The 60948-nt window shown below is 45.4% G+C and overlaps 6 protein-coding genes across 7 annotated transcripts; 3 read left to right on the top strand and 3 right to left on the bottom strand.

Moving 5' to 3' along the window:
• Positions 1-2178: 2178 nt before the first annotated feature.
• Positions 2179-3782, top strand: tmem230b (transmembrane protein 230b). Its single transcript, XM_076730993.1, has 3 exons — positions 2179-2525; positions 3196-3318; positions 3409-3782. Exons 1-3 carry the CDS (start codon positions 2430-2432, stop codon positions 3547-3549), a joined length of 360 nt encoding a protein of 119 aa, XP_076587108.1. The 5' UTR covers positions 2179-2429; the 3' UTR covers positions 3550-3782.
• Positions 3783-6875: 3093 nt separating this feature from the next.
• On the top strand, positions 6876-35154 carry igsf9b (immunoglobulin superfamily, member 9b). Of its 2 annotated transcripts, XM_076730482.1 has the most exons (22): positions 6876-7463; positions 12933-13028; positions 15960-16166; positions 23562-23708; positions 24944-25095; positions 25291-25408; positions 25801-25942; positions 26385-26530; positions 26797-26939; positions 27029-27169; positions 27272-27388; positions 27484-27634; positions 27746-27857; positions 27964-28139; positions 28235-28473; positions 28606-28690; positions 28803-28973; positions 29110-29146; positions 29300-32701; positions 32845-33014; positions 33188-33399; positions 33592-35154. In XM_076730482.1, the coding sequence occupies exons 2-21, from the start codon at positions 12968-12970 to the stop codon at positions 33385-33387; spliced, it is 6117 nt and encodes a 2038-aa protein (XP_076586597.1). In that variant the 5' UTR covers positions 6876-7463; positions 12933-12967; the 3' UTR covers positions 33388-33399; positions 33592-35154. The 2 variants fall into 2 exon arrangements, with proteins under 2 accessions (XP_076586597.1, XP_076586598.1); XM_076730483.1 differs by lacking the exon at positions 33188-33399.
• Positions 35155-35921: 767 nt separating this feature from the next.
• On the bottom strand, positions 35922-40470 carry gatd3l (glutamine amidotransferase class 1 domain containing 3, like). The gene is made up of 7 exons (XM_076730484.1): positions 40258-40470; positions 40123-40175; positions 39917-40030; positions 39640-39771; positions 39435-39527; positions 36698-36863; positions 35922-36597 (listed from the first exon to the last, which is right to left on the bottom strand). Exons 1-7 carry the CDS (start codon positions 40372-40374, stop codon positions 36463-36465), a joined length of 810 nt encoding a protein of 269 aa, XP_076586599.1. The 5' UTR covers positions 40375-40470; the 3' UTR covers positions 35922-36462.
• Positions 40471-41141: 671 nt separating this feature from the next.
• tmem127 (transmembrane protein 127) lies at positions 41142-43726 on the bottom strand. Its single transcript, XM_076730016.1, has 3 exons — positions 42954-43726; positions 42698-42862; positions 41142-42612 (listed from the first exon to the last, which is right to left on the bottom strand). Exons 1-3 carry the CDS (start codon positions 43195-43197, stop codon positions 42302-42304), a joined length of 720 nt encoding a protein of 239 aa, XP_076586131.1. The 5' UTR covers positions 43198-43726; the 3' UTR covers positions 41142-42301.
• A 224-nt stretch (positions 43727-43950) lies between these two features.
• On the top strand, positions 43951-48023 carry ciao1 (cytosolic iron-sulfur assembly component 1). The gene is made up of 7 exons (XM_076730015.1): positions 43951-44399; positions 45022-45170; positions 45255-45366; positions 45456-45544; positions 45634-45835; positions 46336-46402; positions 47079-48023. Exons 1-7 carry the CDS (start codon positions 44261-44263, stop codon positions 47311-47313), a joined length of 993 nt encoding a protein of 330 aa, XP_076586130.1. The 5' UTR covers positions 43951-44260; the 3' UTR covers positions 47314-48023.
• snrnp200 (small nuclear ribonucleoprotein 200 (U5)) lies at positions 47535-60404 on the bottom strand. Its single transcript, XM_076730014.1, has 44 exons — positions 60139-60404; positions 59746-59909; positions 59051-59222; positions 58757-58949; positions 58600-58655; positions 58379-58477; positions 58102-58254; positions 57902-58001; positions 57676-57812; positions 57511-57588; positions 57148-57321; positions 56879-57016; positions 56635-56790; positions 56359-56529; positions 56051-56244; positions 55800-55923; positions 55472-55621; positions 55145-55387; positions 54862-55050; positions 54574-54771; positions 54333-54485; positions 54154-54234; positions 53862-53945; positions 53473-53579; positions 53262-53380; positions 53023-53177; positions 52748-52937; positions 52488-52661; positions 52219-52379; positions 51877-52104; positions 51560-51751; positions 51278-51456; positions 51028-51179; positions 50823-50931; positions 50618-50726; positions 50322-50511; positions 50043-50207; positions 49813-49934; positions 49577-49720; positions 49318-49494; positions 49059-49219; positions 48500-48581; positions 48329-48421; positions 47535-48226 (listed from the first exon to the last, which is right to left on the bottom strand). The coding sequence occupies exons 1-44, from the start codon at positions 60181-60183 to the stop codon at positions 48077-48079; spliced, it is 6411 nt and encodes a 2136-aa protein (XP_076586129.1). The 5' UTR covers positions 60184-60404; the 3' UTR covers positions 47535-48076.
• Positions 60405-60948: the final 544 nt, after the last annotated feature.

The raw sequence follows: 60948 nt of genomic DNA on the forward strand, positions 1-60948 counted from the left end.
TGCCCCCCCCCCCAACCGGTGGCAGTCTTCTCTATCATCTGATTAATTAATCACAACTCCAGATGTCATTTGAGCAGCATTATTTGTATTGTCGAATTTGTTCTTATTTGTTTGTTTGTTGTTGTTGTTGTTGTTGTTGTTGTGAAAGTGCATGGCATCAATATTTTACAGGAAGCTAACTCACATGCATCAGACAGAGAAGACAAACTAGATGAGAACTAATGAATGATGCAATGAAATAATGTCTGAAAAACAGCAGCGGGGTGGACAGACAGATTACTCCGTCAGTGGTTCTGCTCTGAGCCCATTCATTTTGAATTTATGAATGTAAAATAATTGCAGATTTATCCACCGTTGCAGATTGTTCCAAGGCTGAAGCGCAGATAAATTAAAAGCCGTGTTTCTAAATTCAGACAGAGGAAGGGTAAGCGGCTTGTGCAGTGACCTTGATTATAGGTATTGAACTATGGTGAGGAGACAGGACAGATAAGGGGGAAGTCTTCGTCATTGAAAGGAATATGCGCCAGTGATGCAGTGATGCTGTTGGCTAATGAGTGCAGCCAACACATGGTCACACAGAGCAGTGAGATGTGAGTAAAGAAACCGGCGTCATTAATAAAGCAAAGGGCAAAGTTTACCTCTGGTATTGTCAGTAACTGGTACAGTGAAGACAGCAGCATGCACAGTGTCTGCACAAATACTTATTTCAGGTGGCCTATATGATGGTTTTCTACCAGAGAAGAGGACATATGTGGGAGCTGAATGCGCTGTGCATTTGTGCACAGCAATTTCCAAACCTGACTTATTTTAAAGTGACCTGAAGAAGAATGAATATGTTCAATCCCCCCAAAACAAAGGTGAAATCCAGTTGTATCCATGGCAGATTTTCAGAGATTATGCCTTGCAGAGGTTTGGATATATTTGGAAACAAGCATCAGAAAATCGAACAAAAGAGAACACACACTGCAGCACAATGCACGGCGGAAAACAACAGGAATATGAAACACAACAGAACGAACCCCCTGACAGCTACAGTATGGCCTTAAACTACAGCAATGTGACTTGCAGTCAAGGTCACTGAGCACTCTAATGATCACTCGAGAATCATTCTCTGCCAACATGTGCTTCACCGGAAACAAGAGCATGTTATTGATGCTGGGAGCCCATCTAATACGAATATTCAAGTCTTTTATTATTACTGCTCTTGAAAGGAGCAGTGTGTTTCTGGATTATTTACAACCTGTGGACATTTATCCGTGAGTGTACCCTCGACGGCTCTGCCAGAAAGCTACAGTCACAATCATCCTGTTGTGCAGCTTCAGGGTTAGGCAGCTATCTGACTTCTGCCTACAGGAGAGTCTATATTTGTCTACACGACAGTCCAATTTTCCACAGAGCAGCAGGAAAATGTGAAAAACACAATTTGAAAAGAAAGAGAGAAAAAAGGCAGTATACCTGCTTTAATTATTCATTTCAGGAGAATTGTCAGCAAATGTTATTTTTTGTGTGCTCTGTCTATTTCACGGTCAGTCATTCGCAGGCCAGCTTATTGCTGTGCATGACCAGAGAGATGACAATATCTGGCAGAGATAACGCTGTGAACACAAACAACTGAAGACGGATTTGACGGATAATGGAAATCAAAGAGGCTCATTAACGCGTAATTTTTGAAGAAAAGGAGCTGGTTTCGTTTGTAAATAATTGAGTGTGATTTTGATCTGGTGAACTCACATGTTGTGTTTGTTAAATTTCCATGTGTGTGATCTACCAGATTTCATCTCTGCCTCAGCAGACTGTCTTTGTGTCTCAGCTACTGTTACACCAAATTGAATTTAGAAAAAACAAAACTGCAGCCTCAACAGAAACTTAATCTTCTGAGAACTCGTGATTATAAAGCTGGCCTGAGAGAACACCTCAGGAAATGAACATCCACACAAAGATATGAACGCTCACTGTGACCTGGGCTTTCATGTGAGACTCGACGGCGCCCTCTCGTGGTAAACACGCAGCGGTGCAAAGAGCTGTGAGGATAAAATTTTTAAAGAATAAAACAGATACGACAACTTTGATTCTACACAATTACTTTAATTTAGTGTGTATTGCAGCGCACTTTAAACGCTTGAGTTGACGCGTTGGTTTGAGCGTCCTACGGTAGCCGATGATGACGCTTCAGTGTGCGCATGCGCATTATGGACCGATGCGTAAATGCGGAAGTTCCATGTTAGCAGATTCTAAACAGACAACACCTCCCTGTAATCTCTCCTAAGAGCTTGTTTTAGCTTGTTTACATCAGGTCTGGTGTAATATTTTATTTTTGGACAGTTTGTGAGAGATCCGGATGATGGTTGCCGAGTCGGTAACGCTTCTGTAGCCGAGCTGCATTGAAACACGGAAAACAAACTGTTGGTGAAGCTCCTGAGCAGCTGAAGATGCCAGCGCGGAACATTGTGACCAACGGGACCCCTAACAGCAAAGTCAGGTACTCCAGGTTAGCCACCGATGATGATGGCTACATCGATTTACAGGTAAGCACAGCCCAGCACACCCACACATTAAAACGAGCTGTGTCTGGTGAGGAGGGGGTCCTGTATTAACTGATTTTACTACTTGGTGGTCAAAGGTCAAAGGTCACTGTGACCACACAATGCACATTTCTGACCATAACTCAAGAATTCATACGCTAATTATGAGAAAATGTCACACAAATATCTCATAAGATAAAATGATGAGTGATGACATTTTAAATCCAAAAGGTCAAAGGTCAACTTGACTGTGACATCATAATGTTCTGCAGAAACACTTTTCTGGCCATTATTCAGAACTACTGGATCATCTTTGGTGTCCACCTTGAAACTGTGCTGATTGTAAAGATCTTCTGTGCTGTCGGGGTGAAGATGGATGTGAAGCATTCGTGTTTTACAGTGTGTAGCTTCTTTACAGCAACATCAACATATACATCTTGGAATCCAGACTGCAACATGACAGTTTCGTGGCTCATGCAGTCAACACACTTTGATAAACTGTGCCTCTCAGCCAGTCTCAGACTTTCACTGTTCCAGGAAGTTCAGCTCCGTTATGAGCGAGGCTCATTTTGCTGTCCAGGTCATTACATGAGTGAGAAAACAGGCATCGCCTCTGACAGCCTGCTGTGTGAGAGAAAAGAATTTTTAATGAAATATTTCTCCTCCTCTGCAGTTCAAAAGGAGCCCACCCAAAGTCCCATACAAAGCCATAGCCCTGGCCACAGTCCTCTTCTTAATCGGCTCTCTGTTAATCATCATTGGCGCCCTTCTCCTGGCTGGATACTTTGGAGTCACTGTGAGTACTTGTACAGAGTTCTTACAGTGTTTCACAGTACGAACAATATATTTAGCTCCAGTAAATACTGAGATGCTTTCTCCCTTTCAGCACTCAGACCGAACCGTGCCTGTCCTCATCATAGGGATCCTTGTCTTCCTGCCTGGATTTTACCACCTACGAATAGCTTACTATGCATCAAAGGGCTACCATGGCTACTCCTACGATGACATCCCAGACTTTGATGACTGACAGACACCACAGCTCCAGCCACTCTCTCTCTGCACTCACAGTATTCTGCTTGTGCTCATTTAAATGCACTGAAGAAAATGAGGTTAAATAGATTAATTTCCAGGATTTTGATGTTATTGTCGTAGGGTTGATGCCAGCCTGCTGTTATGAAGCCAAACCAGTATCAGACGTTGTTTGATTTGTATATTTGTTCTATCAGCTTGATAGATTAATTAAACTGTAATTTGATGAAACTCTTTTGTTTGTAAAATGTTATTTCTGCTAGTAAGATCATCTATACACAGAGACGTTGGCACTACAACCATCATACATGGGTCGACAATAGAGCACATTTTAGCCAATAATACAGTATGAAGGGGAATCAACCAATGTGGGTACCTGTACCCAAAAGGGACTGATGATTTTGACACCTTTTTAAGTTGAGCCAATTCCCATAATCAAATAGTTCTAATACCAAATAGACCTAACATTGAATTCAGTGGGTTCTTAATTTAACCTGCGTCATAAATCACATGGTATGTGCGGTCTGGCAGATAACCGATATTTAATAAAAGGCTTTTTATTGGCTCACGCACAATAAGATCAATACTCCGTATAACAGTTTGTCTTCCCTTCCAGTTAATTCTTCTTAATGCTGTTCAGAGTTGTTCTTCCTTGGAGGATCTCATGTGATTAATTCCAATCCTTTGATCTCCATATGGTACACCTGGCCTGCGAGAGTAAACATTGTCAAACAAGGAAGTGCGCATGCAATTCTGTTAACCTGTTTCGAAACCTTTCCTCTAGTCCGTCAGCTAATCGATTTCAGTGTTTGAAAGTGTGTTAATGAAAGACGAGGCTACCACCTGCTCCATTTCCATTGCAGGATACTGTCATATGTAAAACACACTGCCAGCACAGGTTGCACTTGTATAATCCTTTCAGGTGCTTTAATACATGTTTGCAAGGACATTTGCTTGTCTTCTCTGTGTATCTCTTGCTGCCCATTGTGTTCACTCAGTCAGCCACCAACCACAAGCTGCCTGGTATTAGTCAGACCAGATTAAACAATTCACATCTACTCAGAAACTTTATGTCTGAAGGCTGCAAACCTTTTCAGGACACACTCACACTTTCTGTGGCTTTTTGTGGCTAAATGCACTTTGCACAATACACAAGCCTGCCATTAACCCTTTTCACTGCTGGACAGTGTCGCCCCCTTGTGGTGATACAGAGTGTTTGGCACTGGATTGGCTGTTTTAAACTGCAGGTAAACAAGACAAAACTAAAACTGTCCCCCCAAAACACATCTCATCCTCATCAGCTCATAAAACGCTAAGACTGTTGAGCAACTTCCAGCTCATTTTGAAAGGACATCTAAAGAAGTAGCTTTAAGGTGAGTAAAGATTCTGACAATCTTTGACAGGAAAATTACAAAATTCCTCATCTTTTTTGATTCCTCATTCTAATTATATGGAGGGTCATCTGAATTAGTTTGAACTGTTATCTCTGACACTGAAACAGTAAAAAGAAATTAGAGTCAACAGAAACTATTTTGGCAAGAACACAACTCAAGAATCAAAGGCTTTGAATGAGTCCAATTAATTAGCATGTTAGCTTAACTCAGTTTTGAGCATAATAACATCTAAAGTTAACAAAACAACATAGCTGACTTAACAGCTGGTTTATGTCAATGGTAAGAAATGTATAATTTATTACCATTTAATAACTTTTGTCAGGTTTATTTGGAGAAGAAAAGCTAGCTCTTGCTAGCTTGATCTTCAGTCATTAGCTAACGGAAAGCTAGCTAAATTTGAATGGCTGTGCGCTGTAGTTCGTAAGGTTAGCTAGTTTGTACAAATAATGCTAAATTTTAACGTAACTGCTCGTCTAACATACACATTTCTCTGGCATTCAGGTTGCTCCAATATTTGCCAGATATTTTAGAGAAAATAGACTTGTGTGTGTATATTGGGGTAAATTCAACTCATTAACCCAGTATTTGACATTTTTTAATATATCAAACCGGAAATATATCACATCGGAATCTTTGTCCTCACTGCACAATAACAACATGTGGTTTTGTCACATATCTGCCGGATTCTGTACCAAACGGCTTTTGGCCAAACGTGTCCTTTAGGTGTGCGTTTGCCTTTTGTTATGAGCCCAAGTCTTTCTCATGGAAAAGCGCTTTTGTCCGAGGCGCTGAAGTACCAGCAGCACCAAGTCACACAGAGGCAGGCGGCAAATTAACGGAAGTCGATTATTTTACCTTCAACATAAAAGCGTTTTTTAACCGCACCACGCATTCTCAGCCTTTGACCAACACACCGTGTAATCTGATCACCACTTGAGCACAAAAGCTTCAACAATTATTCTATTAAATTAATTGTAAACTAGTTTCACAACTGATTGATCAGTGTGAGCATTTTTATATGAAAAAAACCTAAAATTCTCTGATTCCAGCTGCTTAAATGTGAATATTTTACTCCTCTATGAGAGTAAACTGAACATCTTGGGCTTTTTTAAAACCAGATCAACATTTTTCACAATTTTCTGACATCTTATGGACCAAACATCTAATCCATTAATTGGGAAAATAATTGACAGATTAGTCAACAATGAAGATAATTGTTGACTAACAGTTGCAGCCCTACACAGCACACTGTTTCAGACTTTTTTCGTTAAACTTTTGTCTTCAGTCATTATCTTGGCAGCACTATATATTACACCCCATGTGAAGACAGCCTTTTAAAATGGGATGTGAAGAGTAAGTATGGGAAATACAGCAGTTTTCATTAATTATATAATACCAAGACCTTGAAACAGAAGCAGCTAAATGGAATTCATTCATCATTAATTTACACCTATGACGTTTCTAACTGGCTGCTCTCTTTTGATTAATCTGTTCATCATTTTTTCAATCACTAATGATTCATGGAGTCCATAAAAATAATGGAACTCAGAAAATGGCCAGCACAATTTCCCATAGCCCAAAGTGATTTTAAATGATCTTTAGATTAATTATTTGGTCCAACCCAAGAGTCAAAAATGTTACATTATTATATGTACAATGATATAAAACATTAAAAAAAAAAAAAAAAAACACTGCAATTTTTCATTTTTGAAAAGCATGAGACAGCAGATATTTCTATTATTTTTTAAACATTCCTGAAGCTGTTTTTGCAGTAATTTTCACCTTTAACAATAGATCCGTTTCCTCATTTTAACAGCTCGCTCAGCGGTAGGTACTTTATTCTGAAAGGTGTAATAGGAAGTGTTGTGCTCATATTCCGCGTGTCTTGACGGTGGTTCAAACAGCGGCTGGAGTAGGAGGAGGGAAAGATAATAATGGGAGGGGAGGCAGGATATCAACAGCGGGGCTTCAACCAAACGTGCAGTGTGTCTCTGTTTCCGATGAAACTTGCGCCTGTTTGATGAGAAATGCGCACTGCGTCGACCGAGCGCCATTTCTGAATTTCTCGTGAATTAATGATAAAGTCTCAGTCAAGATTTGAGCTACTTTGAGCAAGTTTGGACAAAGACGATTGCGCACATAAAAGCCAACGCGTGGAAAGTTTAAATGGACTTTAAATGGGCTGATGTCTCCTGAAGGTTTTCTGGGTTAATGGATTTCATTGAAGCCGCAAAGTGTTTTTTAGGAAGTCCAACAGGCATGGATGTGGAGGATTAATTTTCTTTTCTTTTGATCAACGCACGGACTGAGAACAAAAATGTGACCACCTGCCTTTCATCCAAGTCTCTTTTAATTTTAAAAGTCCTTTCCCCCCCCTTTTTTTAATCTCATTTCCTCCTGAAGAGAAAGGAATGAACGGTTAACTTGAATCTGGTCTGCAAGGCGAGTCCAGAAGGAGAGCATCAATGGATTGAAAGATCATACTTTCAGCTTCAAGTGAAAAAGTGCCTAAAGAAAGGTAAGCAGCGCTGAAGCATCCTCTGCAGGCCTGATGTCTCCCTGCAGAAGGTACTGTAGTAATACTGTGATAGACTGCAGTATGGCGCCTTTGTTTATGTTTACTGTATCACATGCACCACTTGTAATCTCCCAGTGGCTGTTTTTCCCCCCTAATACCACAGAGAAAAGGTTGAGCGCGCTGTAATGACCCATAAGTGAACCCTCTCCCCATGATTGAAATCGTGAGCACATTAGTCAGTCAAAATAGTGTTTTTTGAAAATTGATTCACGTATTCAGGGCTCCCTCCTCCTCTGCTGGTGTCACACTCTCTGAGTCAGACAAAAGATGCACCTGTTCTGGACTGAGCATCGCAATTCACCGTAGGGCTGCAGGAATAAAGAGCTTGAGACTTGGGGTCCGTGTTGTGTTTGCTGGTGCTGCCCGTGGTGCACTGAGCTGGACACAGGCTAATTTGAGCTGATTTGGACAGAGTGCAGTGCTTCTTACATGATGTGCACTCCCTGCTCCGGTGACTCCCATCCTTTGTTTTTGTTGTGCTTTTTAATACTGGCTGGTGAGAAATGAGGTGCTCAGCGGCACACATCACTCTGCAGCCTGTAATCCCTCGTGTAGGACCATTAGACTGTGTATACACACTGGTTACTTTCATAAATTTAAGCCTCCTTCGTTAATCAGCTTGTAGGTTGTTGAAGGATTTAGTCATCTGTTAATGTCAATATATTATTTCTTCAAAAAGTACAACAGAGAAGAATCTTCCAGTCTGGTCCAGTCAGTTTTTGTGATGGCTGTGGCATCGTTTACAGCTCTGTACAAGAGGCAGTTTTGCATTTTTCTCTAGGATCCTTGAAGGACATGTTTAGCACGTCATCCAGACCCTCCAGCTTAACAAAGTCTGTGCATGTGAGACACCAGCGCAGGTGTCATTGTGCACAGTGATATCCCACATATATCAGCATTTAGCAGGCCTTGACATTGCACGAGTCTGCTGCTCTGTTCTAAACACTGTGTGGCCAGCTGTGCCCTGTAGGCAGCTTGTCCTGCTGGAGGAAATTGATTGTATTGAGAAACAAATTATTCATGAGATGAAAGTGGTTACTCCAAATTGCTGTGTTGTTAGTGGTGAGGATAGAGTCTGTTAACCTCGGCAGGGAAAGCATCGGTGACTGTGTTGAAGCTCATGGGGAACCAAAGAATAGACAAAAAATGCAAAACAGCACATTCAAGTGAAGTAATGGAGTGAAGCAAAACTAAAGGGAGATTTGACAAAGTGGCTAATAAAGTTTAAGGACCATTCAGCGTACCATAAATGGTCACCATTGTATGTTTACATCTCATTAGTAACTGTCTGCAAAGGCCTTTAAGATCTGCACAGTAACAGCTGGACCTTGAATGAAGAAACCAGACGAATGTGAACATTTTTGCCTTGAATATGTCGGATTTATTCAGGATATACTTGGATAACATTTCTCGTTGATCTTCAGGTTTTAAAATAAATCCAGTGCCGTGCTTCAGCAGTGGACTTCAGCTCTGGAGTTCGTTACCTTTGGCCTTTGACACCTCGACTCCTCGCTGTCCGGTCTTGAAAGTAGCTTTGTGGGACTGACCTGTTCCCGAGAGTCGGGGGCAGGGGAGGACGAAGACTCTGGACTTACAGGCTTTCACTGGACTCAGTGAAGTCATTCTCCATTCCCCAGAGCCCGATGAGCTTTATGTGAAGTCATCCTGTATGGAAACATGAAATCAGTGCACTGATGCGTGGAGCATGTGGTGATTCACTTTAGTAATTTACAGCATTGTTCAACTGCTGTAAAATGGCATTGCATAGTGAAAGCAGCACTCTCCATTATGCAATGATGTTAAACCACAGTAGCACCATGTTAGGTGACCAAACATCGCTGTGTTAATCCATATCCAGCAGGCTTTCCCCTCATGTGACTCGGGCTTCGCTCTCATGCCCAGTGTGTGCCCAGCTCATTTCCTTTAGTTGGAGTAAATGTCAATACAGATACGAAATTGGGTTGCGGTGCCAGAGACAACATCCATGAATTGATTGTTGTGTTGGGAAGGCTGGTTCAACCAGTTGTGGTTGGACTGATGGTTTTCAACCCAGCACTGGGTTAATGCGGTTCACATGTAGTATTTGTGCAGATCAGCCGTCTTTGTCGTGACTTTGCCGTAAATATTTCTGAGCTTGTTCTGTTCACATGTGAAAGTTTCTGCTCGAGTAACACTTTTAGTTCCTGTTACAGGCTGGTTTGCACTGAAGCTACAGCCTCTGTCAGGATTAACAGGGATTACTGAGAGAGTAATGCTGCTTCTTATCAGGCCTGTATCTGTCGCTAACATCACTGATGGCCCTGTTTAGGAGCTGAAGGGAAACACACACTGTCACACTGAGAGGACGTCAGGCTGAATGAGACACCGAACACTTAATTGACTGCTGCAGTGTTCGTGTTGACTCCTGCACAGTGTAACTCTTTACAGAATGCACCTTAACCTTTGCATTATTCAGTTTATGCCTCCTGATCATTTAATTCTAGTGCGACTCAGAGGAGATGCATATGGAGATCTCAGGCTTACCAGCTGCTGCAGCCGACAGCTTGGACTCAGCTTCTTACTTACATTCACCACCAGAACACATCCATCCATCTTAATGCTGATTTTGGAGACACCTTTGTGCTAATTATCTGATGAAATTTGGATTCTCTGGAGGGTGTGAATGATGGCCAGAGTCCCAGATTTTCAAAGAAATTGGTGTCAGTTGTCTGGATTTGTAAAATTATTGCTTTTTACTGAGTCCAGGTCCAATATGAACAACACAACCTGCACGCTCTGCAGCAAACACACCGCCATGTCAGACGCTGGTCGACTCCCAGCAAGCAAAATAATCTGAAGTGTTTAGTGACTTGATTCACCAGTGATTGATCACTAAACAGCCAGCGTGTCCTTGATTTGTCTCACCAATTTGAGCCCTAATTTAATTACACTACTAACACTCGGAGCAGAAGGGCAGGATTAGTCTGGGTGTTAAATGTGCAGTCCAGAAGGCTAAGTCATGACTACATCTAAAGCAATTTGTGTCATTGAAATCCAGTGAAACATCAGAGCGGTCAGCTGCGTCCTCACACCTGAGGCAGGAATTTACTGTGTTTTTTCTCTACTTTTGTCTCCTTAGCTGTGGTTACCTTTTCTAAGATAATGTCACCTTTTACCTGAAAATCACACCTCAGTAACCTCATTATTAGAGCATCAAAGAAGATAAAGTTCTGTATGTTTCGCTCATGTCCGTCCCTGCTGTGTCACTGTGATATGATCTCTCAGTGAGGTTGTGTTCGACTTGCAAACAGTAGTTAATTATGTCCACTTTCCCTCAGATACCCTTGTGAGGAGATTAGTGTGTAGGATTAAACCCCTCTCACCTTTCACACACACAGGTGTGATGAGATCACTGTTGAATGGGAGCTGTAACCCACACTTATTTTTTCTTTCCAAGTAAATTATGGTTGGTAAATTATGACTCGTAGAAGTTACTGCTGCTTGAAGTAGTCACAGAGTCCATCATCTGACTTAAGCAGCTGGGCTCTTTTCGCTGCATACGTGCCAATTAAATGGCCCCCTCCTCCGCTCTGCTGCCTGAGGAAATAACCTGGTTGTCCTCCGTCTACTCCTGCACCTGCAGACAAAGCCCCCCTCCAGGCTTCCTCTGTAATATGTCGGCTCAGTGTGTCTGCCTGTCTGCTCCCACAGGCCAGTCATCTATGGTGTGGAAGCACAGCAGAGCTGGCAGGAGCGAAGATTTGAGATGTCTTGAGGTTGTCAGAAGTCACTTGAGGTCTAGATCTAAGCTGGAGTTTTAGATATACGATGTGCTCATTGCTTTCGCTGTCATGTCATTAAAATGACTGTGGAGACGACAGCCAAGATGATGCAGCGATGTGCAATGGCTTCCATCATTTTTTTTTTCTGTTTTTGACTGCTGGAGGTGACACCCAGATGATTGGACTGAAAAGACTTATTTCTATATTTTTGAATCCATCATAAGAGCCCTGTTTATTCCGACACCCTACTGAGCGAATAATGTTCGCTCAGTAGGAGTAATCCTTTCCTCATTACAAACATTACACTGAAATTATTCTGTCATGCAAAAACTACCAATCTCAGCCATTATTTGTGCTCTACCACCCCCACTCTTCATCAGCTTTTCCTGTAAAGCCGACCCCACTCTAATGTGTTCCTGTCCCACTCCTCTTCAGTGCCTGTGTGACATTGGTTTTTGGCTCTCTGCTTGTTTTGGAAAGGTGCTAAACAGAAGTTATTACCACGCTTCAAGGGCAGCCCCGGCAGAAACTGCAAGGAGATAAATGCATTTTACTGCTGCTCTATTCTGGGCTGTTTGTTTGCTCAAGCGCAAACACGACCTCTAAGAGACGATACATGTCCGTCATGTGACTGCGTTATCCTGCGTGTCTGCAGTGCATCTGTGGCTGTATCAACAGCTAATATCCAACACCTACCTGCTTCCTAAGAATAGCCTCCTCCTTGTATTACTTAAATGAACTTAATAAGATGGTATTAGGGGTACTGAATGGAGCGACTTAAAGGGAGGGGGCGAGGTCTACAATTGTGTTTGAAGGGCAACAACTTAGACTTGCGCCTCCAATCCAATTTGAGGTGGAGGGTCTCACGAGGTGCTGCGTCAGCTCTCATCATTCAGACTGTGAAGTAGGCGGAGTGGAGTCTTGTTTATGAGGCTCATTAGTAGATAAATCAGTGGATTGTGTTTGCATGTGCGTTTGGTGACAGTATATTTACTGTACTCAGCGGGGGCTTGAATCCAGTGTAATTGAAGAGCCTTGTCAAATGGCAGTCTGTTTATGACAGCTAATTTCCTTTTTTGGTGACAGGCTAACATCTGGAGTTGGGGATACACACTTTTTAATATCGCTGCTGTCACCTGTCAATTGCTGTTGGCCTATTTAGCGTGAGCCAAGACCTTCTGGATGAGCTGGACCAATCACAAGCATCAGGTTAATCTGTACATACACTTAGAGCCTTGTACAGGTCCTCTCTGTGGACACACACAAGCAGACATATAAACATGCACGCACACACACAAGCACACACACTTTGGCCCATGCAAACCTCCACTGGATGCTGCATAATCTAAGCAGTCTCATGTCCTGCTGTGTAATGCAGCACTTGTTGGAATAGCTTATTTGCCTTAATCCAACAGCACAGACATGCAATTTTCCAGAGGATTAAGTGTTTTCAAAGAATACAGTTATTTATTAACCAAGAAGCATCTGGAATGGAGTGTAGTAGTTGGATTATGAGGTGATTTTAACTTGAGGGATTACATTAGTCTGAGGGGGGATGTCAGGGATGTCCCTGTGCAGCGCTGACTCTGTGAATGGTCCAGTAGCGTTCTGTTGAAGAGTGAACAGGATGTGTGGTCCTCTCTTTCAGGTTGGGAGATGTGTGAAGGAGTGTGACGGACGGCCATGGGACTGGAGAGACGGTGGCTTCAGGCTGTCACCGCTGCTGTAGCCATCTGTCTGCTAAGTAAGTATGCTAATGCAAATATGGATCCATCGCATACATTTACAACGCATCTCCATAATTAAGCTCTCTTTGCAGAACTTTACTTGAGCATTTCCATTTTATGCAGCTTCATATTTCTACTGCATCTTAGAGGAAAATATTGTACTTTTTACTCCACTACATTTGTCCGACGGCTGTAGTTACTAGTTACTTTTCAGATTACACTTTTCATACCCACTGAAAACCACGTATCTCCAAATGTGGTGATTTTGAATGTGAATGCTTGTGATGAATGGAAGGATTGTGTTCCTTTATGAGTTGAGAAAATTCTCCCTCTTAAGCTAAATAAACTCTTTAAAAAGCCTCTTGGATTAGCTGGAAAATGCATCACAACAAAGATGAAAACAGGCTGTTTTTATGAGCTCATGAAAACTTTTTAGAAAGCCGTGGTTCTCACAGAACAGTGATGATTTTACAGAAAATGATGCATAGCTGTAGATTAATCTCACCAACAGTATATGAGGTAGGAAATTAGCACAACCTTAAACATCTACAGCAGTAAGATGCAGCAAACACATCAATGCAGCTGCAAAACACTGATAGGGAACATTTTACTGCACTATGAGTACTTTTACTTTTGGTACTTCAAGTAAGGTTTTGAATGCAGGACTGGTAGCGATGTATGTTCACAGTGAATTAGTACTTTTGCTTAAGTAAAGGATCTGAACACTTGGTCCACCACTGGTTAGAAAATTCACTCAACATGTGTAAATAGGACTAGTGCATGTACAGCAGAGATTAACCAATGAAAATCTGCTTTGTTGGATCACATTTACATGATCACGACCATGATATTGCTGTACAATATGTCACTATGTGTCTTTGAAGGATCACTATCACTACGTTATTGCAGTATTTGTAGAGCTACTGCCACTTGTTGTTTTGCACATCAGGTTTGGATGATGAGTTTGGCAGGTTGTTCTGCAGACTGTGTCAGTGGTGGGTGATGAGTGAAAAATGGCTCTAGAATTGCATTAAGTCAAATAATGGTTGGATTTGTGCACATTCACACTCAGTTGAAACCCACTGGTCCACAGAGCAGGTTGTTTTACGACCAGCATGAAGTGACACTGAAGAGTGAAATCACGCAGTCGTATCACGTCATCCAGTCAAACAAATCTGCTTTTTCATGAGACTTTCTCAATGGGCTTTTTTTTAGTTTTTGCTCTGATACAACCAGCTGTTTTCCTCCATTTGTCTCTGCCATTTGTTTGAATTGCTTCCCCAAAAGTTCACTGTTTACCCACATCAGCAGGACCGCAGGGGTGTACTACGAAAAGAGATGAATGGGTTAGCAGGTATGCTGAGCCTGAAGAGTTTTCAGCGTCATGAAGGTGCCTCTGTAACATGTTACTGAGTAGTGTGCATCATGTTGTGTTTTTCTACATGCGTTCAGCTGCTGCTGCAGAAAATAATTATTTTTTGTGTTTTGCATCAGGTCATATTAACACCTTAAATTTCATACAGCATCACTAAAATGATGATGAAGGCACAGAAGTTACAGACACCTTTGGGTTAAGTTTTGGTCCTGATGTGCTGCCAAGTCTGTTTTACACGGCTGGTATCACAGCTAATAGAACACTGATTAGAAAATTGATTGGCTTAAGAGCTTGTGGATGTGCCATTGTCACGTCAGAGATAAACGGGAGCCGCTGAGAGAGTACTGAGTAGCAGAAGAAGAGTCATATGTTGCACCAAACTCCCTTTTTTATGAGAACGAGAACCATCGTGGTGATACCCTTAACTCTGACTGGGGTTTTAGGTTTTGTCAAGTCAGCTCACGCAAAGAAAGCCTGGCTAAGTTGAACCTGCTTCATGGTCCATCCCCCTGCAGTATATCCCTTGAACAGTGAAGCACTGAAAAGCAGTAGGCATATGTTACCCTTTAGCTGCCGATGTACAGTCTGAGTGACACTGTGGTGCATCTGGCACAGCTCCCATCGCCTTACATTAGAGAAAGTGAAGAGGAGGGGCTACAGCATAGACATGAGTGGACCAAAGAGAATGAGGCCAAAATCCAACTTAAATAATATCTGTGGGTGTGGATTTAGATCAATCTGGGATTTATACTACCCCCCAGCCTCGGCACACTTCTCTGTGTGCGTGCATGTGTTCATAAGGGGGGGTGGTGGGATTGATTGTGCTGGTCCGCAGACCATGTGTGGACCCCAGGGGGTAGTGGGAGGTCGGCTGCAGAGAGCACAGAGGGTCCTGCTGCCCTGCATCAGGGTATCGCCACCAACCCCCCCTCTCCTTTCTGAGATTAAAGTAATCACCAGGCCAGATGAGAAGCAGAGCAAACACTGGCACCCAGTTGCGCACACACCCACGTGAGCACATGGCAGCGAGAGAGGAGGTAGAGAGAGGAGACACTGCTCCAGGTGTCGCTAATGGGATTGCTGTGTGTTTGCAGGCTTCGCAGCTATACGATCTTGTCACCAAATGGCACATGATTGTTTTACATGGCCTCTGATGGCCCAGCTTTTAACAGGGAGCACTCTGGGGATGCCGCAGTCGCTGGCTGATCCACGTCAACACAAGCATTCATGCATCAGCTGTTAGTCCTTTCAGTCTGTCTCCCACCAACTTTTCGGACCTCTGCGTGCCTGCGTGGCCCTTCTCTGTCCCCCAAGATATTGCTGCTTATGTTTTATGAACTGTTCTGAGCATAGCAAACAATTTTCAGAGGAATTAATGACCCGAAAAAATTCCAGAGAGGTTAATCCAGCTTCTCTGGCAGCCATAACTCTCTTTAAAAGGCCCATATTTCTCAGGCGCTTATAGAGCAAGATTTATGTGTTTATCCATATTTTGACTGGTTATTGCCTTCTGTGCTATCAGTCCACAGTGAATTCCACTCTTTATCCTGGTGATATGCTCTTGTCTTTACAGGTGTGTCTCAAGGTGAGGCATCGTTGGTTCGTGCCAGAGAGGGGGGGTCCGCAGAGCTGAGCTGCAGTCTCACTCCCACATCCAAAGACGCCACCACCCCAAATCTCTTCCCTCTGCATGTGGTGGAGTGGGTGCGCCTCGGTTTCAGCGTTCCCATCCTCATCAAATTTGGAGTGTATGCTCCTCGTGTTCATCCAAACTACAAGGGTAAGAGTTGTTCAGATTGTTTCATGTTTCCTTTCAGAAACATGAAAGACTTATTTGGAACAACATGTGGTCCACAACTGGAGGTCGAAGTAGACCTCCTACTCAGACCTTGCTTTCATTGAATCTTCTTTTCCATTGTTTTAGTGATCTGACCGCACCCAGACCCTAAATGTGAGCCTGCAACACTTTTCTCAGTAGACTCTGCAGCTGCTATCACAGCAGTGTGTTTCTGGAGGGTTTCGAGAGACAGACCACCGATTGACTGATTCCTCAAATTATGGTTCAGTAGACTTTAGTGACATTTCTTTTATCTCTACTGGAACAGAATATCTTTGTTTGCAGCTTCTGTACCCGATGCTATAAAAAAAACAATAAATAAGGTAAAATGGCATTGAAGTAGCATTAAAGAAAAAAGTGTTCGGCAGTAGAAAATCGTGCTACATCTCGGACGTGCAAAGCAGCAACAAAAGCAGTGCAGTACAGAGGAGTCCTGATAAAAACACAGTGTAGATGTTTGTATCAATCCCTGAAAATTGAGGTTATTAATTACGGCAACTGTCATTGTGTTGTAGAGGCAGATACTGAACAGCCACTAACACAGAATGAAGGACAGTGGACCCCTGTGTAACTGTATAGCTTATTGGTGGCATTATGGGAGCAGTCAGACTGTTTATGGGAGATACTTGGTGGACTGACTCAGAGCAGTAATGGCTCTGGGAAAGAGAGCTTGAATTACTGGCATCTGCCCCATGTGAGCAAAGGTAGATATAAGGAGGGTACACTGGTGTTTATGAAGACTTGTGGAGGGGAAGTTTGGATGAAACAATACCCCAAATAGGTAATCCATCCAAACCACAATCCCTGTAATTACTGCTGGTGTTCAGTCTGTGTGTTTGAGGCTGCAGTTGAAGTGCTGGGAGAAGGGGAAGGGCGAGAATGGATGTGTTTTAATGGAGGCAGTTAAAGGGGGGTGGGGTAGCTGAGCAAGAAAAAGGGGGGCACCAGTAACGCTGTGCATAGGGGGATTAGGAGTGTAGGTGGGGGCCTGGTGGTCTGATGACAGTGTTTTATTAGTATGCTGAGGGGTGACCCAGTAAGGGGAGATTGTTGTGCTGGAAGGAGGATGGATGAAGCATTGGGAATAATGGGAGTTTTCTTGCTGGAGCTCTATAATCCTGTCATTGTCTACTGGAGGACAAAAGACAAAGAGGGGTATCACAACCTCCCCTTGCATTGCCAAAGCCAACAGGACCACTAGGACACCCAAAATCCCATACTGTCCCAACTAGGTCACTGAAATGTGCAGGGAAGCCCTCCGCGTTGGACTTACTAGAACTTCCTTTAACAGGAGGTTCTGCAGAGAATGAAAGCTTCACATTCAGAAACACGTTTGCAGCATCGTGGAACCACAGTTAAGGTCTACAGGGGCTGAACCACAAACAGGCTGCCTCCGCTGCGCAATTGGGCTACATGTGTTTGGCATGTTAACCCTCCTGTAGGCCGTTAACCGCGTCATTGTTTCGGAGCAGTCATCTGGTGCACAAGCAGCCATAATGAAGTAAACAGCATTGCAGAGATGTTGTTCACAGTAGAAGACTGTTCAGGATGCCCCAATATTTTGCCATATCTGCGCATCTCTTGTCTGGTGTGGGCTTTAGTCCTGTCTGCCTCAGATCCTCATATCTCCCCTCCCACTGGAGGCAGATGGCAGCATGTGAAGCGTGTCAGCGCTGTGGGTCTAATGTATTCTACCCTCAAATTAAAACGTTGGGGGATTTCAGTTTTAACCACAAGACAGTCAAGCAGGCGACCATTTCCTGATCTTTGTCTCAGCTTGTCTGAGATCAAGAGGAAGAGAGCAGGGATGAGACCTGTGCTGTTGTGCAGAACTAGGGTGGATTTACAGCATAATGGCTCAGTATATATGATTAAATTTAAGTGTTTCCCTGTCGCTCCTTTGGTGGACTCATTGCAATGCAAATGCTGCACATTTAAGTAGGCTAAAATAAAACATAAAACACTGTCTGTCCTTGGTCTGCTGCTTTGTCTCAAGCTCACTGATGCTATTGGCCATTTTTAGAAGCTGAGATGAAAGAATCAAAGCAGGCCGTATCTTGGATGACTATTTCAGTCGTCCATTAAACCGACATTTTTTGATACGATATCAGGTGTATTTGAGATTGCACTCTGTATTTGAGGAGTGTCATGGCTACATAGCAGCCTCCTTCTGTCGACCCCCTCAGACACCGGTCTGTCTCGGCCTCAGAGAGCTTCTCTTGTCTGCTTAAAGTGAATCAGGAAGGTATTAGTACCCTTCGTCCCTCTTCCGCTGTTTCACACCCAGCATGCCCTGCAGGGCTGAACATTAGTCAACTCACAACAAAGAGGAAACAGCCGGATAAACTCTGACTGACACGCCATTATAGTCTGCTTGAGTCGTATTTGTTGAGACAATATGTTCAAGTCTTGCAGTGTCAGGATGGTTTACTGTTGCAGGGTTAGATCAAATGTCTCCTGTGTGCTGAAGTAAATCAGGAGAGACTGTGAGCGGGGGTCTCCGACCTGAGGTTAGAACGACAATGGGCGAGCCCCCCCGTCTCAGCAGGCCTCCATCACGCTCTCAGTGCGACCTCTGAACACTGGAGAAGTTCAGGCCTGCATTTGTCACACACAGGCACAGATCACACACACACACACACTTAAATCTACACAATCTGTGAACTCTATAACCCTCCCCCTCATAGACTTGAGTGGACTTTAATATTTAACAACTAAGCATTTGCAAACGTGCCTGTTTGACAGCTGGAAAATAACCCAGCTGAAAGGTGAAACTGATCACCTTTATCCAACCAGTTTTTCCGCCATAACTAGACCAGGGTGGTGGGTGGTGAACAATGACACAATGAAAGAAGAATAGATGGCTGCGACTTGGGAATTTCATGCTGGATGGCTTAAAGCAGCAGGACCTTACAAAGGCTGTGTTACCTCATGCCTTAGGTGTGTCACAGGCCAGATTCATATGAGAAGCGTCAGTCAGCGCTGTGTCCTGTTTAACTGCGGAAATGTTGTCCGAGTGTCTCGTCTGTCACTGCGTAGACCCACTGTTGCATGGCCATTCCATGATAAGTGAAGTTGAGTTTCATTTTTCATCAGCAGTATTTTGAACATACCAAGCTTGCTGTTTGCTAATGCTGAGGATTGACTGAAGCAAATTTTAGGCAACTAGCAATTATTAACATCAGCGTTATCTCATCCTGAGCAGGAAACAAAGCTCAAGCTCTGCACTGGAAACAGTTCAAACACCTCCTGTAATCTCACTGGACTGAATCCCACATTTTAGAAACGTTTGCTCTGTGATTTTGTCCGAAGGCTAATGCCCGCGGTAAGTTGAGGGGCCGCTGTAGTGAAACTTTGGCACGTGAGCTGTGTGCGCTTGCTGGTGCAGGGGTTAACAGAGCCGGACAGAGTGAGAGGGACAGAGTTAACTGTAATCTATCTCACGACAAAGAGCTATTCATAAGAGGGTTAAACTGATTAGAGAGACAGAAGGATTGAAGAGAGAAATTTGGGGGAGTGGGAGGGGTGAGCTGTCAGAAGCAGGGGGCCGGTCCCAGACTTATGATTGTATTCAAATCAAAACACATCCCACAATGCACCTCTGCCGGACTCTCTTATGCACATACGGATGGACAAAGAAAAGCAATGCTGATGCTTCTGCAAACAGAATAATCTGTCTTCCTCCATAGTCAGCCTGCCATTGTATCACATGTACTTCAGAGTACCCCATGTAGTACTATGTCAGTAAGTACCAGTGAGAACTACCAATGCAAAAATCACATGTTGATTCCTTTCCTGTGGAAAAATAACAGCCTTATCCCAGAGCTTTTGTAGCCACAAAACTAAGTAAAAATACAGTATAACAGTAATATATGTAAAGAAAGTATAAATGAAATTAACCAGAATCATGTGGGTCAAATGTATACGGGTTAAGTGGTTCTCAGCTTGATTGCATCGCAGTGGTTTCACTTGCAGAAAAAGCCTCATCAATCTGGTCTTAAAGAAAAAAAAATGGGGGGGATCAGGCACCGTGAGACGAGGCCAGCTCCTGGCCAGCGGCACGGCTCTGAAAGCTGAGTTATTCCTAACCTGCCACCCACTGGGCGAGAACCTGACTCGCTCATATGAAGAGGGTGCGTCTTAGAGGTTCACACAGCACCACTGGATTAGCCTTTCCATTTTCTACCCTTGGCTGCACTGCAGCCTGACCTGTTGGAAACAAGGGCTCGTTTTAAGGTGGACTGGAGCTGTCATGTGATAGCTGCCGGAGGAAAAACAGCGAGGAGGGAGGGTGGACATGAGAGAGGAGCAGCAGCTATTGTTTCAGCCGTCCTCCCTGTCAACCACACAGTCTAATGATGTTAGTCTCTTGAGGAGGACTCGTGGACATTGTGGTAATGTAGAGCCAGGGGGAGTGATGAATGTGTCTGCTGGGGAGTGGCGGAGCACAGAGGGCAGAAAGGTCAACCTCTCATTGGTTGTCAGTGGATTATCGATGCACATAATTCAAGTAACCTCGCCGTAACCTCTTCCTCCTCTATGGTTGAAAAACAGGATGGGTTTTTACCGATATGGTTAATCATTTTTCAGCTCCCCTGCTCGATTACTGCAGCGTTTTGCATTGTGTCAGTGCGTCCGGCCATCGGAGAGAAGAGCAGCCTTTTCAGGGCCGAGCACCTGCCGGGCGCCGTCCAGATTTCAGCTCAAGTTCAAGATGCAACATTCAGATTTAAATAAAGCAACATTTGTCACACAGCGTCGGCCTTTTGTGCGTCTGCCTGAAAGGAAAACACTCCTTTCTTCATCCGCCTCTCATTTATTTCTCTCACTCTTCCTTTTCTGCCTCTTGTGGCGCTCGATGTGACACAAGACTTTTTTTTTTTTTTTTTTTCCAATCCGAACGGGTAATTCTTCAAATCTCTGACAGTAGAAACCCTCCCCTCTCCCCGATCGACCCACCCCTGCCCATGTTTGGCCCCCCCAGGTTTCTACAGCAACTGGATTCAAATCTAAACCCACAGCCCGGGCTTTTCTCGTCCATCACTATGGAAACCCGAGGAATGAGGAGCGGGGGGCTGCCGTCTCTTTGTAGTGATGGACAAGAGGGAGGCTACGGGAAAGGGTTAAGTGTTCGACATCAAAACCAGAATTCCCCTGTGGAGACCCAGGGGGCAGGGCCCTCACCGAATTTTGAAAATCAACATGTATACACACCCACGTGCTCCTGAACCCACCACATCGGCGCACATGGCAGTCAGAGTCGCCGTTAGCCACCGTGATCTTTGAGTATCCTTTAATATTTAGGCACACGAGGATTAGGCGCATGCTAAAGAGGGTTTGTGTGATTTTTCACGAGAAAGTGTTTTTCCTCTTAGCCTGCGGCGGACGGGTAATTCCACGTCCAGTTGGAAAGGGTTGCACAGGAAACGGGCAGCTCAGGGAGGATCCCTCATGGAGAGATAAAAGAAAATGCCTAAAGTTATCCCCGTACCTGTTATCATCTGTCTGCACATTGCCTCTCTCCTGGCCCTGCCCAGCTGTTTGAACGATGCTGGCTGAAATGAGAGGCATTCATTTTATGGTGCCTCTAAGTGAGCGCCGCCCGTCAAACGCTGGTCTGTCTTTTGGGAGGTCAGTCAAACATTAAACCCAACTATTAAGCACGGCAACAGCCCCAGTCAGGAATGCAGGGTTAATTGTTAGCCATTGTTGTCTGTCTTTACTCTGAGTGAGTGTTTTCACCCTGTCTTAAGGCCACGTATAGATTAAAATGAATTTCATAGCTTTCCAGACACTGCTGTCTGGAGGGAAGCTGGTGTGAAGAGCGAGGATATTGTGTTTCTTGTGATACTTTTGCTTCAGGGTTGCAGAACATTGGAGAACTGTCTGCTCGGATCTATACGTCCACAGGGAAGAACCTTAAGATCAAATGAAGAGACTGCATTTCTTCTTACTTTGCACAAAGGATTGAATGTGACAGACATTACTTATATCATCTGAGAAGCTTCGTTATCCACAAACAAGTATGACGTGATGCCGGAAACTCCTCCACATTCCCCTGTTTACTTTCAAACTGCTTTGGCCAAAGGCCTGGTATGAGCAACGTGTGTGTTTCCCCCCTGCACGCATCCTCCTGTCGTTTAAAGCCCTGAGATTGAAGGGGGAAAAAGAGTTCATTGAGAGACGGATAAAAGGAAGGGGGGTGGGTGGGGAAGGGTAACTTCAGTACCCTGAAAACCAGGCTGCAGTCACCAGGCAACCAGCAGATCAAGTTTCAAAGCCTGACAAGGAGTTGTAAGAAGTACGGAGAGGGAGCGGAGTATGGGTGTGTGTTAGAGTGTGTGTGTGCGTGCATGGATCCATCTGTGTCATTGAGGGTGTTCAGCTCACACACAAGTTCAGAACATGCATCTGCGGCGCTCCATATTGTTTATGTCTGCCCGGTGTCCCTCGCTGATAAACAAAACCTGGTGACTCGTTTCATCCAGCATCTGCCGTAGAAATCCCTTTTAAGCCGAAAACTGCATAAAATGAGAGGAAGAAGAAGACTTAAACACTCCTTCTCTTGAATATATAAGTTTATTACAACACAAGTCTGATGGGAGAGAAGAAGTTAAAGTGGCATTGCGTTCGCTCAGCTGTGTACAGAATGACATATCATCAAGTCCCTTTCATTATCAGGGGAGGAGGGAACATCAACAAGGTTGCAGTGTTACCTCCAGACACCCAGAGTCTGCCTGCATAAGCATGCCAAGTGTGAAGGACAGCGAGGCCCTCTCAGGTCAACTAATCATGCCAATGCACAAATTCTTTCACAGCATTCCTTCATATCCATAAATTTTTCCCGCAGCTTCTATTTTAGTGATTTAATGAAGCGGCCGCCAAATATCCCTGGCATGCACATGCTAGCTCTCCACTCCACCATCACCCAAACCCTAAATGACAGGACACCATCTTTTTCTGTGATGCTGCGTATCATTACAATCATCACTGGAGTGATTCATGTGTTTGCACTCAAACTTACGGTCGCGGACTTCTCATCCCCTGAGCGGCATACTTTGCCTGCCACCTCCACTGAATCTTAGTTTTGTGGTTGTTTTTTTGCTACAAACGGTTGAGCTGCAGTTGATGATCACACTGAGCTTGGTTTTGTGTGCTAGCATAAAGTCTATGACTTTGACTGTGGCCTTTGTGGCACTGGATGCCTGTGTCCTCTGCATGGTAAGCCCTCTTCCTGCATGTGCTGACTCGGCCTGTCTGGCTATGTGTGTGTGTTGACCGTTTCTCTCTCTCCGTCTCTCATCCCTTCCTCTTTGCACTCACCCCCCCCTCCCACAGGCCGTGTGTCGCTGACCCGGGGTGCCTCTCTGCTGGTGGAACGGCTGACCCTGGAGGACGAGGGCTGGTTCGAATGCCGCATTCTGCTCCTGGACAGCAAAACAGACGACTTTCAAAACGGCACATGGACCTTCCTCTCCATCACAGGTGCAGCACTGCAGGGTTTTTGGGTCTCTGGAGCTGCTCCTTTCGTTGCTCATCACTGGCACTGTCCTTGTTTAGAACAGCCACAGTGTGGAGCCTGGCTGGGACTCTGAAGGTCCTGCCAAACTGAATTTTCCTGAGTATCACAGCAGCGTATTGGGACGTTCTGTGTGGCGTTCTGTGTACACAGTGATCGTGTCTTTGTCGATACCTCACCTGCTGTGAGCTGATGTCAATGTAGGAGTTGTTTTTCAGAATATCAGGAGCAGGACAGCGTATGCATGGCTTGTGTGGGCTAAAGATTAAGGTTAAATGTGTAAATCTGACTGTTTTTAACCCACCTACATCCCACTCTCTGTCACACACACACCAGTTATGCCTCAGTAGAGTTAGGACTTCCACTGAGAGTGTGAAGTGGGGATTTGACAGTGAATGAATGGCCTTCATGTGCTGCATCAGGTTGCAGATGAACACTGGACACGTGTCTTGCACATAATAGTATTTCATGAGTTCATGCATTGAATATCACGTGAATACTGTACATGTTACCTAAGACTAAGTTCAGTAATCCCAAAGCCAAACTTGACACACAGCCTTATGCACATAAACAGTGATTACATATTTTATCCAATCCCTTTCCAATTCAATGAGTGCATGTATTTTTAGCATGGGTGGTCCCATCAGGGTAAAAAAACACAAACATAGCAGTGTTAAGTCCATATTCTCCCCTCAGCAACACAAAAAAAGGATTACAAAACATAAAAGTCAGTCCAGATAGTTGTAGTGGGATTTGCTGTTTGGTGGTTACCCCAGTTATTGTGCTCCATTTACATCTGTGATGCACAAAACACCACGTTCGGAAACATGAACAGTGTCTCTTTCCAAATCTATTGACACAGTTACTCACTAAAACTCATAAATCTTCTTCAGTTGAGCACATTGCAGCCACACATACCCACCAACTGCCCCCTCCACACAGAGGAGGTAAAAGTGCTCACAAAGTGTGGGGGTCGTCTCACTAAACCAGATTTTCAGAGCATCCGTCCAGTTGCCACTGAGCTCTTCTGTGTTGGGGTGAGCTACAGGTGTTACCTCTGAACCACAGCAAATCAACCAAAGCCATCTGAGTTTGGTTGACTGTTGACTTTAGTGCTAAGTTAGTGCTTTGATTGCCTTCTTTGTCCCATTTGAATATGTAAATAAAGCTAAATATTTCATCTGCTCCGTCTTTGTTCTAGCTCCACCTGTGTTTATCAAGACACCACCAACTTTCGTGGAGGTTCTGCTCGGAGACGCGCTGACTCTCAGCTGTGGAGCCCATGGCAACCCTCGACCAACTGTTGTCTGGCACAAAGATGAGAGCCAAATTGAGAAACATGAAAAAATAAAAGTGAGTTGGATTAACAGATGGCATTTGCAGTATTTTAATTAAATACTTTATAATTAGCATTTTCTGGAGGAGTTGTTGCTTTGATGTTCCTTTGAAGCAAACTGCTTTGTTGTCCTCTCCACGACAGCCTCACGATCGTCCTCCGACTTCTCTTTCTGTTTGATCCTCTTACTCTGTACCTCCGCCCCCTTTTAGGTACTCAATGGTACCCTGTCTTTGGCCTCCGTGACAAGAAATATTTCTGGAGTGTACAAATGTCACGTGTCCAACTCGGAGGGGAACCTGACCCACTCCACACAGCTGCAGGTCAAAGGTCAGTGGTCATCTGTCAATCACCAGGGAGAGACGGAATCCCTGCTGATCTCACGTTTGAGCGTTTGCTGTGATGTGATGTGCAGGTGAACCAGACACAGGATTGTGTTCTTTAAAATAGCATCTACTACATATGTTTTTCTGGGACAAAAGGTCCATCCAGATAGATTAAGTTCGCCTCAAAGGCTTTACGATCTCATTGTGCGACTACAAACCCAGTGAACAGTGTAACAGTCATGGTTACAGAGTCTATACTGCCACCTATAGCCCGTCTGCTGCTGCTGCATTGAATCAAGACCGATCAGTACTGATCTGCTACCCTGGTCTTGACTGACTACATAAACACAATACTAACATCAGGGTCTGTTATGTTTTCTTCCACCTCGTCAATAGGACCTCCAATCATCATCATATCCCCAGAGGACACCACTCTCAACATGTCCCAGGATGCAGTTCTGCAGTGTCAGGCTGACGCTTACCCGTCTAACCTCACCTATGAGTGGCTGAAACAAGGGCAGAATGTTTACCATGTTGAGTGAGTACAGGTGTCCCTGCACTGTGTCCATGAAGTGAAAAGAAAACACACTTAATATACTTTCTCTGTCAGATGTAAAACATGATTAATGTGACTTCTTGATTCTCAGACATAATCAGCCACAGTATCCTCATTTGCTTAACTGGAATACCGGAAGGACATTTAAAGGAAGCCTTTAAATAAACACAATGGATCATTTAGTCGTTTTCCAGAGCATGTTGGTAATACAATCAATTCTAATTAGATTATCTATAAGACTATTATATCATTTGGTCACAAGCACGCTATAAACCCTACACAAAGGGGATTAGTGTTCAGATCATTGTGATATTTTCTGTGCTCTGATAAATAAACATTGTAAATAATCAATTTTTATTCTCATTACAAATGTCAATTTGATAACTTCTTAAACTGCACCATGTTTTGTGTATTTTGGTTTTAGGTCCCTAAAGTCCAGAGTGAAGATTTTGGTGGATGGAACACTTCTTATCCCTAATCTCATCCCAGAAGATGCTGGCAACTACACCTGCATCCCAACTAATGGGATACTGACCCCGCCCTCAGCCTCTGCACACCTGAAAGTGAAACGTAAGGTTTAATCCATAGACTGTAAAACAATGGATGTGGTCTCTGTGACGTTACCCAGGCTGTAAACATTTATTTCTACTGTAAAAGTATGTGTTTTAATAAGCCAGCCTCAAATGGCCTTTCAGGGAACTGCAGTTTTTGGTGCTTTCATTCAGCTTTTATAACCCTGGTCAAAGTTGCAGGGGTCTTGAGTATTTCCCTGCTTGCCCTGTGGAAAGAACGTCTTTAGCTACTTTCTGTGATCAATTCCTCTTTCTCCACCTCAGACCCGGCACGTGTTGGCCGAATGTCCCGGGAAACATACCTGCCTGCGGGCATGGAGGGAGTCATTGTCTGCCCTGTCCAGGCTGATCCCCCTGTGCTGTATGTCAACTGGACCAAAGATGGGGACGACCTGAATCTTGACAAGGTAAGCCTTGTCCTGAAGAAATCCAGTGTGTCTCTGCACACATACCTCTTTCGTCCTTGAATAATTCTGTCCTCTTTTGATCTCTCCAGTACCCAGGTTGGTTAGTGAACTCCGAGGGCTCAGTTTTTATAACAACAGCCAATGACAATGCTGTGGGCATGTACACCTGTACAGCCTATAACAGCTATGGCACCATGGGCAAGTCTGAAGCCACACAGGTCATTTTGCAGGTAAGGCTGATGCTCTCGACTTTAGTTCCAGAGAAAACCTTTTCCTGTGAGCATACACAGTTAAACATGTGCACAGGTAAAAAGTCTCCCTCCCTCCTTCAGGACCCGCCGTCATTCCGAGTGTCACCTCGGCCTGAGTATCTCCAGGAGGTGGGCAGAGAGCTGATCATCCCCTGTGAAGCCAGTGGAGACCCCACTCCAAACATAACATGGAGCAAGGTACAGGAGATTTTCCACTCTGAGAGGCAGAGGCGCTGCTCAAACATGTCTTATTACCGATACCTTATTTCACCTGTTGCTGTCACTCCACACAGATTGGCCCTACTCCTCGCTCTGTGTACACTGTGCTGGCTAACGGCTCCCTCCTGCTGCAGCCACTCAGTAAAGATCACCATGGGGGCTGGGAGTGCTTGGCCACTAATCGTGTAGCGACCGTCAGCGTAGGCACTGTGGTCATGGTGTTGGGTGAGCAGGCCGACCTTATTTCTGTAAATTAATGCACTGATATGAGACACTTAACCTGAATGTGTTCACCTGTATTGTTTAAACTTACAGCCGTATTTTTCTGTCTCTCAGGCACCAGTCCTCATGTCGTGTCCTCGGTGTATGTCACCACAGAGATGAACCAGGCCAACGTGTCCTGGGTACCAGGCTTTGATGGTGGATACACCCAGAAGTTCACTGTGTGGTCAGTAACACATAGTACACACTGTATGATGCAGTTTTTAGCTGTCAACAGTCCCAACTGCTTGATGGTCTGTCTTTATTTTGGCTGGTTTGAATTCTTTTTCCAGGGTCAAGCAGGCATCGAGGGGGAAACATGAATGGGCGTCTCTGCCTGTGCCAACATCCAAAAACTACCTGCTGGTGACTGGGCTGCTTGCTGGCACTGGCTATCAGTTCAGTGTTCTACCTCAGAATAAACTCGGCTCTGGTCCGTTCAGTGAAATTGTTACTGTGCGAACACAAGGTTTGTGCAAGTCATTTAGGTTTCCCTCCGTCTCTCTGATGCTGTTTTGCTGTCGGAAAATGTCAGTTTGAACTTACAGTGGGTCTTTTTATCAGCTGTGCCAACAGAACCACCTACAGCTGTCACCACTCTTCCAGCTCTGGAACCTCCCATACTTCTGGCAGCCAACCGGACTGAGCAGGGTGTTCTCCTCCAGTGGTTGCCTCCTGAGGCTCCATCCTCCCCGCTGACTGGCTACGTGCTGCAAGCCCGCAGGAATCAGGGCCAATGGGTCATCCTCAGCAGCAACATCACTGCCAATCAGAGTGAACTTATTATACAAGGACTGCTAAGGGTAATGATTAATTTATTTCTCGTTTAGCCAAAAGATCAGTCGGAGTGACCTCTGTGTTTCTTGCTTTCACTATTTGGTTGCATGTAGTAACTAACCACAGGCATACAAATCTAATCAAACACCTTCTCTCAGGACTCCAGTTATGATCTGAGGCTGATGTCTCGCAGCAACAAAGTACTCAGCGAACCGAGCCAGTCTGTCAATGTCTCCACTATTGGTAAGTGCCTTTCTATGGATGAGCATCACTTGCATATTGAGTCAAGCTTCCACGATATTACTTGTGCAGTGGAATCTTCTATCACCATTATTGACTACTGGTCTGATTGCAGGGATGGAAATTTACCCCCTGCGCCCAAGTTTCTTGGAGGTCATCCCTGAGCCCCTGTTGGCTGGTGTGTTAGGAGGAGTGTGCTTCCTGTTTGTGGCCATCATCCTCTCATTGGTGACAGCGTGCTATATGAGTCAGAGGAGACGGCGCCGGCGCAGAAAGAGAAGACACGGTAAAACATTGGTTTGACTTGGTGTGCGGAAAGAGCAGTTGATGATTTCTGAGTTTACGTTAAACACGCTTTGTAATGATGGGACTTTCAGCTGTGCTATCGTTTGACATTTTATTCCTTCCTTCACTTTTCTTAGATCTCCCATCTGCCTTCCAGAAGAGCTCCTCTCCAGAGTGAGTGTCTTCATCTGCGCACATGTGTATTTTCATTAAACATTTCTATTCCTTCATTTGCATTTTGATTGTAATGGACAGTTTAATGCGTCTCTGCCACCTTTGATGGAGTATGACCTTTAATAATTTTTTTCTTGTCCATGTCTATCTTAGCACTCGCTCACCTCCTCGCAGCCCAGACAGCGTTTTGAAGCTGAAGCTTTGCCCGCCGCTTCCGTTCTTCCCCAACTCCTCCTCCTCACAGTCCGACCGGTCGTCCTTCGATAAAGGCAGCCGCGGGGAATACCATGACCAGCGGAGACAACTCCTGTCCAACTCGTCTCCTCCACCACATTACACGCTCTTTGAGAGTCACCTAGGGTCTCAGGCCCCCTCACCAACGGCTCTGGAGTCCATCTCCCGAGGCCCAGATGGACGCTTCATTGTCCAACCACTGCAAGGGGGTTCCAGTCCCTCCAATAAGAAAAACTTGAAGGAGGACATCCTGCAAATTAATGGTGGAGCAAGTTGCTCAGGGAGCAACAGGACATCGTTCAGGGACTCTCCGAAGTCAAGCATTTTGAGCTCAGAGAAGGACGAGAGGAAGAATTCTCCTCTCACTGTGGACGTCCCAGAGCTGAGCAGACCTCCTTCCTCCCCTGGACGAGTACGGGCCATGGCCAGAAACTTTTCTCGTCACGGCTGCTTTTACTCTGACGATGAACAAGGCTCAGAGGCCCTACTGGAAAGAGCCAGCTTCTATTCAGACAACAGTGAGAAAAAACCCAGTGATTCTCTCAGGAGGCACCGTATGCCAGGCCAGGCTGACGATCTGTTCCTCACTTTAGGCAAGAAATCTAAGCATCTGGATAGAGACAGAGACAGACCACTCCATGCAGGCTACCAGCCGATGGAGAGTCAGTTGACTAATAACAGCACCCTGGTCTCACAACTTGACAGCGAGCTTGAGCGGGACAGCATTAACAAGTGTGTCCAATTGGCAAAGGAGAGGGAAAAAATGGAGAAGGAGCTGGAGAGCTATACAGCTGAACATAGAGGTCGTGGACGAGGAAGAGACGAGCAACAGTCTAAAAAGACAGAAAGTCCTCAGCGGGACTCACCCAAGTCAGAGGAAGAACCTGTATGGAAGCCACAAGATGTTACCATCCGACAGAAACACAGGCCCTCTGGTCAGACAAGTCGGGTGTCTGACTATCGGAGGGCATGCTACTTCGGGAACACCAGCAGTCCCATGGACCGGCTCCCTACGTCTCACATTCAATGGGACATTAGCCCTGTTACATCAGTCACCAGCCTCATTCCTGTACAGACCCCCCGGAACACCACATCGCCCAGGTCTCAGCATCCTCGCAAGCGTAGGGAAACCACAGAGGACTCTTTTGCTGTTGATTCATCATGCTCTCCAGTCACCCAGAACACCTCCCTCCCCATGCTTTCCCCTGATGTCACCTCACAAAGTCCACCTGTCCTGTGCCTACAAACACCAGACAGAGCCAGGTCATTGAGCCCTCAGAGGGACACAGATATAGGCAGAAAGTCCTTGACTGAGAAGGGTTTAAGGGAAAAGACACAGGATGGAGGTGTTGCAACAAGGTCTAGACATTCATACGCTTATGCAGGAACTCAGACCTGGGATCCAGCTACCAGACGTCCTTCAGTTGACAGTGAGAGGCCTGAAGGTTCAGCCTCAGCTCCATATCATCAGCCTCAGAGAACTGCAGAAGTAGACTACACAGCCACAAGGGATCCCAGTCCATCAAGCTATTCTACCTTGCCCTATGAACATCATGAAGTAGGAGCAAAGGCCAAAGAAAAAGACACTCAGGCTCGGGATGACCGACGGAGTTCAGGGTTTTACTCTGAGTTAGAGAGAGAGGGCGTCCGAACGCGCTCCAGGAGGAGTGACAAGTGTCTCTTCTCTGATAGCCCAAGCCCTATTTCAACACTGACTCTTGTAGAAGAAGTTGAGAGTGACCAGTCCCAATTTTCTGCCCCAGGAATGTCAGGGTCCTTCAAGGCCAAGCCTGCAGCTTCATCTCCCAAAATGTCCCCACTGCAGACAAGTGCAATTCTTGAATACCTTAGCCTTCCAGGTTTCATTGAAATGAGCGTGGATGAGCCTGTGGAAGACACTGAAGTCACAGACACTGCCGGACAAAGTTCAGAACTGAAGCCAGATAAGTCCCCGGGAACGAAGCCTGACGTGGTTCCTAGAAACTGGGAGGTGCATGTTCAGGAAAACGAGGAAAGAGACTCAAGCCAAAAGGTTTGCTTTGAACAGGCTCATTCTGCGGGTGCTGCGGAGTCAAGCTTTTATGGTAGTAAAAAACAAGGCTATAAACGCTCCTTCCACATGGATGGTAGAGATCTTTCACTTAGAGTTAGATTCCCAGACGAGACGAGACCATCGTCTCCCGGTCCAGAAAAAACTAGCAAGCAACTTTATGATGAGAAAACACAAATTCGAGCTGGGAATAAAAGCACAGAGAGACCTGAATCCAGACTTGGATCCAGGTCAGCTCACACCTTGTTCAGTGCAGCTAAAGGAATGGCAGATATCGTGTCTAAGCACTCACAGAGTTTTGTACACAGCAGTGAGTCTTTATTAGAGCAACCCCAAAGACAAGCTTCTCAGGGCAGTAGGACTAATAACATTGCATCACGAATATGTCAAGCCCCTGTGCCATTTCTAAAGAAATCCTTAAGCATCGGCCCTTGTCGGACGCTCTCAGGTATGGGACAGCCTCGTCCTTTTCTAAAGAAGTCTATCAGTTTAGGCTCACAGCGGTGGGAGCACTTCGAGACCCCTAGAACATATATTTCTGAGAAATGTTACTGGGACGAGTTCCCAAACCCGGACGTCAGGCTGAAGTCCTACAGTTTGGGTCACAGTCCTTCTTCCCTTCCCAGGCCAGGCCCCTCCTGGAGGGAGTATGTCCCCTTCAGACGTCCCAGCATGGGGAGCTTAGAGAGGCCTCACCATGCACAAAGACCTTTAGCTAGTCCTCCCTACCTCACTCCTTCCATGTACCCTCCCAGACAAACCTCAGTCTCCCCAATGCTTGAACCCTCCGATCCACGACGGCAAGCTGCTGTTTTCCCCGAGTCCTCCAGGTGGTCCCCCTCTTATCAAGACACCCTGAGGTCTGCCCAACATAAGTATGTCCCCATGCCCTCCTCCATCCCTGTCCCCCAGTACCAACACTGGCCAGGATCCAGAGCGGAGAGCATGAGACCCATGGACCCCAGGAGGGGCCCTCCGAGGTCCTATCTACCCAGGGGCATCAGCTGGCCCTCACCTTACTACGCCCCCTTCCCACCCAGGGAGGGGGACAGCTACAGACAGCCAGACAGGCTGATGGGGAGGGGAGGGGAGACAGAGATCAGGGAGGGAGGGAGGGCCAGCTATGCCAGTCAGAGCAGTGGTAGAGGTAGCGCCGGTCTCTTCCGACAGTCCCTGTCCGTCACTCCTACACTCCTCAGCTCCCCCGAAACCACAGAGGAAAGCGAGCGGCACAGAGCTGAGATGGAGCTGCCTGAGAGGAGAGCGAAAAGGTGAAACACCACCGCACCTGGATGATAGCAACAAACACTGGAGTGTCTTCTTGGCAGAGGGATTCATTGATGTTGCCAAAATAACATTAACGTTGTTGTTTTGATTACTGTTGTCTGACCACTTGTTTTGTGTATCTCGTTAGAAGGAACACATCAGTAGATGAGAGTTATGAGTGGGACTCTGCTGATGCCTGCGTGGACTCGGAGGTCCTGGAGGCCATGAGGTTTGATCAGTCACAAACGGGTTTTCGGAGAGGCAGAGTGGAGCCCAAATGTGATCAAGCTGGTGGCCTCCAGGACCAGCGACAGAAAGGTGATCTTTTCTTTACACTCCCGTCACGTGTGTGATGTTTTCGTTGTTGCACGAGTGTAAAGCTTGAAGTGACGTGATGCTGCATGTGTTCATCCTGTGCCCTTGTGCCGTTATTGTGAGCTTGTCCCATGACACACCATCCATGCCTTTCCTCTCCCTGATGCCCTCCCCAGGCCCGTCTCCCTCAGTCAGCCCGCCAGTTTCCATCCCACCTCGCTGCCAGTACAGCCGCTCCCTAAGTGAGGCGCGTTTCAACGCTCTCCGCCAGGAGTACCAGGAGTACAGGCGGGCTCAGGAATCCATCTGTTCCCGTGAGCCCTGCCTCGGCCCTGGCCACGATTCAGGCTCTGACTCCAACTCAGCCCTGCTCTAGCAGCTTGACTCGGTCCGTTGTTCTGCCTGCCCTCTCACCTCTGTCCTCTTTTTTCCACCTCTCACTGCTCGCATGCCTGCATCCTTTTCTCGCCTGCTACTGCATCATCCATGTGAATTCGTGCATGCCAGCTGCTCCTCAGTTAACATGTGTTAATCTGTGAGGGCTGTTCTCTAACGCTGCACCGCCCTTTGTCTTCCACAGGTATATCTAAGACAGACACCAAATAGCAGTTTTAAAGAAGAGACGGCAGCACTGTGGTCCTGGACACCGTCACACCTCACTGGAACTGTCACGTGAAGAACTCATGGTTTTATGTTTTTATCCTCTGTTACAGTAGACTAAAGTTAAGCAATTTAAAGAGACACTATTATACGCTGTATGCCATCAAACGTGACAGACTGCAACTCCTCAGTTGTTCTCAGATGACATTCTTGTACTTGTTCCATTGTGCTTTGCATAGTGAAGCTCAGAAGGGATTGTTTATTTTTCTAAGAACTGTATTTTTGGATATTTTTTTTTCCAACCTTGACAATCAGGCACACAGGGCTGCTTTGAGAAATGAAGTGCTCCCCCCTCCTAAGTCCTGCTTTATGAAAGCAGCAGCATGCTACGTGATGAAGGTCGCATTTCATGTTTATGCATCGAAAGTCTTCCCTTTAATAAAGGCAAAGGGACGCTAATGACAATGTCGGTCTGTAGGTGGAAATGTGTGTAGCTGCAGTGTCGCCTGTGTGTCAGTCAGACGGTGCTCGGAGCATTTTCACCACCATCTCCTTCTGAATATGAAGTACTTGAGTAATACTACTTAAAGATCACATGATTAGGCAACTCTTGTCGCAGCAGTTCATGATATTTAACTTTGCTACTCCAAACCGTTATTTACTGTATTTAAAAGAAGACTTTGTTTATTTGCCACTGTGATTTTCCTGCTGAACTCATTTCCTGTTTTATACATTTTATCTGTCACAGTAAAGTTCCCGTTGAAGACTTTCTACGTACGTAATCAAATCACTTCCCACTATTTGCTCAAAGTGTATAAATGTTTATATGTACTGTAATGTGAACGAACCCTGCTGTTGTATATTCCACTTCGTCATTTCATCGGATGAGAAAATGCTACTTTACTCCACCTGAATCGGTCACACCTGGCCTCGATTGAACGGCAGCCACAGGGAAAATGATTTTTGCCTTATTTTTTTTTTTTTTTGTAAATGTCAGAAGGACGCACGAGCTGATTGACCGTGGAAGGTTTGCGCTGACGAGCTATAATCAAACAAAACGATCAGAGGCTTAAAAACGATTGGAAAGCCGAACCTTTTTTACACTCGTTTGGCTCACACGTTGAGTATTTCTGTATATTTATTACGGTGAGTTATGATATGCAACGATGTTTACAATTCACATCACTGGTGTGAAGGCAACACTGTGAATATTTCATCGACTTCTGGTTCTGTCTTTGAATTATGAGTCTGTTATGAATTTTGTGCCCAGTAGCCTACATTTTTTTTGTTGGTTTTTTAACTGAAAAATAAAAGAAGTTGTTTTTTTTACGTCACCTGACAGATAAGAAAACCTTTCTAGCGATTCTTTGTACTCTATTTACGTAAAAAACCCAGATGAAGATCTTCATATGGAGTGAGTATGCATTTCTGATGATGGTTTTGGAAGTTTTGTACAAACTGGAAATTTTTATATCTTGCCACCTGGTTGTTTTTGTCATTTTTATATGTTTGTAATGAATAAATTGTTTTATTCTGAATGTACCAGACTGAGAATGTGTTGACTTTTACTTATTTATTTATCTGGTGTTTCGAGGAAATGCAGTGAGGATGAACACAGTCGCTCTTTAACTGAATCACAGCAGCTGGTTAACTAGCAGGGCTAATCTGGTTAACCCGTCCTCTCTTTTAAACCTTTAATCACATACTGGTGTGGTGTGGTCTGTACCTGTGAAACCAGTTGTATCCACATGCCGTGAAGCGTCTGTTTGCCTCTGCCTTTTTTGTCTTTCTATGAGCTGATTTTAAAATACGTACATACGTGCTGCAACAAGCCTAAAAACACCGAACTTCTGCTACATACAGAAGAAGAATAGCAGCTCTGAGGCGCTGCTTTAAGCTAAAGCTAAAGGCTAATGTGAGCATGCATCTGGTGATAATGCTAACATGCTAATGTACATGTTAGCATGCTAACGTTCGCTGAACACAAAGCACAGCTCAGTCTGATGTGAATGTCGTTAGTTTTTTAGATATTTGGTCATAAACCAAATTTGGCCAAATGAAACCTGATGGTGGCGCTATATGAAAAGTCAGGAAGATTCATCCTCTGGGGACCCTGAATGTCTGCACCAAAGTGGTCAACCAACAGGCCGAGAGATCCACATATGGAGCCTCTGTTTCAGCCCATCATTACAACTTCTCCTGTATTTTAACATGCTGTAGTATGAGTCATCCCTCTGGAGACAGGTGAGTCACAGGTGTCTTACCTCTGCACTCAGCAGTGTGACAAACATTACACAGCATTGCAAGCGATTGTCCACGCAGTCACTGTTTATTTCAAGGATCTGGGGGAGGTGTTTAACATGTTACAGGCCTAAGTTTCATGGAGTTTGGAGTCAGAGATGCGCACAGCTCGTGTCTGCAGTGGGTGTAGATCCTCATTGGTTTGTGGTTCGTACATTGTGTGGTGCAGAGTCCTGCTGTGACCAAACATCAGACGCAGTTGTCATTTAACTGCTGATCCTTCAGTTTACAACGTCAGCTGTGTTGTGGTTGACTGTGAGGACAATGAATCCCTGCCTGTCCTGGTTAAGACACTCTGTCTCCAGGTCAAACCATGGCGAGGTGGACAGTGACCCATGAGATGTGCCGATCTGCTCAGACGTTATCTGGACTCGTCACATGTTTCCCTTCCTGTATATAAACCAATGCTAGCAATTACACACGACAAATCATCTGCTCTTTAACTAAAGCATTTATATTGTTTCAGGTAAGAATTGGTCACAGTACAGAGGTGCATGATGAGCATAAACACCAACTTTCTCTATTTCTTTTCCAGGCTCAAAACGCCGCATTACTTGGTTGACATGCGCATGACATGTTTGACCATATTTCCAATGCCATCAAAGATATAGTGATAGTGATAGTCGGTTTCCCACATGAAGGCAGGGGTGCTGACCACTTTGTTCTTCTCGTCCACATAAGCTTCGTGAAAGAGAGAGTTAAGGTGAAAGCTGGAGTCATTTCAGAATGAAAAAAATGACTAAACGAACATAAATCTGTGGATTTACACTGAAAGGAAAGGATATGTATGGCTCACGGCCGTTGTGGCGAGCGCCCATGCTCTTCACGGCCTGCACCATGTTCGTGTGAGGCCAGTTCCCCCAGCGAGTGCTGTCGTCCCGCTCGTAGCCCATGGTCACCTCGATGTTCGGCAGCGCTCGGCAGGCCAGCACGGGAGCCATGCTGGCCAGACTGAGACAGGAGCAGACAGTCAGTTGAGGTTTTTATTAAGTCAAGATTAAGAGGCAAGACTGATCGGGGTGTGAGAATAATTGCCTTACCAGCATCCGACAGGAGAGATTCAGAGCCTGAAAAGGAAAAGCTCCCCCAGCATAAAGCACTGGGACAGCAGTGTGAAGCTCAGTCTTCACTGGAAATCCACCATTACTGACCGAAACATGGGCATGAGGCAAGATTACAGACTGTCAGCTGTTTATTATCACCATTTTCCAATAAATGAAACCATGGGAGGATGTGCAGCCAATCTGGACAGACAACATTCATCAACGTTTAGAGCACGAGCACTGCAGCTTGAAGCAGGTAACACACACCTGTGCAGCTTTACTGGGATCATACAGACTTAAACTCAACTTTCAGTGCAAAATCAGAAGGATCCCAATAACTGAACCAGCTACTGGACACAAGCTTAGACTACATCTGATCTCACAAAGTATTATTTAAAGCCCACACACACCCACAGTATGCTCATTGGACCTCTTCTCAGGACTGTGTGCTTCTGACTTGACTGCTGCCTGCGTCATTGTTCGATCATCATCATCATTTTACACTTACACTTGGTATTTATTGAAGATGCACACAGCAGTACAGTCACAGCATTAATGATGGCTCTGTTCTGTTAAAATAAGGGAAGGCAAGATGGTTTCTTTGATGTCACCGTGTTCATGTTTTTGTTCCGACAACATCAGAATTCATGTGCTCCAGCTGACCAAAAAGCAACAAAGTCCACACATGGAGCAGGACGTGTGGATGAACGGGTCAAGCTCAGGATGTTACCGGGGAGGAATTTTGGGGTAAGGGTGCATCCAGTTGAATTTTCCAACAGGAGTGAAACACTGATGAAATCTGAGGACACCGGTGAGGTGAGGAGCTGCAGCTGGAGGGGCTGTACTGCGGGGGAGCTGCAGATAATAACTCTGCCACCAGGGGCTAAATTAATGCTTTGAGAAAGATGATCCGATTCTAAATTTAGACGCTGCTTGTTTTGTTATTTAGCAAATTCCAGGACACCGATTACAGCTCTGACAAAGCAGGACAATGGTGGGGGGGCGTATCCTGTCTGCGGCAGCAACGTGAATCACAGTGATGATACTGATACTGACTCCTACACTGCACAGCAATGCTCACTTTGTTCAGCTGTTTATGTCCTTTATCGTCACTTGAAGAAGGATGAAAATTAACTGACATTGTCTTCAATATTTTTTCATTATTGATCAAATTTAATGGATCAAACTCTTTTTGGGCCTTAATGATAACAGGAAATGATTACACTGGAGTTTATCAGTATTTAAATGAAGGCTGCCTCCAGGTCAGAACTGCTCCATCCTCTTCCTCCTCCAGCTCCACTCTTTTATTCCTGTAATCCTGCCGTGTCCGACCTGCCACTCTGCACCTGGCCACCAGGTGCCCCCTCACCTGAGGCTCTCACCTGTCTGTTTCCTCTCACCACCCCGTTGGTCCACGTGTGCGAGCGCAGCAGCCAAAGGATCAGCGTCTCTGCAGCAGATCCCACTCTGCCTGCAGCCTGAGCGGTCGCTCTGTCCGGCCTGCTCTGACCTGCGGGATTTGGTCTGGCTGGCTGTGCGTCGCCCAGCGTAAGCTTTCCTCTTTAGAGAGTAAAGACTGTTTAACTGCACCTGCTCCTCCTGCTGTGATCAGTGAGCGCACACTTTCACCACGTAGCCTCTTAGATGGTGACTCAACTTGCAGTTCATAACAGTTCATGAGGCACATTTTTACAAACATGTAAACAGATTTTTCTGACTGTAGACTGTTTTTTTTTAATTGCTTTCTTTCCCGCCTTTACTTCAGTTATTTAACAGCAAGAGGATTTTTAGTACATTTTCAGATTTGGTTTGTTTGTGAATGTTTTATTTAACATATTTTACATGCTCTTACTGTGAAATACAAATGCACATTCCTATGTTGTAAGTAAGATGGTGTTGAGCTGCTTTAGGCTTTGTTCTCAGGAATATGCCATGACTGGCATAACAGATTTTTGTGGTGCTGTCTGAGGTAAAAGTAAAGTGGAACAAACAGCTTACTGACAATGTGAAAGTAAATAAAGTAGCAGGTCTGGTGAGGCCACTGTCACTGCCTCTCATAATGCTAATGATAACAGCTTCTGTCAGTACTCGGATATATTTTAGCCAAACTTCACAACAACAGTACACAGTTTGTCGATAAAGAAGTCAGACAATGAATACTGCATTGTCTGACTTCTTTTCTTTTCTGCAGCTGCTCCAACGTCCCAATTCCATTACAGGGATTGTTTAAATCTCGTGTGTTTATCTAGCCTAATGTAATCTAATGTAATCTGATTTAAAGTGTGGCAGTCTGCAATTTTGCCTCATGTTTGGATTTAAAATGTGAATTTTAAGTGATTGTAAAGCCCCAATAAAAACAAACCACTGCTGCTCTTATACTTTAACTGATTGTGTGTTTTGTAGATTGTGTGTAGAGTTATTGGTTTACAGCATTGCTCCCTCATTACTGATGGATTGAATATGACCAAAGGATACGTACCCGATAGGCTTGCGTGAACGGTGGAAATCTTTAAGCACCCTTTCCACATCGTTGTGCAGCTTGCAGTCTTTGCCATCCTTCACAAAGGAGGATCTAAAGAGTTGAGAATTGTAATAATATTAATGCTCCATCTTCCTTATTCTCTCTCTCTTATTTCACACCTCACAGTTTCAAAGCGATTACATCATTTTTCTGTCTCCCTCACAGATTCTTGGTGACGCCGTGGCCTCCAGGAAAGATGACACCATCAAAGCTGTTGACATCCAGCTTGGCCAGGTCTTGCATTTGCATCATTCCTTGACCATGACTGAAGCGAGCCGCCTCCATCATCATGTTCCTATGTAACGGCCAGAAATAATCATAGATACTGTTGGAATTAGTCACGTCAGGCGTGGAATCATTCAGAGGTAAACAAGCCACTGGACCTGTCTGTGATCCTGATCCTGATCTCAAAGTGCATCCGTGTTTGCAAACATGCCTACCGGTTCTCTCCAGAGGCCGGCTGCTTCCTCATGTGGTCCATCACATGCATCTGCTGCTGATTTGGAGCAAACATCTGGAAGCGAGCGCCGTTACGGCTCAGGTGGTACATGGTGCTGAAGACAGAGCTGTCAGTTACTCTCTCTGCGTGGTGACATGTTCGTGCAATGATGTGAAAATTCCTGAGCTCAGCAGGAGTGATACTCACTAAACTCCCTCGTGGACATCAGTCCCATCCCACCAGCCACATCCTGAGAAAACCTGTGATTCCAGAATCACAATGAAGCCCCCAGCTAATACTCTGCCTGGTTTTTCACTGGTCCCATTTTGATATTTCACTTACCACTGCAATATTGGTGTTTCCCCAGTTGCCATAGTCACCGTGGTGAACAAAGCAGGCAGGCTGGCGAGAGAGAACAGCCAGGGTTTGTTTTGACAGCAAAGTCCTGGTTGCCATCATGATTTAGCTTCAGTCTCACTGTTTGAGGAGAATGTGAGTAAACAGTTTACCACTGAGCCTGGAAAGACTGTTGGTAGTAATGTTGATCTACCTGTGGCTGTCTGTATATATACGCCAGAGTGCGGCTACGTGACGTTACCGCGTAAGCTCTATTTTCTGAGAAGAGGCGACGCTCCTTTGCCTCGAACAGCCTACTCGTCTCTTGAACACCCTTCCCGATTAATACCTTGTTTATTCATCTGATTAACTTAAGTCATTTGGCCACCGAGTGACTCTTCAGCTTTGGAGCGCAATCTAAACATGTAGTGCTTTAACCCATGAAATATCTTGACCCAGTTACAGTTTAACTCTTAGCACGGCGTCTAGATGGAGAAACCTGCAGAAATAACGCAAAAAGACTTAAAATAAACTGTCAGGGCAGTGGATTGATAATAGCTTTTATAAACCGCTCTGCATACAGGTGCAGTTTTTTTTAAACGTCTCACTCTATTTCTATAAAGCAGCGGCGGATGAGATGCCTTTATACAGTACAGTAAGGCATACTGTATGCCCTTTAAAGTCTATTAGGTTGTAAGGCTCTTACTCACTGTAATGCCCTGTAGCGTCTAGACAGTAAACCCAAAAATACCCCGGTCAGCCTGAAATGTCAGAGTCAATACAGCGTTAAATCGGAACTACAGCTCCTTCCTATATCCAATTTGGTGGAAAACACTTGTATTTAGCGAAGAACCCCAGATCAAGTTACAGATGACACACAGGAGGCAAAATATGGCATTTATTTTATTATGACCACTTTTTTATGTATAAACAATCAATATTTACATACTGGTGGTGAAAGTATCGCGACAATTTGAGGAACAAAATGCAGAAATGAAGTAACAGAACAATACACAATCAACTAGAGTCACCACATCAATCACAATTTTAAGCCTCAGCTGGAATCTTATGTGAAACGCTCCCGAAGATTCAGCCTGAAGGCTTAAAATTTGCGTACGACAGAACTCATGCATAGAAAACACATACTCAAACTGTCACGTATGGAAATCACAAAGTATAAACAAGGTTTCTTTTAGAAATCAAATACGAGAAACATGACACGGCCGGCTGATGCGGCGAGGTTCCTGTCACTAAGTGTCAGCTATTGTCAAACGTAAAGACGTGTTTCTCAGTTTCTCCGTGGCTGCTAGCTCTCAACACACAACACATGCCACGATCCTTTTAAAACACCACAAAGACCGGCCTCACATTTTTCAATTTTCTTGTTATTTCAAGTACAAATGTGATTAAATAAGACTAAACCAGTGATAGATGTCTACAAAGCAAAAGAAAGAAAGACACAGCACAGACAGCCAAACAATAAATAATAAGGTCCATTTGATATCTCATATAAAAGAAATGTCTAAAACTTCTCAGTGTATGTCTGCACTTTTGATGCATGGGTAAAACAAAATCATACACATGGAAAGCTTATCAAAAATGACATCAAAATGATGCTGAACAAAGCTTCATCCACGTCCAACCAAGAGCAATGCAACCGCTGACAATGTGCCGACAGCCCAGCTTCAATATTGGCACTGATCAGGCTGCGGCTGTCTCATCAATTACATGTGATGAGCCACGTTGAGCCCTCCTTGCAGTTTAGTTTGCTTCACATGTAAGAACCAAATCCTAAAAGCCATTTACATGCAAACCACTAACAACTTCAGTGGTGAAAGTAAGAATCATCTCCTAAATTTCTGCCACCACTTAAGAAAGCTTTCATGCACCCAAGCACTGTCAGTAAAGGTTTGTGCACTAACTGTGCACACTGTGTTCATTATGGAGAGTATTTGCGAAGATTTCCATTTGATAAAGAGTGGGGTCTGCTCATCAAGCCAGTAGCCGTGCTGAGAGAGAAGCAGGTGTTAGCAAGGCCAGGCTGGCGGCGTTAGGGCGTGTAGGCAGGCGGTGGCTGAAACTGATTGGCAATGTCATAATCAGCAGGAAACGTTTCACTGCTGTCCTCCATCTCCGAGAGCAGCTCTAAAGCCTGCTCCTCCTCCTCGGTGGGGTAGTGGCGCAGGAGGTTCGCAGCCGTGGCGAGGATAGAGGCCCCGCCGGCTCCTGCCACCAGGTAGAAGCTGATGGCGAAAGTGACGTAAATGAGGGAGCCGTGGTACTTTTTGTGCTGCTGCTGCAGTGACAGGATGAGCTCTGAGGCCCAGTAGCAGAAGCCAATGACGGTGGCACACTGCAACACTGAGGAGACAAGGAAAAAAACGATTAAGTACCCAGTATTTTTCTTTATAATGAAAAGAACTCCAGCATGACAGATTACAGTTACCTGTGAGAATATGTGCAAATGCATATCTGCGTGTGATCTTTAGTGCTGGGTGCTTGGGGCCAAACACATCCAGAAGGAAAGCAGTCAGACTGCACAGGATGCCCAGGAAACAGAAGGCGGCGATCACCCTCAGCAGCAAGATGGTCTGTGGGTTCACGCAGTAATCTGGAGGACACAGAGACATCACAAAGCATTACAGGTGAGCTGACACACTCTTCGCTGCTGTAGGGCATAATGGGCTTCTACTGGTCCTCACCGTCCAGAAGCTTGGGGTCAATGTAGCCCAGGACATCTGCCACCCCCAGCTCTTGTCTCGGACAGGTGCCTCCATGAACCCGGAGCCAGGCCGGTTCCGCCAGAGCCGTGCACAGCGCTGTGATGGACAGAGCTCCGGGCAGGGCCGACACCAGGCTCCGCTCCGGCTGCTTCGGCAGGGAGGTGCCCCCTCTCCTCCTTCGACCTCCAGGGACAGTAGAACCCGGTGGGGCATACATGGTCATCCAATCTCCTTATCGTCTGTGGTGTTGGTTTCCCTTTACTGACAGTAAATGCGACTGCACTAAACGATCCGTTAGTAAGGTCAGCCAACTGACTGTCCAAAGTAAGTACTGTTAGCCGGCACAGCTAACGTTACCCCGGGCGATGAGCGGATGACAGCGCTCCTGTAGCTTTGATTGCTCGAACATATAATGTTTCCAAACGACGTTTGACCTTAAAACTAGCTACTTGATGGAAACAGGAAAAGTATCGGACTGACGGGTAGACAATGGACAGATGGCCTTCGGGCCTGCTAGCTCTGTTGTTACCGTTTGAAGCTAGCTCACAGCGAACGACAAGTGTCACCAACTGTCATTAAAATAAATTAATTCAAACAAATCATATAAACTGTAACCTATTAACTAATATAGCCACCTACCCTGATGAAAAATAAGCACCAATTGGTACAGAAAAACAAAGACAAATCAAAACAAAAGGAAGCTTACGCTGGCTTCCTGTAAATTGCCGACTTCCGTGTTAATAACATTCTTCTTCGTGGCGTCTAGGCTGCAGTCTAAACGGGAGTTGCGATCAGTGCTCCCACCTAGTGGTGACTCCTCCAAATAAACAACGTTAAAGCTATATTTTTTGTGATTATGTGATAGCATTACACAGCGGCTGTATTTTTCTCTTGATTAAGTCATATCATTTAAACTGTTTGTTGTCCAGGTATATATTTACAAATAACTAAAAAAGAAAGAAAAAAAAAAAAAAAAAAGCCCCCAGAATGCATTGCGCAAAACACCCGATGGACCAAGATGGCCGCATTTCCGACATGGTTGTGTTTGTGAACTTTTGTACTTTGTTCTTTTGCGTAAATACGTTAATTTTCTCTAATTCCTGTTCTGGCTGAAATATCCAGTTGGTTAGGACAGCGTCACTGCTTGTTTGTGCAGGTTGTTTCGGTGCATCGTGGTGTTTGTTTACTGATTCATCTCGCGTCCGTTAACCGTCGGTAGTAACGTTAACTGACAGATATCCGGGACTGAAGCGGCTCACAGACTTCAGCATTCTACCAGCTCAGATATGAAGGAGGCTCTGTCCCTGGTTCAGAGACTGAGCGCACATCCGGACTCCCGGTGCTGGTTCGTCAGCTGGAGCCCGTCCGGGACGCTGCTGGCCTCATGCGGGGGCGACAAGGCCATCCGGATATGGGGACGAGAAGGTGGGCTGTCAACTAAATAGACCGAATGACAGTTGATTTTTACAGATACACTTACAGATTAAGAAAATGGTGAAATAACAATGTCATACTGAATAGTCTTTAAAAACAAGGAAAACTGACATTCACTGGATGTACTGAAACGCATCGCTCCTCACAAACCAGGAAGTAACGTTAATTTCGCCGCAGTTTGTTCGTGCACTTACTCTCCATTTTTACTCAGTCAAAACAGTGAAAACGCTTCCACTTTCCCATCTATAATATCTGGTTTGAGAGCAGTTAAAATATGATCACGAGTAAAATAAAACGGGAGTAATTTCAGAGGGATTGTGTTATTATACAGGGGGATTATAATCAAAACATCTTAAATTTTGTGTCAGAAACTAATTGATGTTAATACAGGTGAGCTGTGACTGATATGGATAAAATCTTCTATCATGGTACAGAATTATTTATCATGACAGTATATTTTCAGGAAATTCAACAGATTTCCTAGATAAAATAAAAGTAAACTGTCTGTAATCCATGGGGCCATAACACAGTGGTGCTCGCTGATCTTGAAGTTTGCCCTCTAAGTGTGAACTGTATGATGGCTGACGTCCCTCCTGCTCGTCTCTTCCTTCAGGTGACTCTTGGATTTGTAAGACGGTGCTCCAGGATGGACACCAGCGCACTGTGAGGAAAGTGGCGTGGTCTCCATGTGGGAATTATTTGGCCTCAGCCAGCTTTGATGCGACCACGTGCATCTGGAAAAAGAAGAATGATGATTTTGAGGTGAGAGGTTTAATCTTCACTTTGAATATGCTGTCCACTTTGTTTTTTTTTTGATCATACTCAGAGTTTCACCTTGTCTTCCAGAGTTTGACTGTGTTGGAAGGACATGAGAACGAGGTGAAATGCGTGGCGTGGGCGCCTTCAGGGAATCTGCTGGCAACGTGTAGCCGAGACAAGAGCGTGTGGGTCTGGGAAGGTCTGTGTCAAACCTCAGATGTGCAGCATAAATCCACCGATCTGTGCCTCTCTGTACGTCTGTGGAAATGATCTCTTTGTGTTTCACAGTGGATGAAGAAGACGAGTACGAGTGCGTGACCGTCGTAAACTCTCACACACAAGATGTCAAGCACGTCGTGTGGCACCCGACCCAGGAGGTAGCTCACACTCTGCTCTGCGCACAGACATCATTTCTCAGTTTTCTGTGACGTTTACGTTTGTGTGTTTTCACCACGTGTTCGTTCAGCTCCTGGCTTCAGCGAGCTACGACAACAACATTTGCATTTACAAGGAAGAGGACGATGACTGGGAGTGCCGGGCCACGCTGACCGGACACACGTCCACAGTGTGGGCCTTGTCTTTTGATGCGGCTGGACGGAGGCTGGCCTCCTGCAGCGACGACCGCACCGTCAAGATTTGGAAGGAGTATCCAAATGAAAGTGGACAGGGTGAGTTGACGGCATCAGTTATACATCAGAAAACGTCTCGTTAACAAAATGTTGTGTCCGGTCAATGACTAAACTAGATAGAAATTCATGTGTTTATTAATTGATGAAAATTTAAAAAGTATTTCAGCAGGTTAAGATGAGTTAGTTCTTTAAGACTGAGGAGTAGAGAAGCTGTGGACCATCAGAGACCTCATTTAATATCAGTCTCATACTTGAATTGATTCAAACATGGGAACTCTTTGTCCAGAGCAGTGAAAGAGCTGCTGCAGTTGATATTTCTGTCAACTTTGTCTTATTTTTAGTGACTAAAAACAGACTTTATACAGACAATTTGTCGTTTAGTTAGTCTGTTCATCGTGAAATGAACCAAGTGTATCCAAACCTAATGTACATTTTTGTCAAAACACACAAAAAAGGGGAAAATTACCGTAGAGTGGATAAGTGGACAGACGCTGGTGGACTGTTTTAACTCAAACCTTTCTGCTCTGCTTGTTTAACAGACTTGTTGTGGAAGTGTGTTTGCACTCTGTCTGGATACCATGGACGAACGGTGTACGACGTCGCCTGGTAAGACCTGTGTAGACAGAATTAGTCTGTGAAGATTCTCATTCATCCAGGTCAGGGTGTTTCTAAGTGCTTCCAAAGGCAGCTGGACTTGTTTGTGGTTCTAGAAGACGTTTGGCCTCTTATCCAAAAGGCTTCTTCAGTTCTGACTGACAGGTGGCGAGTCTCAGGCATCTGTCCTCTTGCAGGATCATAACTCCACCCAGACTCATGCGAGTCGTTAGAGTCACACAAGTCGAGGTGTGGCTCGCACAATAGGTGTTGATGGGTGAGAGTGGCTGGGTCAGGTGGGAGTGGGTGGATGGGGGGGGGGGGGGGGGGGGGGGTGACTCGCATGAGTCTGGGTGGAGTTATGATCCTGCAAGAGGACAAATGCCTGAGACTCCCCACCAGTCAGTCAGAACTGAAGAAGCCTTTTGGATAAGAGGCCAAACGTCTTCTAGAACCACAAACAAGTCCAGCTGCCTTTGGAAGCACTTAGAAATAGGCAGAATTTGGTTAAACTCAAGGAAAATGTGGCATTTGAGAGTAAACACACACACTCTTCCTTATTGTTGATACAGGGGGTAAATTCACACATACTGTACGTAAAAACACATCCCTCATCACCAACGGGCTCAGCCACACCATGTGTGCACCATCTTCTTAAATCTAACTGAGGACATCTGTCTGTGCTCAGGTGTCGGCTGACCGGCGCCCTGGCGACCGCCTGCGGTGACGATGCGGTGCGAGTCTTTAAGGAGGACGAGACGGCGGATCCAGACCAGCCTGTGTTCTCGCTGGCGGCTCAAGTGGCCAAAGCTCACAGCCAGGACGTCAACTGTGTGGCCTGGAACCCGAAGGAGGCGGGACTCCTGGCCTCCTGCAGCGATGACGGGGAGATCAGCATCTGGAGGTTCCACGAGGAAGACTGAACGAGGGTCAACGGCACCGATCCCTCACTGCAGGTTACACTGGGAACTGTGGTCACCACAGGCAGCATTCTTCATTCAGCTTCAGCACATAAACACGTCACCCGTCCTCTCACGTCTGTAAACTGAACATGCTTCAGCACATCTTGTCCTTTGAGTCTACGTATTTCTTTATAACAGCTCAATGAAGAATTTCATGTTTCTATAAATAAATCTAAAAATAATTTATAAAGAATTATGTGGCTTCTCTTTATTGCAAAAAATATTCCAGACAGCACATCATACTAAAACATTAAGAACAGTCCGAGAAGTAGATCTGACAAAACGATTTCAGTCCAAAATATAACTGGACAGTTTTCTGAAGTATTTAAGGATCCAATCTGGAATAAGAGCATCTTAATAAATGTCTTTTTTTTTTTAATCTTAAATTGTGTATCAAGTTTCATTCACGCCTGAAAACTGACAGTAGATCATTAAAGACAGAGTTTTATGTCCCAGATTGAGGCTCCAGTGGTTCATTCTAACACTGAGCCTGATTACACTGACTGTTAACTGATCCTGTACACAAGAATTCATCACTCAGGGGATTTAGACTGTACTGATTGTTATGACTGTTCTTCTCACGGGGGCAGAGATGATGATGATGATGACATGTCAAGACAAAGTGAAGGGACATGAATCAGGCTGAACATATCTACAGTAAAAAAAGAAAACAAACTGATCCCTCCTATAAAACACAACGCAGGAGCGTGAAATACTCCACTGATTAGTCTGAGTCACTGTCTCCTTCGCTGTCGGCCTCCTTCACATCAACGCTGAACTTGTACTCCTGGTCACAACCCATGTACGCGTCACTCATGAAGTACAGGGTGTAGTTATGGATGCCCACCGTTGGTGCAACAAAGTCCAGCTTGACCTGCAGAGAGGGGGGACATGGTGGGATAAAGAAAATGAGGCCTCTAGGTTTAAAGAGCGTTTACCTCTGGTCACAGATTACAGCAGAGAGCGACTCACTGACCTTTGCTTTCTGCTGAAGCGTCAGCCTCTTGATGGAGATGAGGCTGTTTGACTTGGGGTCTCCGATCACGACCCACCAGCCCTCCTCACGTTTCTGCAGCAATGAAGATTTTCATTACATGTTCAAAATCATCATAGAAACTCTTGGAAATGCATAAAAAAAGTTATTTACCTGGGGGAAGAGAGGCGCGATGACGGGCCCGGTCACCTCCTCCTCTCTCTCCAGCTGAACCTGAACCAGAACTGGACTGCCACTGCGACCAGACACGGAGACATACTTCAACATTGGCCAAAAAGAACCACGCAGGGTGAAAATTATTTTTTAAAAAAAGGCATCGTTATCCTTGTTAAGCAGCTGTTAAACGTCCGTCTGCAAACAGTTGAAGTTATCTTTAATGTGCTGGTTGCCACAAAAGGGCAGAGCTGATTGTAAACGAGTCACGTTTGTCATCTGTCACCATGACGGTCAGCTGACTTTTAAGGTGGAATAACGAGTGGATTAGCCACCGCGCTTCAATGAGCAAGAGAAGGACGACAAAAAACCTGGATTGATTTTACCAACTTTCCAGGAAGGATGAAGGACGTGGAAGAAGGCTGCTGTAGGTAAGAGCTGTGAAATGTGTGAAATCGATGCTGATCGGGTCTATGTGTCCTGACGGATGCTGCATGGGGTCTGGGTCTGAATTTCCTGACCCGTGAAGACGTCGACCACAAACAGAACCCACACGTACCTCTTGATGTTCTCCTTTTCCGCCACTTCGTACGACAGCTCGATGTTGGGGTAGCGGTTACAGAAGCGAGCCACATCGGCCATCTGGCCATCTGAGAGCTGCAGCAACGCAGTTCTGTCTTCGTCCTCCATCTCCATGATGTCAAAGATACTCTCCACACCCTGATGAAGGCAGCGGATGAGATGATCCGTGCACACTTGCATTGATTCAACAGTTACATGTAAAGTGAGCTTAGCAGAACAAGAAAACGCTGGTGTACCTTGTCTGTGCAGCGCTTGATGTGCTCCGAGGTGAAGAAGGGCAGCTGTTTGAGGTACGAGTCCTTGGACCACATGGCCTGGGTGACCATCTGAGCCAGCTCCATAGCTGCCAGTGCAGGACTCAGCCAGCCGTTACTGGACAGCACATCAACGCAGGCCTGGATCAGACGGACCGCCTGCAAACACAACACATGGGTTAGAATGCAGACACTGAACAGCTCATTCCCACTCAGGGCTGACATCACCACGAGTGTGCACCTTGCTCAGGATCTCCTCTGTGTCCGACTGCAGCTCAGCACTCAGCTGCATCCTGGAGAGGTGGGCTTGCAGCAGCAGGTTGGTCTTCACGTGGGGGTCGTTGAACTTGGGGTTGTTCAGTTTGTGGGGGACTTTCTGAGCCAGCTGAAACAGAAATAAGTCGTCCAAACGGGATCAGTTTCAATGACTTGGTAGAGAAGTGTTAATGTTTCCACTGGAGTTCAGCGTCCGTTTACCTGTCGGAGAAGTGCGTCCTCGTGATGTCTGATGGGAATGTTCTTGTACTCGGCAGCATTGGAGATGATCTCGATCAACCCACGGATCTTTGTCTTGGCGTTCAGGGACATGCTGAACAGCTCTGCCAAACACAAGCGAACACAAAGTCACATTTTTTTTCCCAAACATACAGGATCTGACAGGCGTGACCATCAGGCAGTGATGACAGGACAGCTGCACTGGCACAAACCGATGGTGGTGTAGTTGATGTAGTAGTAGGCAGCGATCATGCCCAGATTGAGCGGTGCTACATCCATCTCGTCCTCTATGCTGATGCACTTGGACTGCTCCAGGTCATGTAACGTGTGTTCCACCAGCTCAGACAGGTGGTCCGACAGGTGACGATGGGACATGCCTGGACAGGTAAACACATAACTTTACATTTACAGGTTGTTCCCAACATCTGATCCACCAGACATAAAACCATATTCGTTCTCTCTTTTAAAAGTGCAGACAGGATGAGCCTCACCTTGCAGGTTGTAGTAGTTTGGGTTCTGGGTCATCCGGCGGTAGAGGAATGTCCACGTCAGGTAGTCCACGGCGTCCTGCTTGTTCTCCACAGTCTTGGTGACAATCTCAGCATTGAAGTGGTCGTGGAGGCAGTGGTCCAAGTGGGACTCGACCGGCAGCGGCTCGTACAGGAACTTCTTGAAGAAGTCCTAAAGAGAAGAAAAGGAAACCGTTTGGCTTGTTCTTACCAGCCGCTTTAACCAAAGTCTTCGTCTTCAAAACTGAACAAGACAGACAGAAGGGACGTCTTTCTACCTTCTTGGAGCCCTGACACATGATGACACAGCGTCCCTCATCATCCAACATGGGTCTGTTTGCCTTGCCCACCATCTGGAGGACGTCATATATGGGATAGTCCACATATCTGAGAGAAGCAGGGAGAACCGGAGAATGTTGGTGAAGCAAAACACGTTATTTATGGCACAAACCTTAATGAGCTTCAAACAAATGGGAGCCTTACGCATGGATTTTTCCATTGTAGTACTGGGTGTCCATGACGATGACGAGGTGTGCGGAGATGTTGATGCCCCAGCAGAGCGAGCGAGAGGACACCACCACCTGAACAGCACCTGTCAGAGGAGAAGAACCAAAGATGCCAAAAATAAATATTTAGCCCTGAACCTGCACACAGCATGCTGGGAGAGCAGAGCAGGAGTGACTCATACCCGAGTTGAAGAGCTGCTCCACTATTTTGCGTTCGGTTGCAGACAGACCCTCGTGCAGGTAGCCCACGCCGTTGGCCAGAGTCTCTTTCAGAGTTGAGTCATTTATTTTGTCCAGGAATGGAGCGAGGTCTTTCTCAGTGCAGTGCAAGAACCTACAGAGAGACAAACATTCAGTCTGCATCCACAGCGGCAACATCAGCACCATCACAGTCTGCTCCTCATCTACAGTGACCTCACTGCAGTGACTGACCTCTGAGGGACCACATCCGCAGCACAGAAAGTGAGGATGTCGATGGCTGTGAGGCGAGTCTGTCTGCGGGACGGCACGAACACCACGGCGGGCTTGGAGGGGGAGTGCTTCATGATGGCGTGATACACGGGCTTAGCCATGGACAGCAGGCGAGTCTGAGTGTGACTCACATTGAAGCCCTAAACAGACCAGAGGACGAATCAGGACACCCAACTTTACATCAGAAACATATCAAGGCATTATGGGTGTTTCATAGTCTACGGTCCCACACTGTTCACAGACCTGGATGTGCAGCTCCAGAGGCACAGGCCTGACGTTGGGGTGGAAGTTGAACGTGGCTGTGGTGCTGCAGCCCAGCCAGTGGGCCACGTCTTTAGCGTTGGACAAAGAGGAGCTGAGGGCCACAATGCGGATGGGACGCTCAATCTGAGAGGAGATGTACCTCATCCTGGAGCAGATGACCTCCAACACGGGCTAATGAAGAGAAACAAGCAACATGAACATGATGCAGAGTCTAAAAATGACAAGAGCAGCACACATGTGATGTATACAACATGAAACTGCTGAGATACTACGCAAAGCTGCTATTGTGTTCTTACTCCATTTTCTCCTCCAATCAGATGAGCCTCATCCACAATGAAAAGGCTGACGTTCTGGACGTTCTTCCTCTGCTTCCAGCGGCGAGACAGGATGTCCCATTTGTCGGGGGTACTGACGATAATGTCACCTTTTCCCAAGAGCTTCAGATCTGTGCTAGTTTCTCCTGTCAGCAGCACCACCTTCTTGTTCAGGATGTCCTGGAACTTCTGGTGCCAGTCGACAAACACCTGAGAGACAAAGATGAACACAATGATTCATTATGTTATGTTGGGAAAAGTGAGCAACGCTGCTCCAGAATGTTTTGATACAAGTAAAAATCCAACTTCTACACGACTTCACACCTGTTCGGCCAGTGCTTCCATCGGGGTGATGTAGACACAGCGACCCTCTGCGTTGTGCAGCAGCATCCTCAGAATAGCGAACTCAGCACAGATGGTCTTTCCACTGCCGGTGGGAGCCCCCACAAACACATTATCATCACTGTTGTACACAGCGTTGAACACTGGAGGGACAGAAACAGCACGACTAAGTCAGAAAAACTTTTCTTCTGATTCAATGATGCTGGAAAGGAATTATGGAGCAGCAGACTCTGCTTCATCTCCTTCTGTACCTTGTGTCTGAATGGGGTTGAAGAAAGGGAACTTGTTCTGGTAGAGAGCCTCAAAGGCAGAGTTCCTGAGAGCAGTGACGGGCAGCGGCTGCAGGTCCAGCAGCTCGGTGGGTGGGGGGTACTTCTCTGGTAGGATCAGGTGACGGAAGGACACTGGGAGCTGAGTCTCACAGGCTGAAAAGGAGCAGAAAGAATAAAAGTGTTAGTTAAAAAGTTTACATAAAAGTCACGTGATATCATGTTTCAGTCAAGTTACTCACAGAGCCATCGGTCTGAGACCACACGGATGAAGTACTGCGGGGGCAGAGGCTCGAACACCGGCACAAAGAAAGTCACGAGGTGTTCGTCCTGGGCGTACTTGGCTTTGAGCAGGAAGTACTCGTGGTGGAGGATGACCTCACTGTCCACATCCTCAACCAGGATCCAGAAAGCCTCCGATGATCCATGAATCTAAGGGGGGGAAAATGAGCGTGTGTCAGGGGGATGAGAAACAGACGCAGTGCAGGTGAAGCACATCGGGGATCTAACTGCTGACCTTGTCATCCCACTGGAAGTCAGGCGTGATGGTGAGCTCCACTTTCAGGGTAGAGCGGGTGATGGGCTGCAGGTGGACAGCCAGGTCCAGTTTGGGGAACTGGTGGACATATTTGTGGATGGTCTTCCCCATTTTTGGCATTCGGATCAGCTCACCTGACAAACAAAACACGAGACGTCTAATTACTCTCCGGGCTGAGGGCGAATTCAGCGAGCATGTCGTGGAAGAAGAAAACTCACCAATTTCATTGTGGTTGAGGTCATAGAGACGCTCGAAGGGGAAGTTCTTCTTCTCGATCTTCTTGATCACTTCCTCCGGCAGCTTCTTGAACTGTCGCAGCGGAGACATGGACTGCCACCTGTGGAGAGCAGGGACACACTCATCAGCCGCCTGCCTTGGCAGACAAACCACAGCACAGCCTGGTTGGTGACAAAAGAGTTACGGACTTACATTCTCTTGTCAATCATCTTGCAAAGATTCATGGTTTTGTCTGTCAGCTGAGCCCAACCCCTGTTGAGTACAATCTCAAATATGGCCCGCATTAACCTTCCAGCACTCTGAAAGGAAAAAAACATATTAAATTAATCTCAGGACAAACTCTAGTTGGACTTTTTTTTCTCAAAAACATTTATTTCGTCATTAACACCAATGAAACGGACATTTGGCATCAAGTTTTTCAGAAAACTAAGACATGTATAAGGAAAGTCTTTCCATCATATCAGGCTCTCTGATGTTGTCTTAAGACCATAAAACTCAAGAACTTTTACAGCGGAAGGAAAAAAATCTGTTGGAAAAATGTGTGAAAACCATAAAAAAAAGAAAAGAAGCTCCTCTCTTACCTGTGTAACGTACACCATGTCGGCCATGAGAGCAAAGCCTTCCAGTTTGAGTTGAGAGATGTACGCCTGGAGCAGCACGTTGATCTGAAACAACACCACACAAAGTACAGGAGGAATATTTCATGGATTTGAGTTCATGCTCTTTCTAAAAACAGACAAAGTGACCTAATCTGCACACCAGGAGAAGAACACTGAGCCTGGTCCATCATCATGAATCAAACCAGGAAAGCTGTTTTGGTTGCAAACATTTTAACGTCATTTCTATGAACTGATTTCTGGTTTTGAACGCTACCTTTGCGCTGGGCTCCTCAATGCTTTCCTTCACAGGAATAGGAACTCTTTCCAGCAGCTTCTGCAGCTCCAGCTTCTCCTCCTAAGAGACCACATGACAGTATTTCAATTCAGCGTGTTAAATGACATTTTGATGGGGTGATACCTGAACAACCTGGACTGTCTGGAGATCAAGCGTACCTCTCTCACAGTGATGTTCCTGAACTCTGAGGAAAGTGAAAAGACTCTGAAGAGCTCGATCTCACTCAGGGTGGGCTTCAGCAGCTGGTTGTAAGTTTGAATGGAGTCGTGTGTGATGTAGAAGTGACTGGCAATGCGTCCCAGGTCAGTAACCTACAGGTGAAGAGGCAAAAAGGTCAATTTAATAATGAATAATTTAGTAAAAGCTAAATAAGAGATGACAACAGATAGATGTGTGTACCTGGAAGCTGCCGGTCCTCTTGTCATATTTGATGAGGCTGTTCTTGTCCAGGACATTGGCTGCTGTGTGCACCAGGTCCATCCTGCGTCTCTCCAGCAGGGGGTCTGAACTCCGGTCATCGTGGGAGACCCCGTACAGGGTGGGGTTGCGGAGCAAGCGCACATACAGGTAGGTGTAACCGAGCCAGTTCACAGCGTCCTGACAACAAATACATGAAATTACAAAAACTGCAAAACAAACAGAGTCTTTAGCACCTTGTGGATTTATTTCGTCTTTCCATGCACTGACCTTTACGTTCTGCACGTTGCCCAGTACGATCTCAGCATTGAGCATGTCAGGCAGCTTGCCCACCATCTGACTCTCGATGGGCAGCTGCTGGTTGAGCAGGGACAGATAGTACTGCAGCTCTCCGTGGGACGTGATCAGGATCCCCTCGCCCTTGGTGTCGTACTGAGGACGGCCGGCTCGACCAAGCATCTGAAATAAGACAGGATTCATCGAGTTATCACTGTTGGTAAAAGGTGTGAAGCGCTTCCTCCTGCAGCTTAGTGTCCAGCCAGCACACACTCACCTGTAAAATGTCCAGGGCTCCAAGTTCAGTCCATCTGCCTTTCTCTGGGCTGTACACCTGGGTGCCTTTGATGATGACGGTGTGTGCCGGCAGGTTGACACCCCAAGCCAGAGTAGCTGTGGACACCAGAACCTGGATGTGTCGATCAGCGAACAGATCCTCGACCAGCGTACGGTCCACTCTGGTCATACCGGCATGATGGATCGCGAAGCCGTAAGGAAGCAAATCCTTCAGCTCAAGGTTCTAGATAAGAAAGTTCGGGTGTAAGTCTGACGGGACTCTGAACTCCATCATCGATCTTGTTGGTGAAGTTTCAGTTTGGCTCACCTTGCACTGCTCTGCCTCAGTTCTCAACACTTCAGTGGATGCTGAACCCTCTCTGAGGAACAGGCCCAGCGTGTCCTTCTCCAAACACATGTCTCTTATGGCTCTGGCGGTCTTTCCAGTCTCCTTCCTGGAGTGGACAAATACGAGGACCTGATGGAGACAAGTGAATGTCAGGAGTCTCTCAAGTCTGGTTCCACATTGCTGTAGATGAGCGCCAGTTCAGGAAGAAGTGTGGGACAACTGCATGCACTTAAAGATACGTCACTGTGGATCAAGGTTCCTTCCTCATAAGAATTAGGTCACTTGGGAAGAGTCATACAGGACTCACCTGGTTCTTTCCAGCATGCTCCATTATCTTTTCATAGACAATCTCATTCATGATCTGGAAACGCTTGATGGCCTTCTTCTCTGTGATGCCAACATAAGTCTGCTCCAGCGGCACAGGTCGGAAACTAGAGAAAAGGGACAGCGTTATCAGAGATGAATATGCAGAAAGTGCAAACAAGAGAATAAATAGTTGGAAGGAAGGTGTCGCAACATGACTCCGCCTGCGTTTTGTCATTCTCCAGGCGGCCGTACCTGTTGTCGAAGTAGAAGAGTCCCTTGGCGGGATCCACGCGCAAACAGGTAGCCACGTCCTCGTAGTTGGGCAGCGTGGCACTGAGGCCCAGCAGTCGCACATCCTCCTGAGTCAGCTCCACGTTGCGGATGGTCCTCGCCACCAGAGATTCCAACACGGGTCCGCGGTCATCGTGGAGCAGGTGGATTTCATCCTGCACGACATGTCATTTTGTTATCAGGAGAGTTTTATGTTGAATCACTGGCAAATAAAATTAGACATGTTATTATACTACACGTGACTCTGTCGACACATTCACAGCACTTACAATGATAATAAGCCGCACTAGCTGGGTGTAGGTACGCTCTCCACCTTTACGGGTGATGATGTCCCATTTCTCGGGGGTGCAGACGATGATCTGAGTGGCGTTAATCTCCTCTTTACAGAGCTGGTGGTCTCCTGTCAGCTCAGACACTGTGATGCCATAACTCGCCAAGCGCTGGGAAAGGGGATAAAGTGTGAAATTGATTTAAATGAATTCAAACAACTCGTATATGTAGAGCAGCACATATCCATATCTCTGGGGGACAGAGGTGGGGCTCACCTTACTAAAGCTTCCCACCATCTCCTGTACCAGTGAGCGCATGGGGGCAATGTAGATGATTTTGAAGTCGTCCACATTGATGGTTCCATCCAGGTTTATGTGCTTTCCTATTTCTCTCAGCATTGCCATCAAAGCAACATTGGTCTTACCAGCTCCCTGTGTGTGTAAAGATGAACACAGTTAGAGGAGAAAAACACACTTAGGAAGAACTATCACGATGCTTTGGGCTTTAACGTTTGCTTACCGTCGGTGCACACACTAGCAGGTTCTCATCTGTCTCCATGGTCGTTTTGAACAGCTTGCTCTGAATGCGGTTCAGGGTTTTGAAGCCTTCAAATCCAGCCTGTGCGTACCTGGGCAACTTCTCAATGGCAACAAGCACCTGATGACACAACAGTGTGGTGAATGGACATGAACACAGATATACACTGCTCATCACTGAAACTTTTACATTAGTTGCTGCATAGTTGAGCAAGGACAAGTTTTCCATGATGAAGCATACAACCAACACACCTCATCCTCAGCAAAGGGCTTGGGTTTGAGGGCAGGCACGTGGACTTCCTCATAACCTTTTCGCTGTTTGCGAAACGAGCCGTCTGGCAGCTGGCAACGCTTGTTGGCCATGAAATGGCTCCCCTGTGTGAAGGCCAGGTCATCAAGGTCCAGCAACTGTCGAGGGGCCATTGACTGTAGGAAAAGAAGAATGGATAATATGAGCAACGCGTCAGCTTTAGTGTATACATACAGTACCTGTGGCAGCGTCACTGAGGCCATTTTACTGACATAAGGCAGTAATCTTGAGTTATGGTGAAAAATACCAAAAAAACCTGCTTGTACGATGTGCAGGTGACATATGAACACTGGTACATTATTTACCTCTCCATGGTCAATGTCCATCGCTTCCAAGTCATCAACACGAGACTTCCTCACCCTCTCCCTGCGAGATCGCTCCTCCTAAGAGCACAACAACCGATGAATAACATGAGACAACAGATCAATTCAAACTATTTCTTGCATAATTTAATAAGCAGGAGGACTTACCCGAATAATATCCTCCTTCTCTGTCTCTTGCAGCTGGTAAAGAATCTTCGACAGTTCCTGATCAGACTCCATCTTTCCTATGATCCGTTCCTTTTCTGCCTCACTCTGAGCGCTTGCCAGCATGGTACAATACTGAACTGCAAGTCAGAAAAATGAAAGATTTAAAACTTCAAGATGCACAAGACCCAATAATCTGAGAGCACATCTTTCTGCACCACTGACTTACTCATGCGACGGTGCTGACGGAGGATTTTGATGAAATCAAAGGTGTTGAAGCCCAGCAGCAACACCAGCTGGTTCTCACATTCTCTGTCATCGCTGGCGGTCTGTGGAATACAGACAAACAATGGAGGCACTCGTCTGGAAAACATGTATGTGTGTAAGTGCTAAACAAAAAGCTCACAACAGACACGATGTCAGACTTACCTTGAGGATTTCTAAGACTTCATCGGCTTTCTTTTGGGAGACGATGGCATCGTCATAGAAGCGGCTGAGCTGACGCTGGAGCCAGAAGGCATCAATGTCTCGAGGATGAAGATCTTTTTTCTTCACCGTCATCACGTCGCCTGTGACACCAAGCTAAACAAAGAGTCATTTATTAACCCTTTGTGTCATGTAGTGTGTGCAATAATCCACAAACACAGATTTATCTTTGTAAACATATTGGCTTAACTACAAATACTGACTCCGATGTTAAACTTACGTTGGCTGAAAGAGTGCAGCCCACATCTGCCTCCTCTCCTTCGCTGTCTTCGTCTGAGTGTTCATCTCGCACCTCTCCAAACTGGTCTTCATCTCCCTCCTAAATAATAACAAAAGAGAGGAAAATTAGTGACACAGACTACGTAAAACCAGAACTTGGACTTACAAACTATGGTTAAATTAAGAGTTGCAATTCCTCAGGAATGAGCGAAAAGGCCTCACCTCCTCGTCAGATTCAAACTGGACATTCACACCGTACGTTTCATCGATGTTGTCATCTGTAAAGGAATGGTATTTAAGATATCTAGATAAGTACTGTACTTATTTCATGAGGTACTAATACCAAAGAACAGTACAGAGTTATTTCTGATTTACTTACCCATATTCTGTAAGTCCTTGTCGCCTCCATAGTCGGTGATCTTCTTGCCTAAATTAACCAACACGTGGTAGCGTGTGTCATCAGCGGGTCCAAGGAGCTGCTCTACCTCACGCCGCCTTTCCTTATCCCTCATTTTATCATTCTTCAGCACTGCCAATACTTCATCAGCTGCTCCACACAGAATATCACGTGGCTGCGAGACGACATTAACCAAGTCAATAAAAGCTTCAGTGGAAAAATGAAAGTTTTTAAATAAAACATGGAAAGAATACAGGTGTTTTAAACTTTTCTGACCTGATCTCCCAAAGCAGCATGGATGAAGCTGAGCAACACTTCATAAGTCTCTCTGGTTTCTTTGGTCTTCGGCTTGTACACAATGCCCACCATTTCATCAATGCCTTCCGAGAGAAGGGTAAAGCCCTTCATCTTGTTGATGTCGTGTCTGTCCTCGTCTCTTTTTCGCCTCCTGTACAGGCACGAGAGAAAATGATAAGGTTAAGGGTGGTGTCACTCAACAGCACATCTGAAGTGTATTAAAAAGGTCACACATGAAATGAATTAGAGGTTTAAGAGACAAATATCTTCCAAAGGATAGCACAGTTCTCTATTTTCATTAATGTCATTTATAATAAAAGAGAATCTCCCGGCAGAGTGGTTTTTACTTAATCGTAATGAAAATGAAACTGCATATTGTTTTGAAATGTTTCATGTGTTTGATGTCATCATGAATTGCTTAGAATTTCTGTAATTTCTGTTTATGCTACAAGCTGGCAAATGTCAATAATTGTTTTTCAATTCACTTTTGGACCGGATTATTATTATTTTTGAATTTAACTAAAATTAAATTCAAACTTAGACAGCGTGTAGAAAAACAAACTATATGTAGTATTTGTGGTGAATATGTCATAAACAGACTGAAACTCGTACAAACATCGATAGGTTGGTTTGATTTAACACAGATAGTGATGTTTGTTATTGCCGGTACTGACTTGTCTCGTCTTTCCTCCAGCTTCTGAGGTTTGGTCCTCTGAGCCTTGTCACCCATCTTGGTCCCCTCCAGCTTTCCCACCAGGGACAGTACCTCTCCGGTGGGTTCATCTCTCCGTGTGCGGTCGATCAGAGAGCGATCAGCTTGCAACACCAAGTTTGAGTTCTAACAGTCCGATACAAAGACACGGAGAACGGTCAGAAACAGTTACATCAGGCTGCTGCTAGGCTAACTGCTAAGCTAGTTAGCGGCATGGCTAGCTAAACATGGAGCAGCATGAATCACAAACATACGGCTAGCTAGCTTTCTAACGTAACAGCGTATTAAATGCTGCCTCGAACACACCACTTTCTTAGGTGATTATGTTGACAGGTTTATCCGCAATCATACTCACCGCTTTGTACTCGTACTGCAGGCTACGAGCAGTAACATCCGCCATGGTGCGAGTTGTATCTTTTAGCTTTTACCGCACTTTTACTCGATGTGAACCAGCCCGCTGACTCAAAACATCCACAGAGTTGATTCCACTCTGTATTTTCAAGGAGACGTGGGGAACATCGGTGCAATGTTTAGATTTGTAGCATGAAATCTTTTTCAAAACGTCCGAATTTCATTCAAGAAAGTGCGTCTCACATACGTTACAAAGACAGCGCTACACGAGCGCACAACAAGCCGCTGCTAGTGCTATTTCCGTTTCCGGTAGCAAAGGTTGCACTAGGTACAAAGCACAAAAACGAGCAGCGCCCCCTACAGGTGGCACTTATTTCTTCAGAAGAAAAAACAGTTTCTCAAGAAGAAGAAAAACCCATAGCCTATTAATCATGTACATATAATCAAAACAATGATGTGTTAACATAATATTACTAGGTTTCATCAAGTGGGAAAAAAAATTCTCAATCTTTTGATTCTTATCTAAATGCAGCTTTCTAAATTAGAACGATAATGCTCATCACCCCTAACTCTATCAGTACAACTGCATTTTGAGTGTTTTGTTGGTTGTCACAGCCGCGGTCTTTGTGATTCCACAACCTAAATTCAATAATGATGATAAGAATTAATTTTCTAGTTAGGTATGACATTGATTAATCCAAGAGACCAATAAAGGTGTCCAGGTTTGTTGAACCTCCAGCACATTCAGAGCATTTCTTTGTAACATAATAAACCAGATTTTATTTTATTTATTTATTATTTTAACACACTGCCG

This window comes from Chaetodon auriga, chromosome 5, assembly GCF_051107435.1.
Source record: "Chaetodon auriga isolate fChaAug3 chromosome 5, fChaAug3.hap1, whole genome shotgun sequence".
Taxonomy (NCBI): domain Eukaryota; kingdom Metazoa; phylum Chordata; class Actinopteri; order Chaetodontiformes; family Chaetodontidae; genus Chaetodon; species Chaetodon auriga.

Coding starts and splice junctions, on each gene's coding strand:
- tmem230b (XM_076730993.1), top strand. CDS start 2,430: ATGCCAGCGCGGAACATTGTGACCAACGGGACCCCTAACAGCAAAGTC. Junction 2,526..3,195: donor ATGGCTACATCGATTTACAG/GTAAGCACAGCC, acceptor CCTCCTCTGCAG/TTCAAAAGGAGCCCACCCAA. Junction 3,319..3,408: donor CTGGATACTTTGGAGTCACT/GTGAGTACTTGT, acceptor TCTCCCTTTCAG/CACTCAGACCGAACCGTGCC.
- igsf9b (XM_076730482.1), top strand. CDS start 12,968: ATGGGACTGGAGAGACGGTGGCTTCAGGCTGTCACCGCTGCTGTAGCC. Junction 23,709..24,943: donor GACCTTCCTCTCCATCACAG/GTGCAGCACTGC, acceptor TCTTTGTTCTAG/CTCCACCTGTGTTTATCAAG. Junction 27,389..27,483: donor CAAACATAACATGGAGCAAG/GTACAGGAGATT, acceptor CACTCCACACAG/ATTGGCCCTACTCCTCGCTC.
- gatd3l (XM_076730484.1), bottom strand. CDS start 40,374: ATGATGGCAACCAGGACTTTGCTGTCAAAACAAACCCTGGCTGTTCTC. Junction 40,031..40,122: donor GATGTCCACGAGGGAGTTTA/GTGAGTATCACT, acceptor CTCTGTCTTCAG/CACCATGTACCACCTGAGCC. Junction 39,772..39,916: donor CCGGCCTCTGGAGAGAACCG/GTAGGCATGTTT, acceptor GCCGTTACATAG/GAACATGATGATGGAGGCGG.
- tmem127 (XM_076730016.1), bottom strand. CDS start 43,197: ATGACCATGTATGCCCCACCGGGTTCTACTGTCCCTGGAGGTCGAAGG. Junction 42,863..42,953: donor TGACCCCAAGCTTCTGGACG/GTGAGGACCAGT, acceptor TGTGTCCTCCAG/ATTACTGCGTGAACCCACAG. Junction 42,613..42,697: donor ATTTGCACATATTCTCACAG/GTAACTGTAATC, acceptor TTGTCTCCTCAG/TGTTGCAGTGTGCCACCGTC.
- ciao1 (XM_076730015.1), top strand. CDS start 44,261: ATGAAGGAGGCTCTGTCCCTGGTTCAGAGACTGAGCGCACATCCGGAC. Junction 45,545..45,633: donor TGTGGCACCCGACCCAGGAG/GTAGCTCACACT, acceptor GTGTTCGTTCAG/CTCCTGGCTTCAGCGAGCTA. Junction 45,836..46,335: donor TCCAAATGAAAGTGGACAGG/GTGAGTTGACGG, acceptor CTTGTTTAACAG/ACTTGTTGTGGAAGTGTGTT.
- snrnp200 (XM_076730014.1), bottom strand. CDS start 60,183: ATGGCGGATGTTACTGCTCGTAGCCTGCAGTACGAGTACAAAGCG. Junction 57,813..57,901: donor CCGTCAGCACCGTCGCATGA/GTAAGTCAGTGG, acceptor TCTGACTTGCAG/TTCAGTATTGTACCATGCTG. Junction 51,752..51,876: donor TGATTGGAGGAGAAAATGGA/GTAAGAACACAA, acceptor TCTCTTCATTAG/CCCGTGTTGGAGGTCATCTG.